The sequence below is a fragment of the Silurus meridionalis genome, chromosome 13 (assembly GCF_014805685.1).
Source record: "Silurus meridionalis isolate SWU-2019-XX chromosome 13, ASM1480568v1, whole genome shotgun sequence".
NCBI lineage: Eukaryota > Metazoa > Chordata > Actinopteri > Siluriformes > Siluridae > Silurus > Silurus meridionalis.
Genome location: NC_060896.1, coordinates 13,401,332 through 13,473,420, shown reverse-complemented (window position 1 = coordinate 13,473,420; position 72,089 = coordinate 13,401,332). Strand labels below are relative to the sequence as shown.

Sequence of the window (72,089 nt, the reverse complement as noted above, 5' to 3'; positions counted from 1 at the left end):
AATTCTTCAAAGATATTGTTCTAATAGTGGTGTAGTAAAAATAATGGAAGTAGTAATAGTTGTAGTAATAGTGGTGTAGAAGTAGTAATAGTTGTAGTAATGGTAGTAGTTGTAGTAATAGTAGTAGTAATAGTTGTGGTAATGGTAGTAGTAATAGTGGTGTAGTAAAAGTAATAGAAGTAGTAATAGTTGTAGTGGTGGTAGCGTTTCTCGTTTTTGTTATTTTTCTTCTTCTGTTTCAAGCAGTAGTAGCAGGGGTAGTGTTTTTTTTATCTACTACTACTACTACTACTAATAATAACAACAATAATTATAATTGTCATAACCATTATCACCATTATTATATTAGGAACTTTCACGTCCAAAAACATTGCATTTTGTTAAACAGTCAATTTGACTGCATTATTTATAATGCTGACAATTCTTAATTAACTATGGCAGAAGACCACTGCTGTCCTAATATTTGGAATATGTGCATTTTATTTCTACATGACTGTAAAAGAATAAAAACAACAAAAAATCAGGTGTGATTTAATGAAGCTTTCTGAACATTTGACTTTTATATTACGTTGTGCTTATTGAGTTCTATTCCAGAAGTAATTAGATCTTTGCTCTAGCTATTGGCACAACTAAATAATTTCTTTGCATATCCCAGCGGTGTAGGAAGCGAAGGTCTGAGCGCAGTTAGACACGTTACAGTGCCCCTTGAACACAGAGGGTTAAGGGCCTTGTTAAAAAAAAAAAACTATTACACCCAGCTTAATCTATTCTGGACTTTCTTCTCTGACATTTACAAGCCATTTCCACCCACAGAACTGTCAACCAGTGTTTTTAAAAAACTGTTCTCAGTAAAATACTTAAGACCATCTGGTACCAACATCCATGCTACCATCAAAGTGACAATGCTTTATCTACATTCTGATGAAGATCTTGGCCTTTATCTGCATGATTGTATGCATTGTGCTGCTGCCAGATGATTGGCTGATTAGATAACTGCATGAACATGCTGGTGTAGAGACGCTCATAAATTCACAGCAAACAGTAGATATAAGTGTGTTTTGATTCATTAAAAAAAGAACAATTAAGATTTGTCTGTATATCAACATATCTCCTTTAATAAATCTTGAGCAGACAGAAAATGTAATACCTCCAACATCAATAACGACACTGAGCCATTTTTGAGAAGGACGATTTATTAACAAACATACTATATATATTTAAAAAACACAAAAAAAAAAAAGAAACACCTTCTGCAGTAATTTTGATTCATTGATTCTGTTTTACCCACACAGTATCAGTGTTATCTGAACCAAAATATATCTCAACAGCATGGGAACAGTAAGCAGCATTCCAATAAGCCTCTGTACCAGTCCTGTACCATGGGCTGTTACCAGTCTTGATTCACGTTCCAGTCAACCAAACAGTTCTAGGGCTTTCATTGGATTTTGGGGCTTCCCTTTGAAAGGGGGTTTAAAAACAAATTAAAAATATTCAGTATTGATATTTCAACACCACAGATGGTCATTGGCATGGTGTTCACACAGCCTTGCGGTGATACTCTGGTGGTGCAACCTCGTAATCACTGGCGTTGAAAAGAGACGATGAATTCTTCACCAAATACCTGCATCGAACAAATTGATTACATTTCAAACTGCACAACAAACAGTTTTATATCATAGTGATGTTAAAATGTCTATTTTGAATCTATTTTTTACTGAATCAGCACTATGGAGGACAAGCATAAACAAACAAATACATGCAATAAGAACAAAAAAAAAATAAAATACAGGCCTGCATACCAAAATAAATGTTAGTCAATAAAAATGCCTTTATTTAGTTCTTACATTTTTCCATGCATTGACTTTGTGGCCGATTTCTTCTCTCTTTTTTAAACAAATCTAATTAATTTAATTCCATGTTTTTGTATAGCACTTTTAACAATGGTGAATTGAATTGGTCCATACAATTTTATCATTCATTAATGTATTTATTTATAATTAAGTAATTTTTTGTCCTTCATGTAACAACAGTTAGATCTTAAGGCAAATCAAAAGAACCACAAAAAACAGACAAATGTAGCATTTATGGAAGAAGTCTCCCGTTTCGGTGCTTTCTAACAGACAGAGACAAAACTGTTCTAATTTTTGTAGAAAGTCTAATAAATAGGCTCCTCAGTAACATGAATGATATACTATTATTGTCTCAATTTTAGGAGAGAAAACAAGTAGAACATGATGTCAATGCCAATGCCACTGTCACCCATTCTACTCCTAAATGTACTCTAAATATACAAAGGAAAGCACTATTGAAGGAAAACTTGATTTGACAATGTATTTGGTGATTACACACACATCTTGCCAACATTTGGCCAGCTGTTCATGAGATATGAGTTTTTAAACAATAAAAGCTTCTGAAAAAGTGACAATTTATAGTAGTTATAACAAGTTATATCAGAACCTGAAATGTTACTGATTTTAATAGCATTTAATTTGCACATTTGTAATTGTACATTTTAATGCCTGTTCACATTACACAATGTTTGTAAAACTTCTGTTGTTTTTTTTTTTTACTTTTATAGCTATTCACAAATAAGATTATGATCAATATGTAAATGTGTTTAACACAAATGACAAACAATTGTTTATGAAACTCAGATGTGCCTAAATGCTATATTTCCTAAAACTTTTGCCTCCTCACTGTGACACTGGAAGGAAAATCAGATACATTGATATAAATGAAGCTCACTAAAGCACCACTAGGGATCTCTTTCAATATCAATAGCCAACCCAGAATCTAAGATCCAATTAAAGTAACCATGCACAGAGATGTAATTCTCCAACGGCCCTTTAACTCAATATTCAATTACATTTTTGGGGAGTCCCATTCCTCTCTGTACTGCTAGCTAATCTTATTTTTAGCCAAGACGACACATTACTTGTAAGTAGGACATCTCAAAAGCTTCAACTAGTATTAATGCATGCTTACTTTAAGAAATCTTGCAAGTAGCTGAGCAGCAGAGCGAGACTTTTCTCATCCAGAGGTGTGTACGCCAGCATGGCCCCAATCCTCACTGTCACACATTTAAGAGAGAAAACATGTAAAAGACATACTAGTAAAGTGAAAATTCTATTTTATCAATTTTCTTAATTCTGCTCAAGGTTTTTAAAAGTTCTTACATGAGTTTTGTTATATGTAGCAGATTGTTTTGTTTTGAATACAGAAATTATGTAATGTAATAAAGAACTATGAAGAACTTGTGTTGTGCCAAAACTAAGCTTTTTGCAGATTCAGCTAATATTAATTGACATATAGAAGTAATGATCATGATGCCTCTAGAACTCTGCCTCTCTCTTTCCTTTTCAATCTTGATTTTTGGTAACTGTCAAACACCTCCACAAATGCCTCAGCAGTTTTATCTGTTCATTCATTTGGGAAAAGCTGAAACTACATTTCCATGATTATTGTATTAACTAGAAAATATCAAGGGTAAACCTGGAAATGTTTTTAAACATCATCATCACAATGAAGACTTTGGCCAACAATGCATACCAAAAAGCCTCAGTAGGTGTGGTGCACCGTAAATCTGCGACATCGGCGTGTCTGGATGGTTTGCCAGGATCTCTGCATACTGCGGCCTCTCGAACTTGTAGAGGAGCTGTGTGCCTAACATAACGTTGAAGTACTCGCGGATGCCAGCAACCACTTCATTCACAGCGTATTCCCTAAATGAAGAATATCATTGCACACTGAACCCAAACCACAGATTATATTCAAGCATGCATATTTTAATATGATTGCCATGTTAGATTACATTTTAAGGTAGCCACTTATATTTAACATCTTTAACAGCTCTATAAGTTGTAGTAATAAGCATAATCGCTAACAGTTTTATAATTGCAATAATTAACTGTTTAAGTTTTTATACAAGGGACAGGGTTTCATTTTGAAAGCAAAATACACTGCATGAAAAATACACAAAAAAACAAATGCTGTTCCTCTCAAACAATAACCCATTTTGCCAGCAGAAACACTTCCCCAAAATTAGAGAACCATATACATGTATTTCAATAACTACTTGCTGCGTGCATTTCCCTTTAATTAATTGTGCATACTTGTTATCAGAGGTTCCTCTTGATTTCTTGTAACTTGCATACTCCTCCAGGATTGTATCTACATTCTTCTTTCCAGGTAGATGGAATAGCTAGAGAAAGAAAAATAGAACAAGGACAACATTTACAACAAAGCCACCTTTTATAATGACATCTTAAAGTCACTAAAAAAATTATATATTGATGGGGTTAATCACCTGCTTTTGTCTAGTGATCAGGTCCCAGTCATCGACCAGCCATGGCTTTAACTCCTCAGGAATCTTCACTTTTACTTCTACACGATTGATAAATGTCTCCTCCTAAACCAAAGCAGTGATAATAGCCCATAAATAGCTGGATTTATTTTGTGGCCAAAACTGCTGGATTATTACAGAAATTTGACAGCAACCCACAGATACATTTTCTTCAGAAATGGAAAACATTTAAATAAAAAGCTTGCCAAATTGGGAAAAAAAAAAAAAAACAACAACAAAAAAATGTGCTTATACTTTCCATTGATGGCAACATTAATGTAAAAGTCTAAACAAATAAAGAAAAAAATCAAGGAATCAAAACACAGACATCAAAAATGTCTTGACAACATTTAAAAAGGCCTCACATTTCTTGACTGCATTTGGAAAACTGTGCACATTTGTCAAGGAGAAATCAAATAACTATTCACCTTAATTGACAGGTTTAAATATCAGGTGCAAAATAACAATTGTTTGCTAGTCTACAAACAAATAAATTACCTCTGGTTATACCACAGCCTTAAAAGCAGTTCATTTGTAAACAACAATTATCACCAAAAGTAGAAAACTGTTTGGAAATGGCCATTTTTTTTAGATTGAAGAGTAGCAACAATAACAACTCTAAGGTCAAGGCTAGTGTTCTTTCTTCTCAGCATGATGTAAACACACAGGTGAGTGTTCCAGAACACCAACTTGCCAAAAGCGGTGCTTTTATAGAGCTTGCCAAAATGCTGGATGAATAACTCTTTGGGTGCATTTTGCACTTTACTTCTTTCTGATTTGGTGGCAAATGTTTGTTTTCACTGTAAAATAATTTGCTTTACTGTAATATATTTGTTTGTATATTTTGCACATGAATATTGACTGAGTAGATGAAACTGCAAAGAACATACACTCTCCACAGTTGGGTCAACACGTGCCCTCTTCTTGCGTGGAGGGTGGGGAAGTTCTCCAGTGCTGGTCCCTTCTCCAGCTCCTGGTGCTGGAGGAGAACCAAAATATCTGGTCAAATTTGCTGCCTTGGTACACAAGTACACAAAACCAATACAATGGCAGAAATTTGAAACTTACTTTTCTGTTTGTTCTTTTTTGTTTTCCTATGAAATAAAAATAGTAAAAGGTTATTTAGAGAATTCTATTTTAATTATTATGTTTATTACAAATATGGGACTTTGGCAAAGAGACCAATAATCAAAAAAATACAATTATACTCACACATCAACATTTTTTTGCTGCACAGCAGCTATCTTCTTGTTTGGTGCAACTCCCCTCATCCTTCCCTCAACATAATGGTCTCTAGAAAATAGATAGATTTTTATCCACAGATAAACAGAAATATAGTTTAAAAATGCATTTTATCCAGAGAAATATAAATAATACGATTTTTTATACAGAACCTTTCATTCAAAATGTAAAGTGAGTAAAATTAGATGCATAAGGACCTTTTAAATTTAACATAAATAGGAAATAAAAAGATAAATAGGAAAGCAGAACCTAATATAAGAATAAATAGCAGACATATTTTTCTTTGCTCCCTGTAAGAACTCACTGATTTGCCTTTTGAAGCTCTTTCTGTTTCTGCAGATTGCTGTCCACATATTTAAGTACACGGCTTTCAGGAACCCATTCGTCCCAACTAACAAAAGCAGAACAGAAAAATATACCAATCACTGTTTATTATGCCATCAATACTTAAAAAAGAGCACTCTTCATGACAACTTTTTAATAAAACAATGATGGATAAGAAACACAAATGTAATTGTGACAAACTTACTTTTTATTCCATCCACTATAATGAATAAAGTATTTGACTTGCTTGTCCTTGATACTGATTTTTACACACTGCAAAGGAGTACATAGCAAACGTTTCAGTGCCAAATAAACTGTGCACATGAACAAACTTTTACAACATATTACTTACCATGCAAGTGTATAGACATTCACAGACGTAAAAACACACTGATCCAATAATTGAATATACATGACAGCATTTCTAAAGATATCTATTTCAATAACTGCCTTGATAAACTGAAATTGGGTACCTTAGCTTCGTATAGCAGCGGCCCATGAAAACACAGCACTCTTTCACCTGAAACACAAAACAATGGGAGAAATAGAGCGATATTAATGTTGCCAGTACACAAGCATGCAACATGCTGGACTTTATAAAAGAACTAACTCTGGTTGGAATCTACCTTCACTTGCTCGTCCATGGAACTATCCTAAAGTCTTTAATGTATATGCAACCTGTTTCTATATAAAGAAAATCACACAGAAAATGGAAAATTAAAACCTTTGTGTCCTCCCTTCATCATTCACATGCTAAGTTTGAGTTTCTCTGCAAAATCCTGACAGTGTGCCAGTGTTCCTGGCCCTTTTTTATCTTCAGACCTCCCTGATTTATCCCAAAACCCTACCTTTGGATGGAGTGCTCTTTAATTGTAGATTACTCTCTGCAGCTGAGGATAATTCTACATGATCAGCCTAAAGATCTATGAAGTTACTAAGCAACTCAATAAAACATGAGGACTGTAATTAATATCAACAGTCTGCTAAAAATGGCTTGGGACTTGAGTTTGCATGAACAGTTCTGCATTTAAACACCTATTACTGAACAGTGCACCGCAACAATGATGGGACTGTAATGAATTGACATTCAGGGACACCCAGATGAGAATGGGTTCTCTTTTGATTCTGGTTCCACTCAAGATTGCTCCCTCATACCCTCAGTTAGATTTTCCTTGCCACTGTCACCACTGGCTTGCTCGTTAAGCATAAACTTTTAAGATACAAACGTATATGCACTAGACTTTTATATACATTGCAACTTTATGAACTCTATCTCTGTAAAACTGCTTTGGGAAAATGTTATTGCTAGATGTTGTGCCTCTTACTGGAAATATTTGCTGTAATGTGTTCAGAGTGCAGGTAAACAGAGTGCTAGAGTGACAGCTGACTAAAAGAAACAGTCATGAGGTCTGAACGGTGAAACACACAAAAAGACAGTAAGAGAAAACATGTTTCTCTTGATAAGAAATATGCTTCCAGCATTAGAATGAATCAAATCTACAGCAGTGCACACATTTGCGCATGCGCAAAAAACTGGTAGGCTAATCTGTCGGAACACAGGAATACCCCACGTAGTGACAAATATATAACTATATATATATATACACACACAATTAAGAATTAACAATAAAATGAGAGCAAAGTAAAAACAAATAAACAGATGATCTGGTTAATGGTTACAGACAATGAATGGTTACACGATGGTAACACAGCTAGCTCCCTCTGCTAACTAGCTATCGGTTTACCGAGCCTTCAAAAGCTAGCTAGAAGCTAAATACATCCTGCACAGTCAGACACGATGTCTGTCTGCGTGTTTTCAGCTATTTCGCCACGATTCACGACGGCGTTACTGTTATTAGATGCTTTATTTTTTAAGTGTCCTCGTGTTTTGCTAACTCGGATATTTCCTTTCGGGCTTTGTGCACTGCAGGCTGCTGGTGCGCGCGCGCCATTGTGCGAGCTGCAGCAGCTATTCACCAGCTGTTTCTCAGGGCGCCGCGCAGCACCGCAACGCGTCTTACCTTCTTGAAATTTAGGTTTAGGGTCCTGTTTAGGCGCCATTCACAGCTTAAGCACGAAAAACAGCTGAAAATCAAATCCAGGCATTGCCAGCTCCGAGTCCGGTCAGATACGCGGGGAAGGCGCCGCACTACGTCTCATCTCCTGACGCATTCATTCGGCGCCCGTGTCACGTGACTTTGATTTCTATTAAAAAACGCGTCATGTCCGCGGAGTATTTTCCCATCCGTATCCAGAATAACGTTTAATACGCAAACAGCTACAAGCAGCTCGTGTGCCCAAATACTTGTTTTTTTTTAGCACAAACCGTTAAATACATGAGATTTTAGAGAACAATGATGTGCAAAGCATTTGTAAAGACAGGTGTACTAAAGACATTGATGAACTAAACGCAGCAAGTACGGATAACCTCTGATCTCCCTTTATAAACACTGCATATAAATACATGCATGTCTCAGTAGTTATTTTTACATTTTAGGAAGCATATAACTATATATACAACAAACTTTGACATTTGCTGTATATTATATCGAAAGTGTGTGCTGCATGTATGACGTAAAACTAGTAGTCCAGTAGGTGGCGGTAATGACCCATATGTGGATACTGACAATAAAACGAGTAAAATTTCAAATTATCTGTATCTTTCTCAACTGAGCTTTTATTTCTGCCTCCAGCATGGCATGGTATGGCATAGCAAAGCAGGACCGAAAAGAAAAATAAATAAATAAAATGTGTCTAACTAATTTGCTTATCTACTTGGCAGTGATTTGACCCAATTGCTGTCTAGTAGGCATACACTCTTCTTTTTAGCTGTAGTAGTAGAAGTGTATGTAGTGGCGGTGGTAGTAGAAGTAGTAGTAGTAGTAGTAGTAGTAGTAGTAGTGGTGGTGGTAGTCGTGATTGTGGTAGTGGTGGTAGAAGAAGTAGTGGTAGTAGTAGTAGTGGTGGTAGTAGTAGTAGTAGTAGTGTTGGTGTTAGTGGTGGTAGTAGTAGTAGTAGTGGTGTTGGTGTTAGTGGTGGTAGTAGTAGTAGTGGTGGTAGTAGTAGTGTTGGTGGTAGTGGTAGTAGTAGTAGCAGTGGTGTTGGTGGTAGTAGTAGTGGTGGTAGTAGTAGTGGTGGTAGTAGTAGCAGTGTTGGTGGTAGTAGTAGCAGCAGTGGTGGTGGTAGTAGTAGTAGTGGTGTTGGTGGTAGTGGTGGTGGTAGTAGTAGTAGTAGTAGTGTTGGTGGTGGTAGTAGTAGTAGTGTTGGTGGTAGTGGTGGTAGTAGTAGTAGTAGTGTTGGTGGTAGTAGTAGCAGTAGTGGTGTTGGTGGTAGTGGTGGTAATAGTAGTAGTAGTGTTGGTGGTAGTAGTAGCAGTAGTGGTGGTAGTAGTAGTAGTAGTAGTAGTGTTGGTGGTAGTAGTAGTAGTAGTAGTAGTGTTGGTGGTAGTAGTAGCAGTAGTGGTGGTAGTAGTAGTAGTAGTGTTGGTGGTAGTAGTAGCAGTAGTGGTGTTGGTGGTACCAGGTAAAAGTAAACTTTTACTTGAGTAAAAGTACAAAAGTATTTGCCTTTAATTTTTTTTTGCGATTTCAGACTGCACAAAAGAGGCAATTTCTGACTAATATTTCTGACTGGTTGTATCTGCGTGCTATTTAAAGAGAATATGTTGTTTTAACGCGGCGATACACCGCCAGATTCTGTGACAATCGTATTTTGTTACATTAGAGGGCGCTATTGCTAGAAAAATATATTATTAGTTTGCGTACAGTTTAATTAGCGCCTGTGTAAAGATTTTGTACAGGAAGACAATAGACTGTTCTCCAAGCGCGTTCAATGTAGGGTGCGGGCCGCCAGGCGCGTTCTCGCACTGACATTTAACCAACGGGTTGCCGCTGATGTTTGAATTTACGCTGTTTACGTAGCGAACTTTTCTGGGTCATCAATTATAAGATGCATTCGTGCTGCGCCTTTATTCTCATAGTCCTAGGACTTAATTTTCTTTGTAGTGCTGCGATTTTATTCTTGTAATTTCGACTGTATTGTTGTAATTTCGACTTTATTTTCGTAATTTCTTTAATTAGTCAAACACTGATAGCTATCTATTGAAATTATCACTAGACCAAACCTTCTTTTAAGTCACGTCAAGTCATCAAAAAGCTTTTATTGTCATTTCAGCCATATATAGCTGACGCAGAACACAGTGAAATGAAACAACGTTCCTCATGAACCAACTTAAAAAACAAAAAAGAATCATGATAAATGGCCACATGTGTTGTGGCAAGTCAGAGTCACGAGCTTCTTCTATCATTTATTACTCTCAAAATGTTCTGCTTGTTGTGGAACTGATGCCGAACTGTATCTTCACGCTAAGTGGATCCCGCCAAGCGCAATCAATACTAATTCAAAACAATGCAAGCTCTACAATGATTGTTGGCTTGCTGAGTGCTTGTTAAGTTTTTATCCACTGATAAATAAATAGGAACGACTGTTTTCACAAAATGGAGTAAAAAGTTATTTGACTGAAATGTCTTCTTCTTCTTTCGGCTTCTCCCATTAGGGGTCGCCACAGCGGATCATCTATCTACATGTTCCCTTCCCCTTACCACAAAATTACAATATCATCCGCAAACAACATAGTCCAAAGAGACTCCTGTCTGACCTCGTCCGTCAACCTGTCCATCACCACTGCAAACTGGAAAGGGCACAGAGCCAATCCTTGATGCAGTCCAACCTTCACCTTGAACCAGTCTGTCGTTCCTACTGTACACTTCACTGCAGTCACACTGTCCTTAATACCACAACTCCTCTCTCGGCACCCTGTCGTATGCTTTCTCTAAATCCACAAACACACAATGCAACTCCTTCTGACCTTCTCTATACTTTCACATCAACATTTTTAAAGCAAATAATGCGTCTGTGGTGCTCTTCCTTTGCATAAAACTATACTGTTGCTTACAGATGGTCACCTCTTCTCTCAGCCTGGCTTCCACTACTCTTTTCCATAACTTCATGTTGTGACTGATCAACTTAATTCACCTGTAGTTTCTGCAGGTCTGCTCACTTATTCTTAAAGATCGGTACCAGCACACTCTTTCTCCATTGCCAAGGCATCCTCTTACCTTTCAGAATTTTGTTGAACAACCTTGTTAAAAACTCCACTGCATCTCTCTTAAACATCTCCATGCTTCTACCGGTATGTCATCTGGTCCTACTGACTTTCCACTCTTCATCGTTTTAATAGCTGCTCTCACTTCCTCCTTACTAATCCCATCCACTTCCTAATTCACCATCTCCACACCATCCAACCTTCTCTCTCTTGCTCTCTCTCTCTCTCTCTCTCTCTCTCTCTCTTTTTCTCTCTATCTATCTATCTATCTATCTATCTATCTATCTATCTATCTATCTATCTATCTCTCTCTCTCTCTCTCTCTCTCTCTCTTATTTTCGTTATTTTCCTCATCAGCTGCTCAAAATACTCCCTCCATCTTCTCAACACACTCTCCTCACTAGTCAACACATTTACACCACCACTCTTTATTGCTTTAACTTGCAGCACATCTTTCCCAGCTTGGTCCCTCTGCCTGGCCAATCTGTATAAATTATTTTCTCATTTAACTGAAATGTCTCCCCAAATGGAAATGCTTCAGTAAAGTACAGATACGCAAAAAAGCTCCAGTACCGAATTTTCATTTACTTTGTTACTGTCCATCACTCATATTGGTAGAAGTAGTAGTAGTGTAAGTAGTATAAGTAGTAGTAGTGGTGGTAGTTTTGGTACTAGTAGTAGTATCGTTGTTACTCGTCCCTTTTGTGCCATTTAAATTCTTTGTTTTTTTTAGTTGTCATTTAGTGTTGTTTTCCTCATAATCCTATCATATCTTGAAATATTAGCAAAATTTAAGACACATTGTGGGTTTTTACCTCCTGAAAGAGCACTCTAGAGCTGCCGTCACTGTCACAGTGAACCACTAGATGGCGGTCAACAGTATAACAGAGGCTGTTGAAGGCCTAAGAGACTAGTGATGTGAAGACCGAATCATTTTAGTGACTGTTCTTTGAATCTTTGAATTTTGAATCTTTAAAATCTTAGTTTCTTTCTTTCCTTTAATTACCTTAATAGGGTTCCGGAGGAACGTTGTTTCGTTTTTACTGTGTACTGTGTACCACTGTGTATAGTAAAAATGACAATAAAAGCCTCTTGACTTGACTTGACTAGCGTATATGGGAGTCGCATGGCAAAAGGACGAACGACTTGGATCAGAGGACTCATGAGAGGAACAATTCAATTCTGTTTCCTGTGTGATGCACTGCATAGCGTATATGGGGTCAACGTGATGATTGTGTAAAGCTGCTTTGAGACAATCTTCATTGTTAAAAGCGCTATACAAATAAAAATGAATTGAATTGAATAAAAAAAACGCGCAACTCAGAGTACAAGAGTCGAGAGCTAAACTGTTTCCTGTACATAACCAATGGAGATTTTGCGATGCTCTGCTTATGTGCGTCCAATAGAAAAAGAACAAATCACTTTGATTCTACCCTAAAGACCTGCACTTCCGCGGGACACAATGTGATGTTGTTGGAGAATAAAATAATTAGCAGGACCCCCGCAAAATGTTTAAAAAATATATATTTTTTAATTATAAATTACTAAAAACAAAAACTCTTATGTATCCACTGTACAAAAACAACAATGGCAACTAAAATAAAATACAACGATTTACAGGCACAGGATCGGAAGCGAACTCACACGTGGTTCATGCGCGGTTTACTACTAGAGCACACCGAGTCCGAGTGCTACAGATATTACTTTATTATTAAAATAAAAAAAAAGATAATTTCATGCCGAGGAAAAGCACTACAGACACATTTCTTGCTTTGAGAATGTTGATGGAGAAGTATAGAAAAGGACAGAAGGAATTGCATTGTGTGTTCGTGGATTTAGAGAAAGCGTACTACAGAGTGCCAAGAGAGGAGTTGTGGTATTGTATGAGGAAGTCAGGTGTGTCAGAGAAGTATGTGAGGGTTGTGCAGGACATGTATGAGGACCGTGTGACAGCAGTAAAGTGTGCAGTAGGAACGACAGACTGGTTCAAGCTGGAGGTTGGACTGCATCAAGGTTAAGCTCTGAGCCCTTTCCTGTTTGCAGTGGTGATGGACAGGTTGACGGACGAGGTCAGACAGGAGTCTCCCTGGACTATGATGTTGGCGGATGATATTGTGATTTGTGGTGAGAGTAGGGAGCAGGTTGAGAAGAGCCTGGAGAGGTGGAGTTACCACTGGAGAGAAGGGGAATGAAAGTCAGTAGGAGTAAAACAGAGTACATGTGTGGGAATGAGAGGAAGGGCAGTGGAGTGGTGCGGTTGCAGGGAGGTGATAAAGGTGGAGGAGTTCAGGTACCTGGGGTCATCAGTGCAAAGTAATGGAGAGTGTGTTAGAGAAGTGAAGAAAAGAGTGCAGGCAGGGTGGAGTGGGTGGGGAAGAGTGATAGCAGGAGTGATTTGTGATAGAAGGGTGTCTGCAGGAGTGAAAGGGAAAGTTTATAGGACTGTGGTAAGACCTGCGATATGGAGTATCATAAAAAAAGACAACAAAACCTTTTTATATGTCGTTTCAGTTGATGTTCTATGTTCCAAAAAGTTCCTTCTTCATGTCCATGTTAATCATTTACACAAAAAGTCAAACTGAAATAAAACAATACATGTTTTTCTTTTTCCGTTTCTTTTTAATTCATATTCAAAAGGTAAGCAAGTGAAACAAAAAAAAAAAAAAAAGCAGAATAGCTGGACGAAGCAGTCAGTGCATTGAAAATAGAACTAATATTTTACCTTTGGGTGGGAGAAAATAACAGGTTTTGCACGAGTGGGACTGAAATATTAGTCCCGTGCAGGTCTCTAGACTACTCGTTCTTCTGAGTCACATTCAAGTCAAGACTCGTTCAAAATCAACGAGTGATGGTCATGGCAGCGAAGAAGAAATTGCAAACACCATTAAGCAACAATTGTAATATTGAAATAGTTTAAATACTAGTATGCCTTAGGGTGGCTGTGATGAATATGGTAGAAATTAACAATGATCTTTAATTAAAGCTAAAGTCAAAGAATTACCCAAAAAATTCCATAAAATGTCACTGGTGTTGAAAGGCTCTTTTTCATATAAAGGACTAAAAGTAAACGGGCCTGAGAATTCAGAGCAGGTTATATATTGACTTTGTACACTTCATCACTGTACATGCAGGCCAAACTACCAAAGATGGTCAAAATAAGTTGACCTATGATTCATGTAAACTGTTTCTAATATAATTCTGATATATATACACACAAAACCACTCATCAGTTATTACCACCTGTGCCTTTAATAACGTGTGATCTCCCTGTGCCAGCAAACCAGCTCAGAGTATTTTATAAAGCTTAAAAATCCAGGGCGAGAGACCTGAACCCAATCCTCAATTCACAATGCCCAAATCTGTCCTTGTCCTTTGAACTTCCTACTTCAGGTCGCCTCACAAGTTTTCAGTAGTGATGTCAATTCACAGGAGAGTCAAAGGGTGGAGTCAGTGACCATTGAATCATTTCGTTTGGCATTGGATGCATGTTTTGACTCATCACGCTGCTGGAAGCTCCAACCACAACCCAGTTGTAACATTTTGCCAATGGCAGACAGATCTTCAAACAAAACCTTCTGGTACTGTATGTGATCACAGATGAATTTCTAAACACTCAAATAGCTTTCTGGTTCGTCTTTAAGAAAGGGTGCCAATACTTTTGCAAGCGACTGTATCCAAGTATACAATAAATCATAGTGCGTATATATACGGTCGTTGGCCTACATACACCCTCCGGCCTGGAGGAACTGAAACGACCTCCCTGATCCTTCTTGGTTCCCCTGCTGTGCTGATTTCCGCTGTGTGGTTTGGATGTAGTCCATTACTTTAATCAGAGGGATTTGTTTCTCCAGTGGTTTGTGCTTTTATTTATTAAGGCTTATAAACCTGGAACTACGTTTCTCCAAATGTTGATCAACAATCAAAGCAGTGAGAGCAAGAGCAGAAAATGGTTAATAAAGACAGAAATGGCCAATAGTTGCATGTGTTTTATTACAGCTAAACCACTCTCTACATAAACAATTAACATTCATTAGGTAAACAATGTATCCCAAATCAAATAATAAATAATTTGATGTTTTGTACAAACTGATAGTGGCTTGATATACATAATGATTTCTTTCATGATAAAAAGAATACAAGAGTTTAAGGCAGAGAGATCTCATGCACACCAGTCTTACCACTACAGCTAAAACGGGTTAGGTCGCTTCTCTAGTGGTAGAATTCTGTCTGGAAACCTGTAACTGGTTTAAGTGTCAGTCGTGTATGGCACAGCGTGCCGATTCTTTAAAATAATAACAAATGACAGTGCTTCTACCTGAATCTAGATATGGACTACTTCATCTTAATGGCTTAAGTTCAGTGTAATCTAATGCCTCACCAAAATGAAATTTCCAGTGCAGAATTTTCTCATGAAGTTCTTAAGATCAATTCATGGTCCCCTCTGTGCACAAGGTTTTCTTCTTCTTTTTCATTTTTACTTGAATTAACTAGCATGTACTACATGTATAAATGTTGGCCTATATGAAATAGAAGATATTTTCTACAATCGACACTTAAATTTTGATGAAAGCTTCAATTTCTACAGGTAATAATGGCTGTGCATAAGGAGTCAGTGGCTAAACAAACTGATGAGCCTCTGAACATTTCTAAACATTTCTTAAAATGGGTCTTAACTGCGCCAGAGTTCGTCCACACTCAGCTGGCTTTTAAATGTTTAAAGTGTTTAATTGCAATGAAAATAGTCAAATCTGACAACACCATAGATTCTGGAGATGGAATTAAATGTACAGAATAGACATAAATCAATATGACAAAACAAGGAACACAAAGACAAATAACAGGATGCTTGCTACTATGCAAAGCACATGACGAGGGCTCTTTAAATAATTAATATTGAAATAAATGTACAATGACAGTAAAGTATAATTGTCAAACAAATACTAAAAATATATAGATTACAAAATAAATAAAATCTTTTTTTTCTTCTTTTTTTTTTTTTTTAACAAGAGTGAGGGAAAGAGGTGGCAAAGATGACGTGACGTGGCTGTGACCTCACCAGGAAAAATAAGAAACATTTAAATAAAACTGAAAGGTCACTTAAAAAGATACGTTAAGCATTCTGACTATTAAAAACCCTTCCTTTCTACATAAAGAAATAAAGGTGAATGCCAGGATGCAGGAATCTATTTTTTAGGTTTCTGCATGCCAAAGGAAGATCTAGAGGACCAGCAATATAACAAGGCACAACACTTTTACAACGATTTGAAAAGCAAACTAAGCCAATACAAAAAAATTGTAAGTGTGCACCAGACTTTGAAAAAGTTGATTTGGTTGAAAATAGATCCAAAGACTGAGTTCTTATGTATGTACATTTAGACCATACATACACATTAATAAAGATCAGTGTTTTTCTATTGGCGTAAAAAAATCTGTAAGTTTTCTTCTCAAGCGGTTATGACCCGATCGTCAAAGTGTGTGTGTGTGTGTGTATATATATATATATATATATATATATATATATATATATATATATATATATATATATATATATATATATACATACACACATACACACACACCCACACACACAGATTTTATCACTATAAGTAACAAAATATATTAATCGTCAAAATGTTGACTTTCCCTTCAGAGAGATGATTATCACAGTCCTGAAAACTTGACGTTGTAGAAGAGTAGCACATGACACAGCTTTTGAACAGGAAACAGCAGATACCAACACAGAATATTATGTGGGTTTACCATTTCCTGGTACCCGTGCCATTGCTCATAAACTCTGATCAATGCAATACAGCTTTTGTTCAGTCAAATTTACACAGACAACAGAATCATAAAAAAAAAAAAAAAAAAATCAAATGAAACAATTGGGTTTCCCAATGCCTGGAAAGACAGTGTGAATCAAGATCTAATTTTGTTAAAAACTGAAGGTGGACAGTTCACTAGACCTCAATTAGTCTTCTGTTATGACAGAGAAATCTTTCATTTAAACACAACCTTGGATGGCACATCATTAACTATGTTCTGCAGCTACATGACGTTGTCTAAATATACTTCTTAGGTTGATTGATTAACTTCATAAATGCATCACACTATAGTACCAAGCCTTCAATTACATTTCTCCTCAGTTGATAAATTACTCATAGCAAACTACTTATCCTCAAATAATTACCATTATAATTAACATTTAGTTTTATAAGTTGTAGGAGATGTGTGCAACATGATCTCTGCATAAATATCTGGAAGAGAAAAAAAAAAAAAAATTCTTTCTTTCGCATACTTTACTGAGCGCTAGATGGAGGTAAATGCAAAGCTGGAATTAGAGGTGTCTGCCGTTCTGAGCATGCCTCATGGCTAGATCCTGTAATGGCATCAGGAAATGCTTTTTATACAGCATACAAACTACATAACTTAAAAGCATCATAAATTACCTGCACAAGAAAAGTGTCATTAAATAACATATTGACTCTTAAAAAAGAAAGAAAGAAAAAATAAAACTGACTGGGTCTGAAAGAAGTGTTTGAGGTGAAATAAAATAGCAAAAAGAGTATAAAAGATAGAGAATAGGTTTAAGTCAAGGGACAGCACATGGAGAAGTGAAAAAACACCTTCAGTATTCACACAAAAAATATGAACTGAAGTCACTCACTGGGCAGGCAGCGTCCTATTGTTTATATACAAAAGTAAAACTGAAAATAGATATTTCTTCTCTGTACAGCGTTTCATTTTCTTCTTCTTTTTTTTCTTTTCTTTTTTGTTACAAAGGCATTTGTCTTTTTCCCCCACCCACTTTTCCTTTTCTTTAATTCATCTCGAAAATCCTCTTGAAGCACACCATGCTTCTCATGTCCCACGTGGATGGTGCGGCGAGGCCTGTTTGTCTTTGGGTTCCTGTGCCTGTGTGCTCAATCGAGTGAAATGACGTCTGAGATAGTGCCGAATATGACTGAGGCCGCTGTGTCCGACCGTGAGCGGGCAACACTGCTGTGCCCATGGCTGTCCTGCAGGCTGCTACTGCTGCCCGCACTGCCATTGGGTGGTGCCAGTGAACTGCTCGGCGCCGTGCCCGTTTGATCCAGGTACAACTGTGAAGAGTTATAGGGCAAGAAGCGGAGGAGCTCATGATCGTCTGATGTTGATGCAGAAGCAGATGCTGCGGCTGCTGCTGCCATAACCATGTTGTAATGCTGGTGGCGAGAAAACAGAGGGAAGAGTTTTGCTACTGGAGAGTGTTTGTAAGTGTAAGTGTTTTAATGGTCTTAGAATGAATTAAACACATTGTTTTTCTGCTGTTAGGAAAGTTATTAGACCTTTAGGGTGATCTCATACCGCCCTGTCCTTGATTAATTCTTACTAGAACAGCACGCCTCATTGTGTTTTATTCTTTACACCTAAAACAACTAAACAGAAAACTAAACCCTATACAGTATACCTTCGAGTCAGTTCCCTTACAGCTAAGCTTTAAAGGCACAAGGCAGATTGTGAGCTTACCGGATGATTTTCCCCTGGTAAAAATGAAAAGAAATTCAGCTCTGTGGAACAAAAATTAAGAATATATTTAGTAGGACAAATACTGCAAAAATCAGAAGAAATTAGGCACACGTCTGCATAACTACCTAACGATAACATCTGCCTTGGAGAGATTAAAATTAGAAGGCAGCGTTTACTGCTTTTTTAAAATTTTTATTATTATTCCCCTGGAAACACAAACTGTCCATAATTCCCATGCACCCATTAATTTTTCCTCATACCTGACAGGTCACTGGGTGTGTGGTAATAGTGGCGGTAGTCCTGAATGAGAGGAGGTGGAGGGGGAATATAGTTTGTCTCCACTGCTGGCATGCTTGGAGCACGCGTCACTGGCGATGCCTGATGGTGAAGATTTAACACTCTGTTGGGATACAATTTGAATAAATGATTATTAAATTGAATTGTACTTGTAAAAGAGCTTTTTTTTTTTTTTTTAATGCTTTCTCAATCAATAGCTATTCATATTACTTATTGAGAAGTAGCTTCTATAAAAGGGAAAAGAAAGTTTCACACAGTTTATGGCAGTTAACACCAATACTTTTCTCATTATTCAGTAGCAGTAAATGTGTGTAATGTAATGTAAAGAAGACGTACCCTTTAGTGACTGTTGGTGAGGTGGGTGAAAGAGATGGACAGGCTCGTTTTGGAGGAGGCTCATCATCATTGTCATCATCTGAGGAGCTGTCCAGTGTAAGGTCAATCACTTCCACTTTTTTATTGTTGCTACTGCTGGTGTGGGATGAACTGTTTTTGTGATCAGATAGCACTGGTCGACACGAACCTGTTCAAATAACAGACCAACAAGAAAGAAAAAGCTTCCCTTCAATTCTAGTTATAAAATATATTTACTTGTGCTCTTTAGTCTGCACACTTAGGTCTCCAGCTCAACATTCGGGTTTAACTAATATCTATCCGGACGTATTAACCCAGATTGCACCATATATTAATTTATTGAAAACCTAGATCACTTTGGGAATAGCAAAAAAGTGCACATTTAACTTTTTTTAAATGAGTAAAGTGAAAGACAATCTACAAGTGCTGGCATATTGATTCATTGACAAAGTAATTAGCTAAAAGCAATAGTGTTTGTTTCTTCCAAATGGCAAAAGAGTGAGCTTTAGCATTGCATACCCTCTAAGCCGTTGGACGAAGCGGACACCTCCTGCACCACCTTTTTGGATATCATGGGTGCCCAGCTACCATCCTCCTTAAATTGGATCTCATCGCAGTCTACACAGCTGTTTAAGATCTCCATGAACAACCTACACACAACACCACAAGCAGCTTCCGTTGTAACTTACCATTACTCCTATGCACAAACTTCTATAAAGCACACACTATATATACAAAATACTGGTACATCTGACTTTTCCTGCCATATGTGGTTCTTCCCCAAACTGTTACCACATAGTTGCACATGCATAACTCTACAGTCTTTGAATGCATTACATTTTCCGTTCCTTTCACTCTTCAACTAGGAGAGCCAAACCTGTTCCAGCATGACAATGCACCTGTGCACAATGCCAGCGCCATGAAGATGGCTTACATCGGTTGAAGTGGACGATCGTATGTGGCCTGTTACAGAGATCTGATCTTATCACTATTTACACCTTGGGGATAAAGTGGTATGCTGACTATACTCTAGGCCTCATAATCAGTACTTGACTTTACTAATGCCCTTGTAGCTGAATGAGCACGAATCTCCACAATGGTACTCCAAAATCTTGCCAGAACCATGGAGGTTATTATAACAGCAACTAATTGTGTATAGATTTTTAAAAGCACATAAATCTTGTAGCCAGATGTCCACAAACCTTTGGCCATATAATAATGTATTATTTCAAATATTAAGACACAAAAAAATGAACAGTACTTATTAAATTGCTGAATTTGGCTTAGGTGGACTAACAGAAAAAAACTAATTACAAGGCATGTAACCCAATTTCTTGCTTTTTAAAAATATTTTTAAAATAGAGAATTTAGTACTTGTGCACTGACCCGTCAATGATAAGGTGTTCATATGGAGCTTTCTTGTCGCACACTGGACACACCCAGGTGGGTTTTTTCTCATTCATTTGTATGTAGAGTGTGGCGTCAAAGCACTGCAGGTGCGAACAGGTCAGCGATCGGCATGGAACCATCAGTCGCATCTTCCCTAGCTGTCACATGCATTCACACGCATGCACAATCATACGGAATCAAATCATATGAGCATTGCATTCATCGGTCTGTTTCTTGATATTCTTTAACTGTATTATCTATCGGTTGCACAAATCAGCTAAATGATTACAGAAAGTATGGCTGTTTCAACTTAAAAACAAAGTTCAAAAATACAAAGGTTTGTTCAACATAGATTTAGTAGAGTTTTTATAGAAATCGTTCTGTAGACCATAATAGAGAGCGCAAGCATACCGGACAGAGTAGGGAGACTCTCAAACTGGTGGTAGCAATCTCACTGTCAGGGTCAGCAGTCAACTTCTCTTTGACTGTTGATATTTTAAAGAGCATTTTACTATTAACAAATTTAGAACAACGAACACAAATACACTGAGCTTAATTTGGCTATACACTGTTAATAAAATTATGTATTTCTCACTGAGTGCTCTTGAGTGGTCTGGGTTCCTGATGCCTTTCGACCGTAGTCTCTGTAGCAACACTGAAGACGACTGCTGTCTGACGAGGTACACTGCCATAGAATAACTCTAATAAAAAACATCAAAAGACATGTCTTTGAGATACAGGTACAATACAAACTTTTTTTAAAAGTGATGTCATTTTGTTGCATCTTTTAATAAAGCAATGTCAGCACCAACTGCATCGTTGTCTCGTTACTAACCCTGCCGATTTCTGATGTCCAAGATACCACAATAGTGTTGGGTACTGTTGTGGATAAACGGACCAAAGAGGTAATGTTGATGGGTCTGCTTGGTCTTTTTGGCTCTACTCCATTTTTAGTTGGAGGAAGATAGCCCTAAGGAGAATAAAAAAAAATAACAAATGCATGACACAAACAAAAAAATTTGAAAAGATTTTAAATAAGTGATTTTGACAAGCGCCGACTCACAGGGAGGTTACAGGGCTTTCCGTTCACTTTCACACAGAGGTTTGGTGGGAAATGGTCTTCCTGAGGACAACTCGTCTCTGATAAACAAAACCTGCGAAAGATAAAAGTGGACAGGAACTGCGTGTTATACGGTAGGGCCATCTAAGAAGTATGTGGGAATGATCTTTACAGGCCTGAAACCCAACCAGAAAAAGCACTGGAATGTAATAACCCAATGCAATAAGGAACAAATAATAATACATTTAAAAAAAGTGAACTTTCCTTTGTATAACTATTGTAGAAATAAAAAAAGAATGGGAGCAATGGGTTTTCTTTTTTTCTCATTTAATTTTCCACAATAAAATGATACAATACATACAATAGTTTTTATAATAAAAGGACTACCTATAATTAACTGCTTTTGTGGTGTGCTGTGAACGAGAAAAGGTGTGTAAAATTATACCTTAATTGAACCTGTACTGAAAAGTCACATTTGGTCCCAGAAATGTCCCTATGAAACAAAGAAGGGGTAGAAATGAAGGAGAAGCAGTAAACCATACTCAACATTGTAAAGGACAGATAAAAGCACTTGGTAAAATAAATATATCTTTAAAACTCAATAAATTCATCTATACTACTAGACAACCCTAGTGTCCTCGTTCACATTATTCTACTATAATTGTCCCTACTGATTTCCAAACTCGTCATGGTTATTAACGATGCTAAACAAATCAATGCTCCTCCCCCATACTTACATCGAGCTGCTGATCTGTTGTACTTGCTGTGGCGTCAACGCAAATGCAAAGCATGTTTCCTGAAACCTCTGATTATTGTCTGAGGCTGGAAAAACAATTGCATCCAAGGAAATTAGGCAGATAATAACATAAGAATACAACTGAAACGGTGGTGTGAAGGGTATATTTGATAATGGCTGTTAGTTTTTTACAGTTATTTTGGGAAGTATTGTGATATTTGAAGATTCTAAGAACTGAACATTTTTATTTACTAATTCTCTTCAGTGGCATAGCACTCCAAATACAATTCAAACTGTACATGTCCAAAAAGAACTTACTGAATTTAATCTGCTTATAGTAAGGAAGAACTTGAAGGAAAGAGAGACAAAGAGAAAATTATTCATTCATACATTCATTAGAATTTTTTTTTGTTGTTATTCCAATATTCTCATTCTTTTTTTTAACCTAACGTAGGGGAAATGCATGTTTGCAAAAGGGTACTTAAGTGATTACCGGTTTTGTACAAGATCAAAACAACAGTAGCATGCTTATACACCACAATATAATGCTGAACTGTTTATATATATTTATATATAAAAAAAAAAAAAAAAAAAAAAAAAGGGGGGGGGGGGTGTCCTATTTATTTATTTTTATATAACAGAAAACCCTTAACATTTTTTTTTTTTTTTTTAAAGTTACATATTCTTGTCCTATAAAATTGAAATGTTATCATAGCAACATTTAGGAAACTTTTGACCTTAGAGTCAACCATTGTTGGATTTAATTTTACTAAATGGAGACTTGTTTGTGCATATACTGGGTGTTTTCCCTGAATCTGCTTCAATAGTGGAACTTCCACAAATGTCCATTTTCACAACCATGTTAATATGTGTTAAAATGTCCTACTTACTTTCTATATTAAAAAATGTAATTTCACAGCATTAGACATGCATCATGATATCAAGCGCAGGTATTTCTTTTACAAAAAGGGAACAGACTTATTAGTCATTTCTAATTTCTAAGTTGTTTTAGTCTTTATATTTTAGGCTAGTTTCAGTTCATGTAATGTCATGAGATCGATGGTTGTGGTGGTCACATCGACCTTGCTTATATTTGAAGTTTAAATATTTGTATAAATTAAAAAATAATGCTTCCTTTTACGGCTAGTTTTTGCCCCTCTGTACCCACATGCACTTAACTGAGATAGGGGTGTAACGGTACACGTATTTGTACTGAACGTTTTTTGGTAGAGTGCTTTCTTTTGGGTACACATGTGTACGGAAAGCAATTGTTCCTACGTGCGAAACAAATTTCCCACGGGAAAGCATTGCGGACCGCAAGTTTGTTTAGTCTCTGCCTCGCACTTTGAGCGCGTTTTGAAAATGATGATAAAACTTGAATACAAATGTGCCTCAAGTATAAAAAAAAAACTAAAAGTGATCACAGTGTCACTGTGGCTTCTAACGTCATACCGGAAATACGATTTGTAGTGTGCCGAAATTCAGTTTGTTGTGTGTTATTTTGATATGGATTCTTTAGCGTCTGCTTCATTTGTTAAAGTATGCTGAAATAAATAGTACATTAAGTAGATCATATCTTTAGAAAATGTAATATTATATGTAAAACATATACACTTCTGTATTACCCAAACGAGGTCTAACAAATGTCAAATGTTGAATTAAATTTTCCATTTATTTCATTTTATTTAATCAATTTAATTTGTACCAATTTAATTGATTACTCAACTTAATCAATATAATATAAAAAGGGTATTTGCATTCATCTAATTTATTCTATTTTGGTTTTATATATTTTATATAAATCATCATTATTTAACCAAGCAGACATTTTATTTAATATTTATTACAATTTTAAGTTTTGCATTTCTTCCCCTAACTATACTGAAATGAAACCGACCGATGACTTAAAAACCGAGGTATGTAACGAACCATGAATCTTGTGTAGCGTTACACCCTTAAACTGCACACCACCATCTTTCCAATGGTACAGCCTCTATTATATTTAGCACCACAGCTATATATAGACTCACTGGACCTTATCCAACATGATAAGCCATAAATCTTTTCAAGAGCACCTTCCTGTCACCAAGTGGAAAGAACCTTATGGGTTTACAGTGTGAAAAACAAAAATCACTTACCCAGGCTGGTGGGCTTGATCAGTTCATCCAGCACATCATAGAAAGGAAGCCTCTGGAGCTTGACATCTGGATGGACAGGATGCAGGGATGAAGGAAGGTGTGGAAGGCCCAGCTCATGCTTGGGCCCCAGGAGAGAGACAGGCAGCAGAGGCGAAGGTGCACCGTGGCTGTCAAACCCGAGTTGGGTGAGGCTGGCAGGCAAACCTGCAGACGTTACACCTGTTGTGGAGTGAACCCCGGAAAGCGAGAGGTCTGTCGGGGACACCATTTTTGTGGGGAAGCGGCGACGGTAAAGCTCCTTGATCTTCATCTGTACAGCAGGGCTGCAGCCAGCTTTCAACAAGTGGAGTGCTTTGGTCAATAGTTCGTGCTTTCTCCCGTGCTTATTGCGACCAGCGTATCCTAGGAGTACTTGCAGTTCAGAGACACGCAGGCTCATCACCATTTGCTGTTTTGCCAATGGAGAGAGTAAAGAGGGGAAAAAAGTTATTTCATTGCAGTTGTGGTATTCTACTCGTGCACCAGAAAACAACTGATTTAAAATGTAAAAAAAAAAAAAGATTTATTCTGTTACTGTGGAACTGGGCTCAAAATCCTGCTTCTTAGCTTCTCAGTTTAAGCATATAATCTATAAGACACCATCATGGTGATACCAGCACAATTTTCTTACATCTGATTAATAACTAGATAAAAATGCAAATAAAAGGAAGTTCTTTTAGTGGAAGCTTCAAACAGCAGGGGGGAAAAAAACAAACAAAAAAAACCCAGAAAGACATTATCTCATGAGAACATGAAGTTCTAAAGCGTTATTATTTTCCTGTGATGAACGTAAAAACTCATTTTACTGATCCCAAATAATTCTTTCATTATTACAAAAGCGCTTACAATTCTCGAGCATTTTAACTAAACCACCTAGCACCCAACATTTGGTTTCTATTATAGCTGGTCCAGGAGAGAGCAAAGATTGAGAGATATTGGGGGAGGGGAAGACTGAATCTAAACTTGAACCAGTGAGCTTTCATAACAAAAGCAGTGAAGCAAAGCTCCAATGAAAACAAAGAACTGCAGCCTTAGCAGCTCACATTTCTCCATCTTTGTAACCACTCTCTTGCCAGTTTACTGCCAGCTGGACTGTTCATGTAAACATGGACGCAAACACATTTTTATTAACCTGCCCCCTCACAAACATGCTGTCTAAGACAGGAAGGCCAGTCACAGACTCTCCTCCGCTAATGCCACAAACCAACTTCTGAAGAAAAGGAGACAAGTTTAAGACAAGTATACAATGACAAAATTGTGACAGACCCTACCATGACTCTAAAAAGGGACTGTATTAAAGCAATAGTAATGCAGAATTGCAGCATAAAATAAAAATAAAAAAAGAAATCGGTAACTATTTTATCACATCAAATGATCACAATGATCATCAATGCCTTATGTTATGACCAATAGGTTATAATGTCTACATGTCAGCGTAACCCAAATATGAAAATCCTACAGAACAAAAGCAAAACTATCAGTAGTCCACCAGTCAATAGAAATCAGATGTTCACGCACGGCTGTTGGGTTTTGCACACCTCAAACACACCTTCGATTAGGTCCAAAATACACATGCAACTCATTTCAAATGGGTGAATAAATCAATTATAAATTATCTACCATCAGCTCAGAACACAAGTGACGTGCGTTTTATTCGTTTCCGTTCGGAAATTTCATTGGTCTAATGTTATGGGGTTCAGTTTTTTGGCTTGAAGTTTGTGAAACCGGGAAAAACCCAGGAAAAATTCATAAATTAGCCGCTTCGTTGTTGCGGGGTTTAAAACGTGGGGAAAAAAGTAGTGGCTTATAGTCCGAAAAATACGGTATATGTATTATCAAAACACATCTTCTATCTATCAGTGATCCGTGTGCAGCTGGGGGTATTCGACTACTTACATTGACCATTTCTGACAATTCTGACCAATAATAGATGAACAGAAAATATCTGTGGTCACAAAAACAGCACTTGGCAGCTAATAACATTCCACCAATGATTTAAGCTGCCCCAAGACACACTGTGATTGACAGCTTAAAAACTAGTTTGAAGTATTTAAGTATTCAAATGCTGAACTAAAAGAAAAGAAAAAGAAATGTGGGGCTTTAAAGTAGGTGCATGTCTGTCATCTGCTCTTTCTGCCAGTTATACCACGAGTTGACAGGGTAAGTCTGTTTTATGTAAAATAAATAAAAAAAAAAAAAAGTAAAATAAATACCTTCACTACCCTGCAGCACTGTTTTCACCCTCTAAGAATGTGTAACATGCAAATATATGTACTGACCACAAAATAAATAGAAACATGCATTGCCACTGGCTGGTTTGTTTATCCAGTCAGACTTTCACTCACTTAGTAACTGAGTGAACCTTTACCACTTCTACCTTTACTCATTTTAACATCGACATTGTGCAAATGCACAAACAGTAACTTGGCTCCAGCTATATAATCTGCGGTTTGCTGATAGCTCTAAAAAGGAAAGGTTAATTGCACTCAAAAAATAATACTCTGGAAACAACAAGACCTAGCAGCTATCAAATATTAGTATTGACTAGGCTCTGTTAGTCTATACTGACTGAGTTTCATTTCTGTATCATAATTTGCTTGTGCGAATCATATTACCGTATTTTTCGGACTATAAACCGCTACTTTTTTCCTACGTTTTGAACCCTGCAGCTTAAACAACGAGGCGGCTAATTTATGATTTTTTCCCTGGATTTTTCCTGGTTTCACAAACTTCAAGCCAGAAAACTGAGCGACATAACATTAGACCAATGAAATTTCCGAACGGAAACGAAAAAAAAAAAAACACCCCTCACCAGTGTTCTGAGCTACACGGCATCGGGAGAAAAAACTTTTTTTTTTTAATGCACGACGATGCCAAAAGATAAACTCCCGAGATAAATAGTTGTGAAAGGAAGGAGGAAGACAGTGAACAATGACTTTCTTGGTAGGCTACTGTTTAGATACAAGCCGCTGTAGCATGTTGAGTCTGGGTGAAGGGAGAGCTCGAGTTGTAACTCCAGTTGCAACAGAAATCATATACGCACAGACAGGTTTCCAAAACTCGTGCTTTTTTAATTTTCTTGGCAACAGCGTTATGGGTTAGTCAAAGAAATTTAGAAATGAGCATCAGAAAATAATAAGCACATAATCCTCGTCTTGAACACACGCAGTAATACCGGAAAAAATGCAGTGGCAGGCTATTCCCAAAATACCGCTATGCTCCTAAAGAAAGCGCAACATATTTCACCTGTTACACCGTGTGTAACGTGTCTTTCGTTAAAGCCTGTGTAAAGTACATTAGTGTAGACATTACGGTATATAGATAAATTGAGCATTACCAAGCAAAGGCCTAAATTTGCTGACCAGATTTAGACAATTTCCCTCAAAAGTAAACCTAGCTCACATGCTTAAAAAATGATGTATACGAACATAGAAAAATATATACAAGTATGTATATATTATACTAAAATTAGACCTGGTTCACTAATTGGATTTGATGAGTGGAGCTCCAAGAGAGAGAAGAGTAAAAAAATGTAATAATATATATATATATATATATATATATATATATATATATATATATATATATATATATATATATATATATATATATATAAAACCTCACTGGGAGGTTTCATGCCACTTAAAACTTTCAATAATAGAAAGTCACAAATATATCTTAATAGATTTAACTTATTATTATTATTATTATTATAATGATTATAGGACAAATGTATCTTCAAATATATAAGGATTTAAAAAAACAAAAAACAAAAAAAAAAAAAAACACTTCAGTTCACACTTACAAGAACTTAGTTCTTAAAAGTCACACTTTCAGTCACCGGAATTACTGTAAGTCAATATCACACCAACAAAGAACGGGGCTGAAAATGAAACTTCAGTGTCTTCAGTTGCAAATATGTCTCATAGTTAGCACATGAGGAAGTAATAATTTGTGATTATGCATCCTGACACACCTAGCTTAACAGCATGGAGAATCTACCTTCTAAAATAACTAACTGCAGCTGTCTGTACAGTATTTTTTTAATGGTTTGAAAACAATTATAATTGGATTCAGTTTTGAATTTGCATTATGTAATAATATTTAAGACAGTTCAACAAACCCTTAAACATACACTGTATTTAACAACCAATTGTATTTCTATAGAACTGATGTACAATACAGACAAAATGCAAGTTGCAAGGTAAGGGGGTGCTACAACACGTAACCATAATGCATTTAGGGCTGCAACCAACGATCGGTTAATTTTTCTCCAGTCTAAAACCTTAATGCTGATGCTTGTCCCTGTATGTTAGCAAACAGTTGCCAAATGAATTAATTCTGCTGCTACCATCTTGAATAACATCATTAGTAAACCTATAAGCCTGGCTGATAAACATGGAAATGTTTTGGATCATATGCAGATCCTTTTTTCCTCCAGACTATAAGCCCATCACTTTAGAAGAGGGTAATTTAACATTTACGGCATTTTGCTGACACCATTATTTAGAGCAAATTTCAAATATGTCATTTATATACCTGAGCAATTTAGGGTTAAGGGCTAAATCGCCAACATCTTCAAAAATATGCGAACACTTCTTGGTTCCAAACTTTTTTTGCGACTGATCGTTATATTTCTACATGAATTTCAATCTGGCCTTCTAATTCATACTGCTGATAACAGGTTTGCGTCTTGTGGTATAGCCTCAATATTTTAAAGTCTTTACCGTTCTGTGGAGGTTGTTGTTAAAGACTGTTTGAGGTTTTTCTTTACAGCTCTTCCGAGGTTTCGATCATCAGCTGCTGTAGTTTTCCTTTGCTGACACATTCTTTGTCTGTTGAAAAATAACCCAGTAGTTTCTCTGTTTTTCATGACATTTCAAATTGCTTTATTGTCTATGCCTAATGCCTGTTTCCTCTTTTCTCAGCTTCAAAATCTTATTCCCCATAAAGACCTCTCTTCATGTTGACCTTTTTATATATTTTTTTTTAACAGCAAATGTAGTGAAATACCACACAGAGCTATTTATAAATTACATTTTTATTTGGACCTAGGACAACACCTGGGTAACAGGAAACACCTGTTAATCACGTGCTGCAATATTTATGCACACCTTAAGAATAAGTGGTCTGATATAAAATGTGCAATACTGAATTTTGACATAAGAGTATATCTTGAACTCTCTTTATATTCAAATCTAAATGTCAATATCTCTCAGTCTACAGCAAAAAAATTGTATTGCCCTTGACGGTTTGAATGTTTCAGGACTGTATGTGAACTTTAATGCAGATTCCTGAACCTTAAACATGTGACCAAAAGAAAACAGGAGGGCAAGCCAACCACACGGGGAAAAAAGACCACACAGTGCAGACAGAAAGTCAGAATCATTTCATCAAAGAGGTAGAGTTTAAGCTACACTTTTTATTAAAAAAATAAAAAAAATAAAATAAAAAAAGGGAAAACCACTATACAATGCAGCATACACAAGACAGAGATGCCTTTCATAGCAGCACATCAATAATGCATGAACATTTAAAAACTAAAGCAGAGAAACCTCAAATATACTGAACCATTGCTGTTATGGCATCGGTTTACATTTCACTTACAAAGCTTGATATTTTTCCAATGCAGTTGTAATAATATGTGGAGCAATTTCATAGTTTAATGGTGCTTATTACATTCAGGCCGTTTCATTTAGGCTTGTTAAGATTAATGATAAAGCAGCTTTATGTGATGCTGCTGTTGTTAAAAAAAAAAATTCTTAGCTAATTCATTATTTGTAAGTTAAGCCAGTAGGGCAGCAAAACAATTTTGTTTTACATTATATTACTAAAAACATTAAAATAAATAAATAAAAATGCTACAGCTGTAATCATGTATAATATTTAGAGGATTATGTACATTACTGTATATATTTATATATTTTCCATAAACTGTTACAAATTTGGAGGCACACAATTGTATAGCGTGTCTTTGGATGCACTTACATTAAATACAATTTTCCCTAATTGGAACAAGAAGACCCAAACCTGTCCCAACGTGACACTGTCCCTATGCACAAAGCAATCCCCAAAAAGACATGGTTTACATGGGTTGGAGTGGAAAATCTTAACTAGCCTGCTATAAACTTCAACCATATTGAACACTTTGGGATGAAGTGGATCGCTGACTTCACCCAGACCTCCTCGCCCTGAATGAGTACCTGACACTATGCGAGATCCTATAAGCATAAATCTGCACAACCACCTGTTAAGATCTAGTGGAACACCTTTCCAGAGCAGTAGATTCTATAATAATAACTAACGGGAACCACATGTGGAATATGATGTATATGGTCAGATGTCCACGAACTTTTGCCTATATTGTGTATTTGTAATCATTTCTAGAAGCGCTTATGCATGATGTAAAACATCAAATTAAGGCAAGACCCTGGTTTACGTGCACTCCATTGTTACTTCAGAGAATGGCATTTCCCGTCATTAATCACACAACTAACTACACTAAAATACCGTATATAAAATGGAAACACATACGTCTCAGTGGTACAACTGAAAAAAAGCCTTGGGTCTATCATTAGATTTTTTTTGAGATGAGTTTAAATCCATCGAAACAGGAGCCTAGAGGGCAAAACTAACAAGCCGATTAAAAAAAAGTTAGGACACTCTACAAATTGTGAATAAAAAAAATAAGCATTTTTATATATTCAATAATTTACAAATCTCATAAACTTATATTTTATTCACAATAGAATATAGATAACATATCAAATGCTGAAAGTGAGACATTTTTAAATGTCATGCCAAATATTGGCTCATTTTGGATTTCATGAGAGCTAGACATTCCAAAAATGTTAGGATAGGTAGCAATACGAGGCCGGAAATGTTAAATTTACATATAAGGAACAGCTGGAGGACCAATTTGCAACTTATTAGGTCAATTGGCAACATGATTGGGTATAAAAAGAGCCTCTCGGAAGTCAAGATGGGCAGAGGTTCACCAATTCCCCAAATGCTGCAGCGAAAAATAGTGGAGCAATATCAGAAAGGAGTTTCTCAGAGAAAAATTGCAAAGAGTTTGAAGTTATCATCATCTACAGTGCATAATATCATCCAAAGACTCTAAAACTCTATAGGTCAGAAGAAGAAGCCATATCTAAACATGATCCAGAAGCGCAGGCGTTTTTCTCTGGGCCAAGGCTCATTAAAAATGGAAAATTGTTCTGTGGTCAGACGAATCAAAATTTTTAATTATTTTTGGAAAACTAGGATGCCATGTCATCCGGACTAAAGAGGATAAGGATAACCCAAGTTGTTATCAGCGCTCAGTTCAGAAGCCTGCATCTCTGATGGTATGGGGTTGCATGAGTGCGGGTGGCATGGGCAGCTTACACATCTGGGAAGGCACCATCAATGCTGATAAAGTATATCCAAGTTCTAGAACAACATATGCTCCCATCCAGACGTCGTCTCTTTCAGGGAAGACCTTGAATTTTCCAACATGACAATGCCAGACCACATACTGCATCAATTACAACATCATGGCTGCGTAAAAGAGGGATCCGGGTACTGAAATGTCCAGCCTGCAGTCCAGATCTTTCACCCATAGAAAACATTTGGCGCATCAGGAAGATGCGACAAAGAAGACCTAAGACAGTTGAGCAACTAGGAGCCTGTATTAGACAAGAATGGGACAACATTCCTATTCCTAAACTTGAGCAACTTGTCTCCTCAGTCCCCAGATGTTTGCAGACTGTTATAAAGAGAAAAGGGGATGCACACAGTGCACACAGTAAACATGGCCTTGTCCCAACTTTTTTGAGATGTGTTGATACCATGAAATGTAAAAAATGTTTTCCCTTAAAATGATATATTTTCTCAGTTTAAACATTTCATGTCATCTATGTTGTATTCTGAATAAAATATTGAAATTTGAAACTTTCACATCATTGCATTCTGTTTTTATTCACAATTTGTAGAGTGTCCCAACTTTTTTGGAATCGGGATTGTAGCTGTGCCCACTGATGGGAGTGACGGCATACTCTCTCTCCTGTCAATCACAGCAACATTGACCAAGCGTGTTTAGGTCAGCTTCTGTGTGCAGAAGACGGCAAACAGCACTTTCCTCCGAGTGCATTACCCTGCCCTGTGACACATCATTATCAGCTTGTAGGGTGTATTGGCTGAATTTACATATCTCATAAGCACATACTCCAAACAGGCCTACAACACAAACCCTTGTGAAATATTGCTCTCTCAGAATCACAACTCGGAGACAAAGTGGCATAAAAGAAGTCACAAGCATTTACTGAACAGAGACCACAGACACGCCTACTTGTTTTCTACTGGCTCACCTAAATAAAGTTGTCATGAAGCGAAAGCAATTGTTACCTGAAACCAAAAGGTTTCACATCCTGTGAAAATTCCCTTCAAGTCAATCTGTTTTTCTGCCAGGCAATTTTTATTTAGGTTTGATCTGAATACTTGCTGAGCAGTGTAGCCTTCAGGGATCTCTTGGTTTGTAAAAGCTGTAGGTGGTGCCACCTCTGGTGTAGTGCTACGTTGTTGCCTTAGGGCATGCAAACAATTTTATGGAAAAATCCTACAGCAAATTACTAAGCTGGCACCTGTGATCTAAAACTAGAAGACATCGACGCAGAGTCCTGACCCCAGGACTGTTGATAAGAAATAAACAAGATCTCCAAAGAAAATGAGCATGCACAGAAATGGACTGAAAAGACACACATCAAACTAACTAAACAGAAGCTATTTAGAGTTCAGGATGAGTTCAGTGCCAATAACTGACTCCACTAGTTACACTACTAAATATAGAAGGGTCACCTTCTCCTTTCAATAATCATTTCCCCTGAATTATTCATATGATACAACAATGTATTAGTTTATCATCATGGCTTTTAATCATCGTTTACAATTTATTTAAAAACCGAGATCACTTTAAATTCTGAACTTATTTACAAACTTTATACTTTCAGTTCCTGATTTAAAACTTCTTTATTTTCCTGCTTTTTTTTGTTTTCCCGTTTTAATGGTTACTATGAGTCACAACATTTTGAAATACAGAAAAAGCCAGACAAACAATCACACAGAAGGAAGCGTCTTTAAAGGGGATGTTTTTCTTCCCAAGTTTGTCTCCTTTCTACAAGAAAACAAGCTGGCAGTAAGAATGTATTTAAGAAAAAAAAAAGGTTTTACAGGCACTAATTAGGTTTTTGAAATCAAATAGAAAACCAAGGGGTCAACGAGGCAATCCCTGCACCGGTATAAATCAGGAAGTCTTAGCTCACATCCACTTGTGACAAAATGTGCGTGTTTTATAATATGTTCCTTTTTTTTTCTTTCTTTACAAAACATTAGTTTCGCAGGAAATGGAGATGGTTACAATTTATACACAGGGAACTTCCTCACAGTCCTACAAAAACACCTTGGAGTTTGTGCTTTTCAAAACGAAGAAGTTGGAAAATGTTTTGCAGTTTCACCAAGGTAAAAGATGATAGTAATGTTCTGCATAGGCTTTAACTCGATCGGCTCGTTTCAATTTAAGACCAAACCTGAGTTCTCACAAAGTCCTGCGATATGCTATATTCAGAATTGCATGCAAGAGTCAGTAAACAAACACAAGTAAACAAACAGTACACATAAAAACAGCAGTCCCCCTTTAAAAGAGAAAAACGCACATAATCACAACTTATGAACATACCAGGAGGTGGTAGTTCAGTGTTTAAGGCATTGTACTTTAGAACGGAAGGTCACAAGTTCAAATCCCACGACCACCAAGCTGCCACTGCTGGGCCCTTGAGCAAGGTCCCTAACCCTCCCCTGCTCAGGTGTCAGTCTCTCTGAATAAGGGCGTCTGCCAAATGCCGTAAAAATGTAATTATCAGTTACGAAATAATTATCAGTTATGAAAATAATTTCCTCTTGAAACTTCATAACACAAGTTCACACCAATAGCTGCATAACTATTTATACAAACAAATCCTTATCAGTACGATCATTGGCAGTTGATGGTTGCAGCCACCCTCATGTCTCCCTTAATCATTTTTGCTTCGTCTCACTCATTGTGCACAACAAGCTATCTACATTTACTTATGAGGTGTGTGTGTGTGTGCCGTCTTCTGTGTCGAGACTGAAAAAAAAAAAATGTAAAAATTTGCTTATCATTTTTATATTTTAAATATGTGGAAGTATTTTACTTACTTACAAAGACAAACCCAATCTTCAGCTATACAGGAAAAATTTACCAGAACCCACCCGCAAACCTGTGAGCTTTTTTAAGACTCGTCATGCTACAATTAAGCAGCGGACCTCTAACAAGTAGCACCATAAGCACAATGACGCATATTATACAAATACTACACTATTTTATTATTTTAATTCAATCATGATTACAATAAGGCAAGTAGTAATCTCACAACTAACTTCTATTGTGGACAGCGCTGAATACAGGTGTGAGGAAGCCAAAATGGTCCACGGCATATAACAACATCACATGTGCAGTGTGAACACAAATGCATCTTGATGGAAGGACCAACTCATTGACTGCATCAAGTTTCCAAGTCCAACTGTAACGTTTAGTGATTTCATGCACAGCATCATTAAACAGACCAACACGCTCCATTTCTTTTTAAAGCTTTCTGCATACACCATTGCCATTACTTGGCTGTGTCTCAAATACATTTAAAAGTTTGTATTAATCTAGACTAGTAGTCAAACACCTTTTGGTAAGTTATCACATTTCAAGCACGTACTGTATTAGAAACACCATTAGTGCTGGTTCTGTAATAATGGTCTAGAATAGTATTTAAATGTACAACGAGAAACAATGTTAGTTTGTTTAGTCCGTTGAGAAGACAGTGTTACATACTGACTACACTATTTATGTTAGTATTGCATTATTAATACCAAATAATGCCATCTCATTTCATTAATTAAGCAGTCAAATATAAAATAAATGTGTATTACTTTACACTGCTATTATCTACTCAGACTAATGGTTGCCACATCCTCATCAACATGGGTGTTGCTCTGCAGTAATGGTAACTATTTAGGAATCCATTGAACTGAATCATACACAAACCATTTGAAAGATGAAGACTTAGTCATAGGAGTAAAACTACACCCTCAAAAAAACACTCTGCTGTTTATATATAGTGATATTATATTATTACCATTATATGATTTTTGTGATAATTATCTTTTGATTGTGATATTATATTACCAGTGCCAAACCAGTGAACACTTCAATATTACCAGACCTCCAGGAAGGTCCAACACAATCGCACACAAACACCTCACTTTCAGTCTGGGTAAAAGGTGAATGTTTTGAATGTGTTTTAGTATGAAATAATATCTATTAGTGTATTTTGGACACAATATTTATTATAGAATATGAGAACAAAAAGAATTCAGAAAAAAGTGAGCACTTTCAGGTTCCACAACAAAATAAAACAAATAAAATTAATACGCCTACAGCAAAAAATCTAATCTAAAAAAAAAAAAAAAGTACAAATAACATCATTGTCGAATCCAACTTCGCTCGCAGGTACGCACGTGACAGATAACACTTATTGATGCTACATATTTACTGAAGGTACATTCAATCTGCATTCGGTCTGTTTCTATTGTCAAACATTTTTAAAAGAACTTTAAGGCTCTTTATACCTACTCAGAAATACAAATGCATATAAAGGGGATTTTATATACAGTGGTCCCCTGGCGCTGTATACGAGTTGCTGAAAATCCGCAAATTTTTAATAACGTAATAGTGTACAGTATTTGACCAAATACATAAATTAAAATGTTATTCCTAACGATCCAGAACATTCGGTCCCGCTGTGCATTCCCACAAATTTTAAGATAATCCGCAACTTGCTGTTAGTTAGATTCCAAATGAGAACCCGCGAATTTTCCGAGCCGTGAATTATCGGGCTGAAACGATTCCTTGAGTAACTTGAGTAATTTGATTACAAATGCTTCGTTTAGTCAATTTAGCTACACAGCGCAGTGTTTCCCACAGAACATTATTACTGACAAAGTAAACGCTGTACAGAGCATTTATCATTTTCTTTAAGTCATTTGAAATTTACTTTTAGATTTTTATTTATATACAGAGCGTTCCAAAAAGTCCTGCCACAGTGGCCGTGTAGAGAGGTAGTGGAGCACGTTTTTGAAGCTGGCGATAAACACGTTGGAAAACTTCAAGCAGTTTTTCCCGGAAGAAAAGAATACCACATCACGATAATGTGGGAGATTTAATATAAAAAAAAAAAAAAAAAAAAAAAAAGAGTGAGAATAATGTAGATTTTCATTAAATTAATATTTCCCCATAACCTACTCTACCTCGGAGTGACTTTTTGAACCGACTATTTTGATGCAATATGGCAATTAAATGCACTAAATGGCTTTAGTTTTCACAGATATTCTTGTATGCAATTTCAGCAATAACAATTTAAATTTTTCTAAATTAGGAAACAAATTACTTGTAAAGAAAAGTACTTCTTATATGTTTACTCGATTAATTGATGGAATAATCATTACAATACTCGATTACTAGAACAATCGATAGCAGCAGCCCTATTTTTACAGCCCCTGACATTGTGAAAAGCTCAGTTCTTGATAGATTAAATAGTTTATTGCAATTTTTAAATGGACGGGGGGGTGGGCTGTCATCCCACATCACACAGGGCTAGTAAATACTTCTACATCAGTATATTACATAGTTATACTGTACACAGTTACAGACAGTACAGAAACAGAGTCAAACACTACACAGAACCAGAATATTGGCATAAAAATTGACATTTTCTTGCAGCATCCACACTGGTTGTGCACTACAGGGACATTAACTCTGTCTTAGTTGTTCTCTCACCTCCTACTTATTTCATTATTCATTTCATTATTCAGTCAGTGTTGATCTATAAAACAAAGAGTTAATCGTATATGAATTGAAGGGAAACGCTAATGACTGAAGACTGCACTTTACTATCACTTGTTTGCACTCAGTGCTGCTTATCAGAACATACAGCTAACCAACAAGAAAACTACTCACCGACTCATTTATTTTTTGTGTAGTTCGATATCTTGTGGTTGGAGCAGTGTTTTTACTGCTGCCAAATAATATGTAGTTCTGTTGAAAAAAAAATAACAGTCTATTTAAAAACAAAATGGAATGTGCCATTATGTTACATTTATGACATACTGCTATCTTCTCTGTGTTCCTGTTCATAAAGCCACGTCTTCCAATTCCATATCAATTATGTAACCAACAGCAATGTGCTTACAGCCTAATGTAAGCTGTTTTCACAAAAATAAGACTTGGTTACTATAAACAGCTGCAACCAACTTGACAAATGGATAAAACATAGCAACAGGTCAGGAGTACTGGGATCTAAATAGTTTCTCTATTTATTTATTTTTTACTTGATATTAGTCTGTCTGGAATATTTTTCATATAAAATGCACATAAAGTCCATGTGAAAGCAACTTTAAACCAGTGCATAAACTCTTTTTAGAGGTCAGATCTCTTCTCAGCGTTTTAAAACTGATCTGAACCTGATTTCATGTAAAACAACAAAAGACATGCAGTGTGTGCAACACGTGGATAAGTCAATAACATTCAAGAAATATCTGAAATCATGACTCTTCTTTGGAAGTCTTTTGCAAATCAATCCATCAACCAAACAGTGATGTATAATAATATTACAATGTAAAGTTCATGATGAAAACGATTGATGTATTAGTGTAGCTTTACTAACACCACATATGTACGTCTAAACAGACTCAAATTTTACTTAACCACAGGAGCTGAAACAGATCTACCAGATCTCCAGACATCAAACAGATTTTCAGACATTTTACTAGAATCAATCAAAACATGCATTTGCAGGTAAGAACACGTTAAGGCATAAAACAAGTGTTAGTTTTCACAGCACTCACTCAGCTGCTGCTCCCACAGCTAATGCTATCTGACCATTAGCAGGTCCGTCAGGGCAGGAGACAGAGCTAGCCTTCAGGATTTCACCACATTCAGTTTGTGTCACTCAGACATGAAAAGAATAAAAGGCTTTCGCCGTTTGCGTTTTCACTAAGGTGACATCTTTTTACCATTTATACGGTAGACATCTCTAATCCATCCTATCGAGCTACAGATATGGATAATAATACTCAGCTCGCTAGCCGGCTGGCAAACCCACACAGCCTACGCACACAGGCGGAGCGAGACCAGCTAGCTCCAGCCTGCTGCTTCTGGCTACACAGTGGTTCGGTTCGGATACCGCAGGCCAATAAGGGCAAGAAAACGGCTTGGACAAACCTACAACCTGTGTCAAGCCTATACTGAGTTTTCCGCTGAAGCGAGCTGAGCTGAACCATGCTGAAGAGGAAGCGGTTAGCTAGCTAGCTCTCTCTCCCTCTGACACAACTAACTAGCTCCGTTAGCTTACAGCCTACCTAGTTGACACCAGCAAGTCCGAACATCACAACAATAACAACGCTCCCCCGTCCCGCAGCACAACCCCAGACTTAACCAGGACTCTTCAGACACATTTGGCAAACCGGCTCATATAAACAAAACACCCCTGAACACCAGAATTAGTCGGGAAAAACATCAATTCCACGATATCAATAGTAAAATTTTCTGGGCTACGCTTTACCTTCAATTCCGCACTCTCCGCCATCTTGTTTCTCTGGCGCATGCGCGGTAGGCCCTCGGCACGTGAGCGAGCCGCGTTCCTTAATAACGTTCCCTCGGATTCAAAATTAGCGCCGAGTTTCTCAAATGAAGCCTCGGTATTCAGATAGGCCGGATCTGTAGAGCCGAACTAATGAGACTGGATCATTGCAAGGATACAAGAAATACCCAATTACATAGAGGAGGCGAAGGTCGAATAAAAGTAACACTAAATGAAAAACACTGTCATTTCTGCTTGAAAAAAAAAACTAAACACAATCCAGGGTCTGGGATTGCTCAAATATAGGAGACTGGACTTTCTAAATGATCACACCAAGACTGCATCTATCTTTGGTAATTTCAAGAAAATAATATAATAGCAAAGCAATTAGATAGGATTGCTTATTGACTAGTGTAGTCAGTGGGAGAATATTTTCCCTGCTATTTAACACAGACCGTTTAAGTGCCAGGCTTTTATTTGGTTTCTGCTTATATTGGATCTTTCTAATATTGACATGCCTTTTTAGGTTTAATCACACGGATCTGATCTGATTCTGGCAACCACTTACAAAAAAAGACCTACTTTCTTGCCAGTTGCTGCATTGCCCCTCTAGGTTATGTTCATATTTATTATTATAAATACCAAAAAATGAAAGATTATTGTGTTTTTCTTATACCTTTTGGACTATGTGGATGCATGCATGACAAGTATGACACTACAAAATGATTCTTGAATGATTTAAAAGAAAGAAAGATCCACATTGCATCGACAAACATTCATGCAACACATTTTTACTTAACATTTTATTTATTATGCATGCTTTTATATATAATAAAAAATAAAATTATTCACAAGTCTTGTATATAATTATTGTATAGTATAATTATAAAAGCCGTATAACTCACTTTTGTTCATTCGGGAACATTTGATTCAGAAATGTCTTGAACCCAATATCTGGATCCAGTCCAAACAGTGGAATCACCTATTTTGTTTTTTTACCCCCCCCCCCCTTTTTTATGCCTTGTTTATATCAGTATTGTTGCTACTTGCATTAAACTCAAGTCCATTCTAAACTAATCATGAGGTAAAGGTATAACAATTATTAATTAAAGAAAACATACATATTTTAACTTTTTCTTGAGCCACTTATGGAAATTTGGTACGCAAATAGTATTGATACTAGTTTGTGCCAGATTTTATTTCCAGAGTCAAATCGTTTTCATGGACCCCTTATACAATTTCCACACATTTAGATGTAGAAACCCTGTTTATCTAACAACATGTCCATATTTTATATAAAAGTATACCTACATCGTTTTTTGTTTGTTTTTGTTCTATAAATATTTATAGAATATCAATTGGATTGAAATTAACATGTTTTTAATCTACATTAATCTAAGCAAATAAGCAGACGATTTCACTTAAGAAAGCTAAATAACCATAACAATTGTACGATTTTTTTTTTTTACTGTGATTTTCATCATTGGTTTGTAATATTTACTATTAAAAGCATGACAGTAAAAGACTGCCTGGGTATTAATCACACACTCCTCGGGCCCCTGATGGCGCTCCACAATACCCACCCTTAGCAAATTCACGTTTTTGCTTTCTTCATAATACAAGTATAAAGTTAGTTTCATTTATTCATTCGTTTAATCAATTCATTAATCATTTATTCATATTTACAGCAACAGCTAACTTTTATCCAATTGTCTGAACTCGGGATTCAAACATGCCTAAATACGCTCTGTGTTTAAAACAGAATATTTGTGTCAAATCAAATCAAATCAAATTTTATTTGTCACATGCACATGCATACAGGGTACGACATGCAGTGAAATGCTTATTACGACGGTCCGGCATGAGGGAATAGGATGGGGAGAAAAGAAATACAAAGAAAAAGAAGACTGATAAATAAAATGTAGTAAAGTGTGTTGGTGTGAATTAGCATTATATACATTTATTGGATATAAACTTCAATAGCCTATATTTAGATACCATCTGAAGTTACTTTACATTGAATAATATGTAAAAAAAAAAAAAAAAAAAAGAAAGAAAAAGAAAGTGTCCATTAGATGGCGCTATAAGACAATGTATTACAAACGATTCGTTATTTAGTATTAGGTTAATCCGTTGTATTTATTTAATGAAATTAATATGAATGACGTTAATAAAAAACAGACATAAACAGACGTAATCATTTACGAACATAAAAGTTACTGAACACTGAAAGCTAATTATATTTTATTTTGCACTGCTCTGTGAAGCAGACTGAAAGATAGATATTAGTTTTCTTTTATTTGACCTTTGATCATTTTCAAATATAGCTCCGTGTGTGTGTGTGTGTGTGTGTGTGTGTGTGTGTGTGTGTGTGTGTGTGTGTTTGTCGTAATTTTATTTTATTTCTATTATTTTCTAGTCTCATTTCTGTTATGTGATAGATAGTGTAGCCCTGCACATCCTCTGTATATATGGTAATGCTGTGCAGTGCTGTGCAGAGGATGGACTACAAGTAGATCTGCATGTAGGTACCTACTGAGTATAAAAGAAGGTGTAATATTGCACTCTGCTTTCTGATGCATTACCATTCTGCTTTTATGCTCTTTATGACATAAGATCATCATATATGCAATAATTATATATCATCATATTTGTAATCATCTTTAAATAAAAGCACCATTTATATGGATGTGGGGTGTTAACATGTTAAATAATGAACTAAATTAAATAGTTACATGAGGAATTATTAACCAATAATTAATAATAGCTGAAAATGTGTGTACTTTGTGTGTGTAAAGGTAGTCCAATCTCATTTATATAAATGTCCTAAAATATGTCTCGACTATGTCTATGTTCATGTACATAATTTGCTGTGAAACATACTATGAAACACTGAGATGTGCGCTGTAACTCCCAGGTCTTGCTTCAAGGCTGCACTCTTCAATTCAGAAGTGAGTAATAACACAATAGTTATCATTTTTACCAGTTATCAGTTTAACAAGATAGTTTAATACATGTTTCAGTCATCAGGTTAGCTGTCAGCGCTGTCTATTTAAAGTGCTTTACATCAATTTGTACATTGTTTACACATGATAACAAACAACATTGATGAACAACATAGATGAAATAAAACTGTTAAAAATACGTTAATAAATAAGTCAGATCTAATGTAAGAAAGTGCCCTAAAATTTTAACAACAGAAAGAGTATCACAATAAATAAACTATATTACATAATATATGCATTGCACAAAGCCACATTTTTTTTTCTTAAAAGATGGTAGTTTTTTCAGTGAAACCTGTCAGTGTTTCTCATTGAGCTAGATTTGATATAAATGATACAGTTCATACAGTAAGCTTTTTTTTTATTCATTAAGTAATAATTACAGTTTGAGATCTAGGATACTACCATACACACTTGCTCATTGCAGGCTGATAACTAAGGAGTCCTGTTGGCTGTGAATGTTGTTTTTATTGGTAGATCTATGTCCCTGTCTTGAGTAGTCTTATTTGAGAAGGAGAAGCTGAAGGCATCATGGTGGTAGTAGAGGAGGCTTGAATGTACAGGTCCCAGAGCAATGACGAGGGGTCAGCATCTTACACGAGAAATGATGAAGTGCGTCGTGAGCTTCTGGGAAAAAAGGGTATGGATCGCTTAAAACAACAATCAGTTTTTTGTGTACGTGTGTGTAAGAGATAGAGAGTGAAAAGAGGGTCAAAGGAGATACAAAAAAAACATTCCTCATAAAATCCTGTGATGTGTTGTAAACTAAAAACTTTAAGCAAAAAGAGAAGTATGTGATCTTGAGAGCAAATGTCTGCAGCAGTACAGAAAGTGTACTTAAGCACTTTCTTAAGCAGGATATTCTCACAGTGCCTAGCTCTGGTTATTATTTGCCTTTGCTAAAATCATTGATTACCTTTTAACTTCTGTTGAATAGCATAACGAGCCTTTCTTTCATGGTCCAACTCGCTGCACAATATGTCTGAGCAGGAGAGACAAAGAATGACTCAGATATGAAAGGCCAATTATCCTACCTCATCTACTCATCTTCAGATTTAGCTATTCAGATGTATACATTTTAATACTGAGACAAGTCAGCAAAAGAGCTCATGACCTAGGAAATTGTTGAAGGAGTTTCCTCGCATTGGACACCATAGTGCCCACTGTATTACTAAACATGTTAAACAGAAAAAAACTAATACCTTCTTAATTTTTTTTTTTATTCTAAAATGAAGGATATTCAAAACATAATAATCAGGAAACAAAGTTAAGCCTAATTTTAAATTAATCTAAACTCCTTGTGGTGTTCTAATTACACATCAAAATGTAAGTAAGGAAAATTAATCAAACAATTATTACTCAATCGAATAAACAATTTACTAAACTTGAACAAACCCATGTGAATTTTTGTTGTAAAAACACTGATTGAGTTTGAATAACTGGTGTTGCTTACAGTATACAAACAATTGGACACATGGAACATGACAAAAATGAAAATTAATGTATTATTATTATTATTAAAGGTTTTATTAACTGTCACTCCTGTGGATGTGTGGTAAACATTTTTTGGAGCATTAGGACCTCACCTCTAACAATTTGCAGCTGCTGGACCATCTCTTCTCGATATGACAGTTCCCTTTTCATTTGGTCTTGAAAGTTGTCTAGGAACAAGGATTGAAATGAATCTTTATAATTACAAAAAAATTACCAGATACATTACGAGGAAAAAATACTAGGGTTTGATTCTCTAAAAGAAGATTCAAGCAAAAAGAAAAAGGAAAATACCTTTCAGACTTTGGAATTCCCGTTCCAGTTTTTTTCTCAGCTCTACTTGTTCCACAAGTTGTTTTTGTAGCTCTTCTGTCAAAAATAATTGTTGAACAGTCATTTCATCAGCATTATTTAGAATTCTGTTGTTATGATGAGTTTTTTTAGATGTTCATAAACTCTGATTATTGAAATGATGCTGGACAAATAAAAAGCATATAATAAATAAATAAAATGGCATAGAAATCTAGTTAAAATTATTAATAGTTAAATAAATATATATACATTTTAGCAGCATAAAATATTTGGCCTACTAGTCAATTAAGCTTAATAAATGAATCAAATCAATATATATATATTTTTTTATTACTGGTTAGAATTTTTATGAGGAACATTTTGCCCCAATGTGCATTTTTTTCAATTTCTAAAAAGCAATGCATTTCAGGACATGTCTATAAACACTATAATGTAGGCAGTATCACAGCCTATCCATAGATTTTCTTTTTGCATATAAAGATGGGAGACATACTATTATCAGCTAAAGATCATCAATTTGCAGTTAGATACTTTTTATAATTTATAAAACAAATAAATTATTTCTTGGTTTCTGTCTGGTCACTGGGTCAGCTCGTTCTTTATTAAAGTAAACCTTTTAAATGAGGACCCACGTACCAAATTATTGTTATTAATGTTATTATTATTATGATAATAATTATTTTTATTATTATAATTATTACTATTACTATTATTATTATTACCTTTCGCCATATTTTCGATGTTTTTTTCAATCAGTGACGCTCTGCCCGTGTCACTGCGTATAGCTTCCATATCTGGACGCAGAGAAATAAATAAATATATATATATTTTGTTTGTTTTTTTGTGCATTCTTTTTTTACACGAAATGCTTACAATTTCATTTGAACTTTGATTTGATATTTTCCCCACGCATACCCGACTTCTGAGTCTCACCTTCAGGTTCTCTCGGGCCTCCTTCAGCAGCGCTGGTGTGCTCGTGCGCTGTTTTCGGGGACGTTATTTCCTCCACTGTGGATGACGGCTCCTCCTCGTGCGCGTCTTTAGCTGTAGGAGATACACATTGTGTGCGTTAAATTCAAGCGGCTCGAGACGAAGAGAAAGAAATTTGTGCACGGTGGAGCTCACCGCTGGAGTCGCGCTGGTAAGCAGCTGTCGAGCTGAAACACGGCGCACTCATCTGATACATGGGCGCGATCCTTTCATGCGTGTACACCTGTAAAATAAACCCAGGCAATTAGTGACAATTATTTTCGATTTGACTATATCTTTGCACGCCTCTTGTGATAGCAAAAAAATACGATTTGAATAAATTCTTAGTGGTAAAAAAACACATTTGCATACACAATTTCGAGCGCACAATGGAAGAATGACCACTTGACCACTTAGAAAAAGTAACTAGAATTAATTAGCAAATTTAAGAAGCAATTACAATTCTCCTCGTATTACCATTACAAAAAGCATTACATAGAAAGTGTAACCCAGACATTTAATATAAGTGATTTATATGCATACAGAAGTATTTGATTAAGGGTTTCGCTGTCTGAAGTGTTGATATGTGTGTGGATGATAAAACACTCACTTCATAGCGCGTTGTATGTTTGTTGCCCTCCAGCATGGGTTTGTTCTGCTTTTCTGCCTCGCTCGTGTGTGTAGTGTGTGGATCGCTCATCGCAACCGTCCGGCTGGATTCTTCTCCTTGACCTTTCCCTCCATCGCCGTGCACGTGAGCAGACAGAGCTGGTGGGCTGTGGTGGTCGTCCACTGAGAGCTGAAGGCATTCTTCATCTTCCTGCACTTTGTGTGACTCCACGTCCACATCTGGGTCCTCCGCGCTGTCGTCCACGTCTGGAGAGGCCGACCTGTAACTCGAACTCTCGCTCAGGAAGTCAGGTGACAGGTAACCGGGCCTGGTTCCTGAATACGGGCCTCTGTTGCCATACAGCTTTGCTATACTCTCTGTGTCCTTAACGACAGGCCTGAAGGCCGACACGTAGCTCGGTTTCCTTGGCATGCTTTCCGTGGGTCGGGTCTCATCACCGGATTTGTCCTCGTCATTGCGGCTGGACTGCGTGCTGGAGCAGCGCTCGGTCTCCAGCAGGCTGTCTTTGGGGGTGCTGGCTCCTCTCCTGTCACTTGTTTCTGACGCCTCGAACTCGTGCTGCCGTGCGCAGAGGACCTCTGGAGGCGGTTTCGGTGGCGCGTGGTGGTAAGGAGGCATGGTCAGACCACCTGCCGTTGGCCAAAACATGGGAAACGAAGGGTACGCGCTGTCCTTCGCGCCTGGCCAGAACACCCCAGGCAAGTTCGTTTTGTTCTGATCTCCCACCACGCCGTCGTCTTTCTTTTGACAAAGTCCAAACGCCTGGAAGCCGTAAGGATGAGGGAAGAGAGGTGGCGGAATCTTTTGCAGCATCCCAAAACTCTTGCTAGGTACCGGGATCACGGGGTAACTGCGGATGCCACTCGGGATGGGCACGGTGGCTCGGTCGTCTTCACGACGAAGGGTTTTAAGTGGCACCTCAGATGAACTCCCCTGCGCTCGACGCACGGGGCTTTGGGATTTCAGCGGGGACGAAGACTCGGACCCATGTCCAGGCAGTGTCCTCTTCCGGCTGCCTCCGTTAAACATGGCCTTCACGTCCTCCCAAGCGTGGATCACGTCTTCTGGAGAGTTCTTGTCTGCGAGCTTTAGGTGCCGTCTCCACGAGTTGAAGTTCGCCGCGTCGGGCTGCGTGTATTTAGACTCGGGCGTGCGATGGGAATGAAATATGAATTTGTTCGGTGAAAAATACATGTTACAGAGCGAGCACTTTATGCACTTCGCTCTCGAGCTGTTATACCGCGCGGGTATAAAGTTGCCGCGGGAGCCCCACGCGCACTCGTGGGACACGTCGAAAGCGAAATTCTCGGGCAGTTTGGGCGGGTTGTGTTCGCCCAGGAAGGACTTGCAGAGGCGCTCTGCTTCACGCTTGGTGATCATCCCGCAGCGTCTTGAGGAAATGGGCATAGCGCCTGCGCGCCTCAAGATCTCCAGCTGAACTGGTGTGCACTGCACACAAGTGATGCCCAAAGCCACACGCCGGTTGTGGATTTCGTTATAACTATAGTTCTTTAAAAGTGTGTTGGAAATTTGGGCCAAACACAGTCGTTCCTGGCCATCTATGACCAAGGAGACGATGGGTATTCCGTACAGAGAGGTCTCGCTGACTTGGTTGGGTTTGAGGGTGCTGCCGGTGTAGGACTGCAACTCCTGCTTCGAGTTTGGTGAACAGGTGGAATCTCTTCCGGCTGATAGCTGACTCGATATAGATTCCATTCCTGGAAATCTGCAGACACCACACACTTGTTACAAAAGGCCAAGGTTTGAAACATAGAAAGCTAATATCAATAACAAATGAATGTGAAATATCTCTCTGTTTTAGCTTGCTTTCGAGGGTCAACATGTATAGCATAAAAAAAAACAAACAAACAGAGGAAACACTCGGTGCCTTAAAAAAATCTGCATAAGACAAAATGTAAAATATCTTATCAATGGACGAAAATCGAAGTATGAATTAAAAGATAAGTAAGACTGATAATAATAATAATAATAATAATAATAATAATAATAATAACTTCAATAATAATAATAATAATAATAATAATAATAATAATAATAATGTAGGGCCACCAGACTAGAAATATAAAGAGTAAATACACAAAAGAAGCTGCTCCTTATAAAAGAAATAACAAAGATCTGCAACAAACAAATCAACACTCGTTTATAAGACATTTTCTGTAGAAAATACAGAGAAACTTCAGGGCTCATCAGCAGCACATGACTTTTCCTTTAGGCTTCATTAATTCAAATGAACAGAATCTGAGTGAAGATGTTTATACTGAGATTATCCTCATAATTAGTCTTAATGAACTCGTTTTGTTTGATTCAAATTGTATTCGTCTTTTTATAGTTATTTGATAAAAGATGGATTGAAATGTTCTGTCGTGTTGAATATGATGAAGTAATTGTAGCATGTAGTTATTATATTTAAAAAACATTATGATCAGATGCGCGTCGGAAGAAGGCGATATTCTGAGCCTTGAGAGCTTCACTATCATTTCTAAAAGGATTTGATTGTTATTTGTATTATTTTTCGAAGTCTGGGGGGATTTTCGCAGTAATGACACACAAAATGTACACGTTTGGCGAGAAAATGTAGAATTATTCACTTGATCCGTGTTTGGTGCCTCAAATGCTTGGATTTGGACTCGAAACATTTGTAGAAGAATCCAAAGAAAAATGCATGCAAATAAAGTGATGAAATATGAACTCGGAGGAAATGTGAAGCTGATTTTATAAAGATTATAAACACTTACCTTATTTGAAGAGAAAAGAAGCTCTGAGACTTGTGTGTGGAGATCTCGTCAGCCGCCTCGTCTTAGAAATGCGTGTGTGTGTTTATTTATTTGTTAATTTATTTTGTTTGTTTTAGTTAATTTTCTTCCCCTCTTTCTTGGTTTCCTTTTTGATTTAGAGTGTGAATCCGCGCGTACTCGGCTGCGTGAAGTCGCGCAATGCGTGTTCAGAGCGCGTGGCTCCGCATGCTGCAGTCCGCGCACGGTGTCCGCGTGCCAGCGCGCGCCTTTATCACGCAAAGCGGCTTGCGGATCGCAGAGATCGAGTGACAGCTGAACGAATAGCGAGGCAACTCCCACTTAGCGCCGGCGTATTTACATTAAGCATCCGCCTCCGGGACCAATGGGAAAAAACGATGGACGCTGCTGTCACGCGGAGGCCCCGAGACGCGCTGAAGGTTCACCACGTGATCTTTACCACGCGTGTGTTTGTGTCGCTTCTGTGAGCGGCGTGCACTAGGTGACAGAAGCCTACACGGTACCTCGCTCACGTGTTTGATTGGATGAACTAGAGAGAGAGTTCAGTCGAGACTCATCCTAATAATATGGAGTGAGATTTCCAAAACGCATCGCAAGTCCTCATGTGGTGGAGCAACAATCACGCTGATCTCTCTCTCTCTCTCTCTCTCTCTCTCTCTCTCTCTCTCTCTCTCGCTCTCTCTTTTAATCTTTGTTTATCCTTAAATAAGAAAGTTTTTATTTGTGACAAAAATAGTTTCGATCAACATGTAATCTATTGCTCTTAATACACGAATAATGTCCCTTTTCTGTTGCTAATCTAATTTGATCTGCTGTCATTGTTTTATTTGAAGCTTTAAGCTTTTAATCTTCACTTTTTCCAAGTCAAACAGAATCACTGGGACTTGTTTAATGAATATGTGGCATTCTAGCAAACGCCTAAAAGTGTACAATATCCGGTTGAGCTTCGTAGTGAAGCGGTGTAGGTATTCCAGGCGTGTACATTATTTATTAGTATTTATAGTGCGATCAGTGAGCAGTGTCTCAGCACAAAAGCCTCGCACAGGGATATCAGTGGCCGGTGTTTGACTCCCTGTCATCTAAAGTTCACTAAGCGGCTCATCATCACAGCCGGAGAAAAAGAAAACGCAGTTCAAACCTGTTTAAAAACCTTTAAAAAAAAAAAAAAAAAAAAACCTTAACATAAATAAATAAATAAATAAATAAATAAATAAATGTGCTTTTTTTTTTATATAACCGTAATTCGTCGTTGCCATGCGTCGTTAATCAATAGAATATCCACTGTTTCAATTAAATGCGAACAAATGATAAATGAGTTAGGTAAAAAAAAAAAAGAAAAAAAAAGAAAAAGAATGACACCATCGCCTTGAGCTCTTCCATCTGCATTCGTTTAAGAATAAAACATTGTTATTGAAATGATGAGCGCCGCGGGACTTGGTAAACGGTGAGTGTCTCCAGAAGCGATTTGGAGCGGTGCATGTGTGCATGGGGTCTTTCTCTCTCTCTCTCTCTCTCTCTCTCTCTCTCTCTCACACACACACACACACACACACACACACACACACACACACACACACACATATGGTCCATTTCCCAGGACCAAACTTTCAGTCATACACTTAGACCATATGACACTTGGGGTCATTTTAGTCCCGGCACGCCAGACCACACCAATGAGATATATTGAGAATAAGAAAATTATCTTATGCTGTGTTAGAACAAAAAACCCGACACTGAGAGAAAAATGGGTATGAATGAATGAATGAATGAATGAATGAATGAATGGGTGTATAAAACACCTTTGGAAAAAGTAAATAAGTTTGAGTGTGTTTGTGATAAGCTCCTTGCTGCGCCTCTTCCTCTATTGCTTTCTGCAATATTGATGACGGCAGAGAGAGTAATCCGACCCAGTGTCATGCAGTGTCATGATATTGACTTTCACAAACAAGAGACTTTCTTCTTCGCCAATAATAATTACCATCTTGGACTGTAATTATTCACTTCTTTTAAATAATTCAAGAGTAAGCTGAATACCACATTGATGTCCTTTGTGATGTGTGTATGCGTGTGTGAGACACGCACGTCATGGCACGATTGCGTGCATGGTCACGGGAAACACTTCGTTTTCTGAACCTGTGCGTTTACACTCCGCCATATAAGTTTGCTCTAAATCAAGGGTGCAGCCCACAGAATTATAGCATATCCATACCTACAATTAAGAAGCATGGACAAATGCGTGGAGTTAATTTTCTGGTTGTGTATATTGGAATGAACGTTTAATCGATAAAATCTTTAGTTGAAAATACTATTCACCAACTGCCTTAGGGATAATAAATAATTTTACACATTTGAAATTTCAGATTTTGGTTGGACATCCTAATAATCACAAGTGCGCTTAAACTTCACGCGATGCAGAAATATTTCGAAACCTACAAGACATGCCTTCTTTAAATACTTTAGGAGAAAACGGATAAAAGCTTTTCCCTTCTTTACATTTCTTTTATTCTATTTACATTACTGCCGTTTTTTAGTTTACCATTTTTATTCATCATCCATCATCCGAAGGTGAGAGAAGCTTCCCACAGGCTGAGCTCTGGGTGAAGGGGATCTATCAGGTGGAGACACTAATGAGTCCTGCCGCTGATAGACACTAAAGAAAAGTATATTCCACAATCACAAACAAACAGTCTAACCAAGGGGGAGAGGATTACTGTACTGACTGAGAAGTGTACTAAATCATTGTAAAGGCTATAATAATAATAATAATAATAATAATAATAATAATAATAATAATAATAACACAACAATAATAGATATTCACAAAAAGGACGCAATATGGTAACGGTTTCCAAACTCCTGAATAAAAAAGCACATTTTAAATATTTGTTTTAAAATAAACCATTTGCACACTAGACTGCAACATGGCACAAAAGGTTAAATACATATTAATATAAATAAAAAATAAATAAACAAAGAAATAAATAAATAAGTAATCGGATTGGTCAGAAAGTGTTTTACAACAGTGGTCCGGGTAAAAGCTAAATCACAGGTAAATTTTAACATACTAGTTTAAATTTGTTAGCTATTATTATTATTATTATTATTATTATTATTATTATTATTATTATTACTACTACTACTACTACTACTACTACTAATAATAATAATAATAATTCAATTTAATTAAATACAATTCGGTTTTATTTGTGTTACGCTTTTAACAATGGACATCTTCAGGCAGCTTAACAGAGATGATGGTTATAAAGAGTAAGCCAGTGGCGACATCGGCAAGGAAAAACCCTCTGAGATGGAATGAAGAAGAAACCTTGTGAGGAAACAAAACCCATTATAGTATTATCATGTATTCATCAATTTATTCTTTTTTATTAATAGTAGTAGTTGTAGAAGTAGTAGTAATGTTACATTTATACGTTATGTTTTTTTTGTAAGAATATCCACATTAGCGCTTTGATTCATTAGCTAGTTTTTCCTACTCTGCCATACTCCTGATGTACGATAAATCTCATGAATGCATTTGTTTAACAGAACTGATCTGGAGTAAAATCTGAAAAAATACTGAAGAATCAGGGATTAATACGATTCATAAACTAAAAAATGACGTCTTTATCTAATGCAATTGTCGAAAACAAATAACCGTGTCGACCCCGTAAAACTGTGAACCAGATACATTTCTTTTCTAGTGGTCCAGCGCCTATTGATTGACCCGCGCTGCAGTCGCTCCGCCTCTTCTGGTTTCCTTCTTTTCACCTGAAAATAGTGTTTCGATTAGACCCTTTATTAAGGAAAGATTGCTCCAAAAGGACCAGCGTGTCCTGAACATTAAACGGTGACCTTTTAATTACTGGACATTGACAAAAATGTGCTGGTTAAAGCCCCATCTCTTGCTGTCAGTGTGCCCTTGTGCACTAACCCTGTTTACACTGGTAAAATGAGACAGCTAGAGAACTACAGCATGTGCTCTACAAACGTGACTGTAAGTGGAGATACAATACAATTCACCCAATCAGGTGCGAGTTACAAGACAAATTAATGACGAAATTTACTTGTGATCTAACAGTAATCTAACAATCAAAATACACAATTTATATGTATATATGTATATATTTGTTTCTATTTTAGCTAAACAGAATTACATTTACATAGGAGAGTCACTGGCTTGGTTTTGTGAGTAGTGATGAGCCTAATTTTACATCAAGCCAGAAAATAGAGTCACATGGAACAGATTTGTGGGTTTTCCTGACAAGGGGTCATGATGATGTAAGTTTAATGGAAGTGCAAATAAGCAGGCAATAGATCTTTTTCTTGAATATTTGGTTAGCTGCAAAACTGTATTTACACACACACACACACACACACACACACACACACACACACACACACACACACACACACAAACAATAATGTAATCTTTTAAAGCATTTTTCAATAATAAATATAAAAACAATACTAAAATTTTTCCAGATTTATATATTTATGTTAAACCTATACTGATGTGTAATTTATTAAAGAATGTTATGACTTGTTACACCTGCTGACACATGGAAAAAGGTCACCTATTTAAACCAGTCCAGCACAATGAATTTTATCCAAGATCAAACCTTAAGGGAGGACTTTGCCCAGAATGGTTAATGGTGCTAATAAGAATGGAGCACAGACATTAACATTATGTAAATCATACCCAGTCTCCATTCTTAGCACCAGCATTGAGGACAGTTCCTGCCAGCACCTGATGCATGAATGGGGAGCTATTCAGACACAAAGTTGGGAGGTCATTCTGTGTCTTATGCTAACCTTTTACAAGAAAGAGGGAAAGAAAAATCCATTTAGTGGCCCTACATTAATCACCGGCTGCATATTAAAAGTGTGATAATCACCTGAACACTCCATTAAAATAAAAGTGGCAGCCCCGGGGAAATCTCACCTTACACTTTAATTGTTTTGAGGCTTTGATCAGCTTTTTAATTCAAGATTAATTTATGCATTTTTAAATAACTCTACATATGATTAATAAGCTTGAAAATTAAAAGTAGTCTGAAGCAATTATAACAAGTGGTTGGTCATCACCTCATTAGACGGTGTTGGGAAGTTGCAATATGTGTGCATCTAGAGAGAAAAAAAGCATGAGCGAGAGAGACAAAGAGGCAGGGAGAGAGAGAAAGAGAGAGACAGAGAGAGAAAGAGTGAGAATGAGAATGAGACAGAGCAGTGGCAGCTTCTTTCAGAGTTGTAAACATTTTAGATTCTGTTTAAATAGTAATTACCTGTTTGAAGGGATTAGGCTTTAAAAATCTTATTGTTATCTGGTCACCATTTCAGAGGTGAGCAATCATAGACTATAGCTCAATACCACATATAGCATTGTAAAGCTATATATGTGCACCTAGTGGTTGAAGATGAGGACTGTAAAAAGTAGGAAAAATAAGCGTTTTGGGACAAAGGATTTGTGATGTGTTGTTGGGCTGAAAATTGTGCTAAAACCTGTAAATACATAAGGTTAATGATATTAACACTTTGTGTGCACCTATTGTATTAAACCTTGTTCACCAATGGTGAGTCTGTTAGTCTACATTGGGACCCTAATCCCAAAATATATTTTTCTCTACTATGGGTCACTTAAAAAATTCACTAGTATCCTATAGCAACTGTAGTAGCATCTCAACTTTATTTTTAATGTTGTTCTGTAGTCCCCATTAAATGTGATATGCGATCCAGAGCTGATGCTGAGAAATAAAAACATTCACTCTTACACCTTATACACCTATTTAATGATCAGTTTGGGCAGCCATTAGGTCATTACATCCAGTTCTTGTTAATACATATGCTGTTTCCTGCCACATCTCAAGTCTAATGCATACATTTTCTCTTAGTTGCCTAAATACTTTTTTTTTTTTTACATTCCTCATGTTGTATGATTAGATGAGTGTACCTTACTGTTGCATTAAGATGATTATGAGAAAGCCTCGGATAGAAATCTCCATATGGGTTCAAACAATTTCCCTTTAAAATAATGCCGGATATTGTGAATCCAGTGTGCCATATTGAATGTGGTGAGATTCAGTTAAATGGTACTGTATGTGAGACATACTGTATGTGAATGTAGCAGAGGGTAAAAAAATGAACAGAAGTGATCAGCAGACTGAACATGGTAGCTAAGAAGGTCAGTGTAATAATGAGGACTTTACAGATTTACATACTAATAGTCTTATTCCCAAGAAAGGAAAACTTTGACCACTCTGTCTGCTGGCGATGGGCAATTTCAGGTCTGCAGCACTAGATCTATCATTTTGGGAATGATGTCTCTTTTTAAGTAATAGTGTCACTGAGTAGTCAGTTCTTCCGATTGCAAACATTCCCTCAAGGTCAGACAAGAGACTGAAGGTTCCAGAACTTCATCTAACAAGATGGACGTCTCAAAGCGAGCTCTTTACACACAGGACCCTTCAATGTGAATGTGTGCATGTGTAAAGGAAACAGTGGTGTAGTGGATATTAGTAAGTCCTCTTGAGGGCTGTAAAGAACAAGTGTGCTGAGTTTAAGCAGGAGATTCTCCAACCTGCTAATGTGTAAACGAGACATCACTCCTCTCCTGGCCTGATGTTTATCTGCCTCATAAAAGCCTGCCCCCTGGGTCTCATGTGCAGACACACACACACACACACACACACACACACACACACACACACACACACAAGCACAAACACCAATTACACTACTGCAAAGCTCAGTGTTCTTAATGTGTGTGCGTGTGTAAGACAGAAGAGCAGGAATGAAGGTCACCATGGTAAAAAGGTCGCCGTAGTGTGTGTTCTAATGACATCAGAGTAAGAGAGAAGTGCGAAACGAGAGGGAGTGCTGTTACTGCGTTTGATTATGGAGGGCACAGGGACCCTTTTGTCACAGGCAGGGGCTCATCTGCCACTGTAGGCTTCTGCTCTCATGAGGTATGCTGGGAACAAAAGTGCTAAAAGGCAGTGTGACAGTGAGGGCAGGGTGAGGAAGAAGGAGGCCTGCCGCATACAACCGCTGATGTCAATCATTCTTCAGCAACAATTACACACAGTTCACACACACACACACACACACACACACACACACACACACACATACATACACACACACACACACACACACACACACACACACACACACACACACACATTCAAACACAATGTCTGACTGCTTCTGTATATCAGGATCTAAATACTACATATTACTATGTTTCCTAATTCAGAAAGATACTCATAATATTCAAATTAAACTAAATCCTTAAGTTCAGCTCAAAATTTACTTAAATATAGCCAAGCTTCACCAGCACATGCTCCTCTCGTAAATAATAATACTTATTTCTAAAGCTTAAATCTACAAGAACACAAATTTTGGCCTAAGATAGAGACTCCTTATGATGTATTCATAGAGTTCATGTGAGAGAATAACATTGAGGAGAAGACTCCATCAGCTCAGCATGTCAGCCAATAGTGCCAATCACCGGATGAGCATCAGCCAGTGATAATGGGAATTATAGTAATGAAAACCAGTGTCTGGGCTCATGCTTCGCCCGGGGCATTTTCCATACTATAGCAGGGCATTACCATAAAGATGCGAAGTGCTTGTTTTGCAGGGTCTATCGGAGGAGCAGTCCGCTAAGATAATAACTATTAGTAAAGGACAGTGCTTTTGTGGGATTCCAGCTGTGGAGGCTGCTAAATTTCCATACAGATGGATGTGCACCAGAGGGGTGATATGTATGCAGAAAGAGGCATTTGGGTGAGGTGACGCCATCAGCGATCCTGACCAAGAGTCCCGGTCATGACCTCCTTGTCTTTTCTTCCTCTGTGTCAGTTTGCCTTGCAGGAAAAAGTAACAAACGCCTGGTGTCCAGAGACTGAACAGACAAATAGAGTGACCATGAGCTGGGTTTCATAACCTGGGTGTAAATTTGCTTTGATTATGCACCAAAAATTTCAAATGAAGACCTAATAATAACCACTGTGTAGGTATATTTTGTATCCTCTTTTCAACCACATAATGGACACGGACACAGACACAGCATACATACACACTTAAGTGTTTGGAAGCATGTGGGCTGGCTAAAAAAACCTGTCAGATGATGCAGAATCATGAGAAATTGATGCAAAGACTTTTGGCCAAAATGACATGGAACTGTTTTTTTTGTGTTTCTAAAACACCATTTCACAAATATCACTTTGAATAAGATGCCAGTGCATCAAACATTATACTTGAAACATTTTCTCCTCAAACAGCAAGTTGTTGAATGGCTGGTTTGTAGTGACCTGCAGAAAGCTAAACAGTTTACTTTGTAATCATATATCAGCTGTTAAAATTCCATATAAGGCAATTACACACATTTTATAGATGACAATGGACAGTTTTAATATGTTTTAAATGACCTAATAAAAACAGTTGCTATCTAACCAAATAAATACAAACTTAATTAATCAGTGATTATTTCAGCTATAACAATATGAGTTTACAGTTTAAATACCATGAATGATATACCTCAGGTGATAAGGCCAAAGAGACTTAAGTGTATCATTCTAATGACATTTCTTTTTTTTATGAATTCTGAATATTAAATTTTTTGTAGAAAAGTCAAATTCTATAGTACATGTTTCAAATATAAAATACAGTTTTATACTTTGTACATTTTTGCATATGTATAAAATTAGTGTATTGGTGTATTTTAGTGAAATTGCAATGTAATCTTAAAGTAAAGCTCTTTCTTTTTATTTTCTAATCTTCGGATTGGGATATGTGCAAAAAAAATTTCAATTATACATTTCAAAACTATATATATATATATATATATATATATATAGTACAAATTTGGATGTTATTTTCAGGCTCCCAGAAATGTATTAGTAATTCTTTGGTTTAATAGGGCTGCTGTCCAGGGTACTGAGATGATTCTAAAAGGTCCCAAGTGCAAGTAGCTGCAGCTGTAGTGTGTCTGCATGTGTGTGCGCGTGTGAGTGTGTGTGTGTGTGTGTGTGTGTGTGTGTGTGTGTGTGTGTGTGTGTGTTTGTGTGTGTGTTTGTACGTGTGTGTTTCAGACATTTCCATCATGCCACAAAAATAAGTTAAAGAGTGTGTTGCAAACTCCAATCCACAAAACCTTTTTTAACATATTGCTCACTTTCTGTGTTTAGATATAGATTGTACATACACAAATAAATGAACTAATCTTCTCTGTAAAGGTCACTGTGTGATCCCAGAGGTCTTATAAGTGTTCAGTACAAGTTCAACACAATACATAATCCAGACTGAAATAGGTGTCACTAGATATTGATCTAATATTGCATATTGTATGCATGCATTTGTGTATGACCCATATTTCGTATGACCATGACAGCTAATATCTGAGAAAGGAGAGGGTATGAGAATTTAAGGCTAAGGATTAAACCTGTTTGCATTTTGATGAATTATGCATGTGAGGGTTACACTAATAATAGCTGTGGAGGAGAAGGGCACTGGGTCTCCAGTGAGAAGGCAAAAGGCTTGCTTAAGGCTACCAGTTTGTGTAAATATGACCAGCAGGATGTAAACAGCATCTGCAACACACACACACACACACACACACACACACACACACACACACACACACACACACAAACTCACACACATATAAGCCAGGTGATGAGAGCACAAAGGCGCCATTAACATGATGGGATTCAGACTAATGACACTGCAAACATTCTCTAGTGTAGTCCTATCGCCCTGAAGTGAGAGCTCCTGTAAGAGTGATTTTGTTTATATTAGCACTCCCACCGCAGCACATTTGTGCAGCAGGACATTAATATCATCATGCTATACAAGTCTCATTATTATTCTTAAATCTACAGAAGAATAGGAAAGAGTCACTAATACTATACTCCTGAAGCATTTGACAGTAAGTCAGCAAAAGCATGAGAAGCATACACCCTATAAAGACTTGATAAAAAAAAATTACATTTTAAAATGACCTTTAACCGTTAAAAAGTTACATTTTTTAAGCCTTTTTTATGTCCTTAGATGTAGTACCCTCAAACCAACAACAACAATTACACACAGTAGCACGCACACACACACACACACACACACACACACACACATTCAAATACAATATCTGACTGCTTCTGTATATCAGGATCTAAATGCTACATATTACAATGTTTCCTAATTCAGAAAAATACTTATATTATTTAAATTAAACTGAATCCTTAAATTCAGCTCAAAATTTACTTAAATATAGCCAAGCTTTATGTCCTTAGATGTAGTACCCACAAACCAGGAAAATTACCTATACACTAAGAATATCTGATTTGTATTGCAGTGCTTTGAGTTATAATTACATTGTAGATGATGCATTGTTTTGGCAGTTTGGACCTCTCATTGTCCTTATGCAACAGAGGGTATATTTACATTGAGATCAGTGGGGAAAACAGAGGAACAGATGCACAGAGGGTAGACTATTAAACATGTCATTGTTTATACTGTAAACTGGTTCACTATTATGCCACATAGTAGGACAACTAATGTGTGTGGGGTAGTGGTATCTCAGTGACTAAGTTATTGAAATTCAGATTGGGAGGTTGTAAGCTCAAATCTCAGCACCACCAAGATATGACTTTTGACCCTTGATTAAGACCCTCAACCCTTAACTGCTCAGTTGTATAAAACAATTTTACACTGTAAACTTTTATAAGGGCATCTGTCAAATGCTCTTGTAAATATAAATGTAAAGTAATAGTTTGAAAGGTGGTGACAGTTATAAAGGCTCACTTATGCGAGATGCAATATTTTACTAGTCCTTGCTACCACTTATTGTTGTATGGAAGTCTAATGGAAGTCATACTAACAGAAAAAGATTTTTAATTATAATAAATTCTCAACCAATAACCAGTTGAGCACAAGTCTATATGAACTGCCACTTGGCAAGAAAATTAGAAATCAGGATTTTTTTAAATAGTTAAAAAAGAAGCGAGAGCAATGGAGGGGCCAGGGATAACAGCAACAATTATCTTTTTGAAGAAACATTGAAAATAAATAGCATTGGTTGTCATACAGGCTTCTGCTACTTTTCTGCTACTGGGAATTAGCTAGCGGGTTAAATATGTTTTAGCTAGTGGCCAAACATTTTGAAATATTTTGTTCAATAGTTATCACCAGTTATTTCAAATATCTAATACTGTGTAAATAGTTGTTATAAAGTACACTTAAGCAGCAGAAAACCTCTTAATCATTGCTATCCATTTAACACTGTCATTTTTTTTCAGAGGATCAAAATACATAATAGTACATTATAAGTCTGATGAAGAAAAACTGTATTTTCTCTTCTGACCTATTTTATTGACAAAATATTTGAGCTCTATCATTTAGTGAATGTTTTCCCAACATACTGTGTAAAAGTCCCAAGGAAATCAGTAGTTTCTGTTATCCCCAGACCAGCTCATATAGCACCAACAACTCTGCCATTAAGACCATTAAGACCATTATTCTGATAAGTAAAACACTAACTAAAGCTCTTGACCTGTATTGACATGATTTTTTTGCATTGCTCTGCTGCATGATTGGCTGATGAGAGACTGCAGGAACATTTGTTACATGAAGGTGTTTCTATTAAAGTGGCAGATGTGTGTCTGTAAATATGGAGCAACTGTGACTCTCATCATCTCATACTTTTAAGTGAAACCATATAATAATCACTGTAACCATGTCCAAATTTAAACCAATACATGCACAGAGAATTGTCTTGGGATGATTTCTAGGAGGAGATTTGAATATAATTAATGCTGCATGCCAATAGCACAGGGGTTGTGCCACATGCTGATAAGTTATACCAATTCCTTTAATCCAGGTGACTGAGTCGTATGACGGAAAGGCGCCCTAAAACACAGTTCAATATGTTGTAGCAAAATAAGGAAAGAAGTCGGCCGTGACAGCAATCACATTGGTGTTGCATACAAAAATAGCCTGGGAGCTGCTCTCACAACAACAACTACAATGTGCAGGCAATTCTGTAAAGAAAAAAACAAAAAAACCAACAAGGGCAAAAAGTGCAAGCGATCAAGCCTCACGTAGAATCTAATTGAGACTTAGAGAAACAGCCTTTGGCTGCTTTGCCTTCATTGCTGCTACCTGCCATAATGCACTGGGCCATTTAAATTAACTCAGGAGTGACTTGTTGTAATCAGACTCTTCTTTTTTTGACGAGGGGAAGGCAGTGGCCATTCAGATGAGCAGTGTATCATTACCCAGAATCTGAACCCCTCCTCTTCATAAGTGCAGTGCCGCAGGCTAGTCAGCCTAGCGTGAGTCTCCATCTACTGAGCCAGGCAATCTGGCCAGCAGACATGCATGTATTCATAATGGCAGCAGCCTTAGATGTAGTAAAGTGTGTGTGTTTGAGAGAACGAGAAAGAATGAGAGAGAGAGAGAGAGAGAGAGAGAGAGAGAGAGAGAGAGAGAGAGAGAGAGAGAGAGAGAGAAGGAAAGTGAAAGGAGTGAGAAATAAGCTCTGTTGGAGGACACTAAGACTCATCTTTCCCAAATACTGCAGACAGAACATCACATCACGGTCACACACAGTGACTGGTAACTATAGATGTAATGATTATGTCCCAATTAGAGGTAGAACAGAAAAGAGACTGATCAGTAATTACCAGGGAGAAAATTAAATAGGCTTTTTACGTGTCAGGGATGTGTTTTTTTGCCTATTGACATTAGGTCAGAGAGTGTAACAGAGTGAACTGGTGATCCACATAAGAGTGCTGCAAGAATAAAAACAACAAGAAACAAATATGCCTCTTTTACATTTCCTCTTTCTTCCATAATAGATGCAGCCCAACCAGTGGAAACTTCTTTCTTCCCCATATTTTTTCTTATGCTCAGTGGCTCCATTCCAGGGCAAGGAGTAAAGTCTGAACAGGATTACTGAAGAAAGCTATTTAGTGGGATTTAGTGGCTTTCTGCTCTCTATGGAACCGAGAGTTTTAATTCAGTCCAGGCCCCTATTAGAGCCCTGGTCAGCTGAATATAGATGCTGAAATAGGTGTTCTCTAGCCAGCGGGGGGAGAGAGAGCGGAGATGGGGAGGCAGAAAGGAGGTGGAGTTTGAGTGATGCCTCTGTCGTGTGAGTAATGAAAAGTTCAGTGAGGTTAGGCCATTACAACTGCAACTGCTTAATTATTAATTACACACTTCTAGAAGGGTAAGGACACTTTTAGTCTTAGGAGTGCATGTTAACCCTGCACTTAACCCCCAAACACACATGCACAACCCAACATTTTGATTAGAGTAAAAAGGGTTCAGGGAAAACTGAAAGATGGAAAATTTTTTGGGTTACAGTGGCAACGAGCATGCACACTTCATCAGATCATATTAGCTTGACTTAGTAATTACACGTGGAGACACAGAACCACACTTGGCTCATACACTTACTGACTGTAAGCAATTAAAATATTATTCATTACCTTTTAAATACAACACTGGCTCTGAGATCCCATTAAATTTGTGATAATTGAGTGTGTTTAATTATCAGCTGTGGTAGGCAGATAGTTTGGTTGAAAGTAAAAGGCAGAGAGAGAGAGAGAGAGAGAGAGAGAGAGAGAGAGAGAGAGAGAGAGAGAGAGAGAGAGAGAGAGAGAGAGAGAGAGAGAGAGAGAGAGAGAGAGAGAGAAGGAAAGTGAAAGGGAGTGAGAAATAAGCTCTGTTGGAGGACACTAAGACTCATCTTTCCCAAATACTGCAGACAGAACATCACATCACGGTCACACACAGTGACTGGTAACTATAGATGTAATGATTATGTCCCAATTAGAGGTAGAACAGAAAAGAGACTGATCAGTAATTACCAGGGAGAAAATTAAATAGGCTTTTTACGTGTCAGGGATGTGTTTTTTTGCCTATTGACATTAGGTCAGAGAGTGTAACAGAGTGAACTGGTGATCCACATAAGAGTGCTGCAAGAATAAAAACAACAAGAAACAAATATGCCTCTTTTACATTTCCTCTTTCTTCCATAATAGATGCAGCCCAACCAGTGGAAACTTCTTTCTTCCCCATATTTTTTTCTTATGCTCAGTGGCTCCATTCCAGGGGCAAGGAGTAAAGTCTGAACAGGATTACTGAAGAAAGCTATTTAGTGGGATTTAGTGGCTTTCTGCTCTCTATGGAACCGAGAGTTTTAATTCAGTCCAGGCCCCTATTAGAGCCCTGGTCAGCTGAATATAGATGCTGAAATAGGTGTTCTCTAGCCAGCGGGGGGAGAGAGAGCGGAGATGGGGAGGCAGAAAGGAGGTGGAGTTTGAGTGATGCCTCTGTCGTGTGAGTAATGAAAAGTTCAGTGAGGTTAGGCCATTACAACTGCAACTGCTTAATTATTAATTACACACTTCTAGAAGGGTAAGGACACTTTTAGTCTTAGGAGTGCATGTTAACCCTGCACTTAACCCCCAAACACACATGCACAACCCAACATTTTGATTAGAGTAAAAAGGGTTCAGGGAAAACTGAAAGATGGAAAATTTTTTGGGTTACAGTGGCAACGAGCATGCACACTTCATCAGATCATATTAGCTTGACTTAGTAATTACACGTGGAGACACAGAACCACACTTGGCTCATACACTTACTGACTGTAAGCAATTAAAATATTATTCATTACCTTTTAAATACAACACTGGCTCTGAGATCCCATTAAATTTGTGATAATTGAGTGTGTTTAATTATCAGCTGTGGTAGGCAGATAGTTTGGTTGAAAGTAAAAGGCAGAGAGAGAGAGAGAGAGAGAGAGAGAGAGAGAGAGAGAGAGAGAGAGAGAGAGAGAGAGAGAGAGAGAGAGAGAGAGAGAGAGAGAGAGAGAGAGAGAGAGAGAGAGAGAGAGAGAGAGAGAGAGAGAGAAAGTGAGTGTGAGAGTGGTGACCTACTTAGTGTCAGAAACGTTGTTTTAAAAATGACCTTGCTCTGGAAGCTAGGCTCAGAATAACTCTTCTCTCAGACACCCAGGACATTTGATAATAATGTTCAGATACAAAATCTCTCCTTTCCCATTTCACTGCCTGAGTTAAGATATAGGCTTTCTTATTATATGTCCTTTGCTGTATCTGTTTCACAATGACCAAAGTTTCTTTAACAAGCTAAAGTCTAATTTGAATTGCACCTTCAATGTAAATAGGCCTTACATAATTAGGGTTAATCTGTCAATCTGTACACAATATGCTGCCTAAAAGGTCAGCGCTAGTATGGCGAACTTTACCCATCCATACCCAGCCTCGTGCTGTCCTATCTGGTGTTCAGGCTGTGAGCGAGGACCATGGCAGTCTGGTATTACAGAGCAAGCCTGAGCGGCAGCAGCCTGCGCCTCCACCGTGCTTCATTAGGAAACAAAATATAAGCTTTCCACTCCATTACCAATGACTTTAGGAGCTACAGCACATAAGACGGCGACTCACCTCATCAACAATGCATTGCAATAACTGCACAGACTTGAACAGCCTACAAGGAGAGAGAGCAAAACCGAGACGGAGAGAGAGAGAGAGGTGGTGGTGGGGGCATGGAGGAGACCGTAGAGGAGGAAGAAAACAGCATTAGCCTACATACGATGTCTTTACAGTGGTGCGGTGAGGGAAAAAAAACATTAATGCAATAAAATGTGCCCAGATTAATCAAACGCATCAAACTCTTATGAAAATATCACAGGGGTAGAAATGTTCTATTACATCTAATGGTGTCTAATCTAATACAGGCAGTTAAGGGCTTGGGTATTTCTTCATTGTGAAATGCAATTTGGGAAATTTAAAGGGAACCGCTGAAGCGTGGGCCTCACACTGCCGTCAGGAACACAGGGAGCCGTGATATTTTCTTTTTGCTCAACCCCCCCTTTTTTTCCTCTCCGCCTTTCCTTCCAACTCATAAAAGATTACCATTAAAGATCCCTGGATGGAGTGAGACAGAAAAGCAGAATAAAGCGCAAGAGAGGAAACGGCGAATATGTAATTAGCATGTCATAATCAAAACGACTCATTCGGACACATTATGATCACTGGTAGGAAATTACAGCATGGCTGGTGGCAATCTGTGGGCATGTGTTAACACCATTTCCATAATGAAAATACACCACTGTTAATAGACCGCGCCTTGATTTGGAAAGGGAATGCGGAGAGCCGTGCACTTTTACTAGCTTTTAGGTCCAAGCAGAACTGCAAGGTTGGAAGAGCACATGTATACTCAATCCATTCTGCAAATGTTGTTTTTCTGATTCTACAGTCAGAACTGTGACTTTTCTTTACAGAGGCAATAACTACTATTTTCCATGCCACTTTTCTCTAAAGAGACTCCATGCAATGATCTCATTTTCAATTAAAATCCCATTTAAATTGAAGTTGAGTCTAAAACCATATATATGAATTAACATATTTGGATGCTTGCCAAAGTGTAGGTTTATATATATATATATATATATATATATATATATATATATATATATATATATATATATATATATATATTTTTTTTTTTTTTTTTCTTTGCTTTAAACCATGATTTAGCTTCATCCATTTACTTCAGTGAGGCAATGATCGATGAGAAGCCTCTCATTATCTACACAATGCAAAACAATAAAGTCCATGAAAACATCACATTTTATCCAATTTAAAAGCTTTTCTTAATTCCCAAACAAACAATAATTTGCATACTCTAAGTTGGAATGGAAGCTGTTTGGCAATGTGACACGTACACAATGAGCCCCGAGTCATTTTTCCTGAGGCATGACAAAATGGTGTTGTGAAGCAACAAAATATATTAAATACAAAATACGGAAGAATTGGTATAATTTACACAACATCAGCGCAAACCCACGCAAGACTTTTTATTGCCACGTCTCTAATTTAGATTTGTTCTGTCGAAAGAAATGAACAAATACTATTCAGAATTTCATTACAATATGGGTCACAAACCAGCAACAAAAAGTAATTATTAAGTTTCATTCTAATCGCCTTCATGCAGCGGTGTATCATAATAAAATAGAATTGCTTTTGTGGAATTTTCTTTCTATTATATTTTATTCTATATGATATAATATTCAATCAAATGTATTAATTTTAATTTGTTATATCTTTTGTCAGTTTTAACTTTCACCTTACATTTTATGAAACAAAAGGTCTGATAAATTTACCCAGACAAGGTAAGTTACTTAAAATAATATTTACACTATACATACAAATCAGCAAACTTGTAGAAATCTGAATAATGTCTTTCACAGGTGCCCTTAGAATTATTTATTTAAACAGGTACATGTCAACGGTTAAGGAGGTTTCTATTAAGGAGGTTTCTCTTAAAAAAAAAATAAAAAATACTTACTCACCTCATTGCACTAGAGGGATAATATGAATAAAGAAACTTACAATAGATAATCCTTATCTATATTCTTACATAGTAATACATAGATACAATATATATTTATATATATTTGGCAATACTATGTGGTAGACAGTAGTAACCCCCTCCTTCTTATTACTAGTGCTTAGATGGGAACAAATATATAGTTAATTCACTTATACTTAAGTGACTAAAATAAGTGCAGATGTTCATACAAAGTCTCTGTACTAATAAAAAACAAAATAACCACCTGTATATTTCCTGAATTAATTTTAAAGCGAAAATGTAGATAGATTATGATTTATCTTGCCAACTAGTGTTGAACAAAGGTAGAGGCCTTAGACAGACATCAGTATCTATGTAGAATGCATATATATATATATATATATATATATATATATATATATATATATATATATATATATATATATATATATATAAAAACCCTGTTGAATCTTTCAGCTTCTCTGATGGGAAAAAAATGATATAAAATTTGTTTCCACCTATGATGTGAATAAACCAACAAAATCAAAAGTTCAAATACAAATGTTTTAAGAAAATAGGAAAGGAAAAAAAATGGGTAATGTGCAGATCCCTTAACTAATACTTGGTGAACAAGCAATCAGATTGGTATAGAGCACTTAATACCTTTTTTTGGATAGGGTCTACCAATTTGATCAAGCAATTTTATTCCACTCTTTTACATAAAAATGCTCCAGATCTATGAATCTGTACAGCATTATTCAATGTATCCAACAAGTTTGTAATAAGATTTAAAGCTTGGCTTTTGACTGGGACATTCAAAAAAGTTCTTGTTCTGAAGTCTGCTTTGTTGTATAGGTCAGTTTTCTAATCAATAATGACCAGCGCCAAATGAACAGAAGCACTGCCATTGCATGATGCTGCCACCGTTATGCTTCACTGTGGGTATAGAATTCTTTGAATGATAAGCAAAATATCTTTAAAAATCAAGCCCGAAATGTTCTACCTTTGGTATTGTCAGACCAAAACGTGTGTTAAATATGTTGGCTGGCAAAAATATCTTTCATAAATTATTCTTTCAATAATTTTGAATTTGATGTCCTACGCTTGGTAATGTCACCCTGGTGCCCTCTTTTCTCATTTTAATATTCTTTTGTGATCATCTCCTGATCAAAATCTTTTACAAAAAAATTGTTTAAATGTTTTTTTTGTACAGCATTCTATTTGTTATTCTCTGATTCTAGATGAAAATGTGAAAAAAGCTGACAAAATGGATGTGGCTTTGTTTTTATGCAGCCATTTTAACAAGAGGAGTGCAGACTTTTTATACTCAGTGTTTTTTAATGTAGTGGATTGTGCTGAACTGTTCAGTAAGAATAAATGAGATCTCCCTAGAGCAGGATGGCTATGTGTCCTTCAACATTGGAGTCCTGCTTTGTTTGGTGATTTCGGTGCTCTAACTACTGTGAACTTTTATAACTTTGTTTGATATTTCTTCTGGCTGTCCGTGCTCTGGGGTTCTATGCTCACAGCACAGAGTGAGACTTCCGGCAAATTCTCCCTCCTTCCAGTCATCCTACACGTCATTATCTGCTCATTTTGCAGGATCGTTCCGACAAAGCCACAATGCCATTATTGATTTGTCCTCTCAATTAAATAAGGCTTCGCTATTTCCCCTCTCTCTGTTAATACCTAGAGACCCCCCACCTGACACAACATCCATTCGGCTGCTAGCGAATGAATTATCAGTCGACATGGATAATGAATTTGTCCTGCATTGCAAAAATAACTATAATTGCCAAGCGCGTGCAGGAGGAAATGAGAAAATGATATTAACGTGTGTTTGCTAGGTGAATTATCCATTCGTTCTAGTTAATACGAACTGTCATTAAAAGCGGCAATAAACCCCCACACACATTGTGCATGCTTATTTATCTCAAAGGGAATTCAAAGTTGCATTTAGCACATTTTTGCCAATCTGATTACTTATCACATTACAATACTCTTGCATGTTAAAATTCAAATGGCATGCTTCCCAATGGGTGTTAATTTGCATATTTATCATCTAAGCTTCCTCAATAGGGTTGGGAAGTAATCAGGAAAAGTGTGTATTTCCTCTTGATCGCATCATTTTCCACATCAGTCATATCCTAGGAGCCCATTTAAAGTTTCTGGAAATTCAGTTTTACAGCATGAAAAAAAGTTAGGACTATGCAATCCCCTCTTGCTTCGTATGCACAAACATACACATGAATACAGTATATAATAATGTAAATGGAGTGAGAACTATAAAATAAAGCATGAATCAGCTTAAAAGAGGTGCTACAGTTAAAGTACCTTAAGAAACCTTAAGCACACTTCTGGGTGTTCAAAGTTTTTTAAATTGTCCAAATTGTCAAAAATAAACCTCAGGGCTTTCAGCACTGGTCTCCATGGAGATAAGCCTGGAGAGAAAGATAGCTGGAAAGAAGGGAAGCCTGTGTCTCTCTGAACACTTTTCCTTGTTGTTATCAAAATGACAATCCTGTGGGTGAAATGAAATCCAACTGAGTGGGCTCCACTAGCACAGAGGTTACCACTCCTCTCGTCTGCACAGGAATTATAGGCCGGCTGGATGCCTGCGGCACCCAGCTTTAGTCGTGACCCCACACACGGCCTCTCCCAACGGCAGACAAATTTTTAGCGCCACTACTTTTCAGGCCCCTTTAAAAAAAAAATCAGCCTTTGGCAATCACACACAAGAATCCAGTCATAGGGTCCGGTCATGGACCAGTCACTATCCTTAACTAGGAGCAATATTGAACATTTACTCTGTCAGAAGTTAATCTTTTGTAACAAGATTAAAAGATTTGAAGTCACGTGTTAAGTTTTTAGAGTGTTAGACAGCACCTTTGGTATTACAGTAATATTAAGCAGTGGACCTTGAGTGAAATATTTTATTTATACAATTAAGAATACAGTTTTTCAACCCGTTAACCCGTGAATCGACATCAAGATCTATTAATCCTGTAAACGTACAGGGTTCACTGTACCAACTACATCCTTTTTCTAATAATTAAGAATTCATAAGAGATTTTATTAGTTTCAAATGTCAAATAACATTTATTGCCATTTTAAAGACTAGTTCACCTACACAGATAATCTATTTGTAATCTATAAAATTTCAGTGCTTTAATAAACTTTGGGATACATATCCACAAGACTGAGAACTCATATAAAGTTTAATCACTACAAAACAGAAAAAACAGTTAGATTTTCAGCAGCTTGACTTGCCTCCCGCAGCCCTGCCTCTCCTGTATATACATATATGATATATAGTTAGTTTATGTAAAAGGTATCTTTCTCTTTCTAAACAGTTCTCCATATTTGTGCACGACATACTCCATCTAAACAATATTGGTATATGTATATAGGGAAAGCATGACAGATAACTCATCTCATATATATTCATAAAGTCATATCACACCATGTCGAACACGCTACTCTAAGAAAGAAAAAAATACCACAATGAGAAAGGAGGAAGAAAAAAGGCAACAAGAACAAGAGAACAATCAATCAGAAGGCAATTCGCTGGCGGCTGCATATGCATCAGATCATGTCTTATGTCTTCAAGGATTTTCAGAGCGAATCGTAAAACAAAACTCCATTACCTCCTGCCAGAACATGCAAATGAATCCCACCATGGGGTGAGAGGGAATTAAAGAGCCTTCTCTAATCAATGACAAGCCAAGATGAAACCATCCCATCCATTCTCCTTTCCTTCATCAACAAAGGAATGCTGCTCACCTCTTTGGCTACAGTTCTGCCACAGGGCGATGCTTACACACATGTACACACACTATCAGAGTGTACAAAGTAGTTACACCAGTCTGACCTGGCAAAATGGTAAAGATGGGGAGCAGAAGCTTCTGACTGCGACAACATGCTTCATACTGCCCTCTTTCCCTGTCGTCTTGCTCTATAATGGACTTGTTTCTGAATAGTGTCAGATATATTTGTGGATAGGTATGTTTGCATGGAGGGCAGGAAGATTGGTTGCAACACATACACATATATACACACACACACACACACACACACACACACACACACACACACACACACACACACAAACACACACAAACACACAGATGCACAAGGCTGTGTAAATGACAGCCTGGGCCTGAGGATGTGTGTTGGCTGCTTGCTCGGGCTCGAGTTCCTGCCTGCCTCTCCTCTCTGCTCCTCTCCTCTCCACCCGCCTCCTGCCGCCAGCCTGCTACAGCCTGCAGGTAAGGAGTCTGTGGCGCCATATGGAGCGAGGAAAATTAACAACGAGGAGAAAATCTCCACAGCAGCAGGAGGCCGCTACCCTCTCTCTCCTCTCTCCTCTCCCCCAAACAAAATTCAAAGATGTAGAGAGGGAAAGAGGGAGAGGATAGTGGGGGTGATAAAATTAATGGGGTTCAACACTTTAACACAACACCGCCGGCAATATTTGCACAGAATGGTAAGGGAAAAAAAGAAGGAGAGATTTCCCCTTACTGTTCGGTCATATTGTAGTATTATAAATCAGACCCTGGCTTAAGTATTTTACGCCCCTGTTTTATAAATGTACATTAACCCTATTTGCCCCTCCTTCCCTCAGGAAGATATTCCTGCACGAGGCTGGATCATGCTGAGGGAGATTCCATTGTCCCCGGTGTGTCCTCGCGTTCGATGCCATCATGAACGAGAGGTCCCCCACGGAGCCTCTCCTGGCCTGGGTCATTGATTACAAAGAGCCTCCTGGTTTTTGTCTGACAGATGTGAATCTGCGCTATTTAATTTGGAGCGTTCCCCTCAAAGGGACACCATTAGCCCCTCCAATAGAAGCACAAATAGGATTCCATTAACAACTAGTGTTTCAGTGGAGCCGGTAAATGTGTCGAAGAACTTCACGCCATGTTTCGGGAAGGGATGGGAAGGCCTTTTGCATAGGAAACGCATCAAGTGTGATCAGCAATAAAACATCCCCCCTGACCAAATGTGTCACTCGCTGACACTTGCAGAAGGCCCTGGGCTTAAATACTGTCTCTGCAACATGCCAGTGTCAAGCGTGTCCTTGTGTGCCATCAGAGGAGGGTGGGGTTAGTAGTTAAAATGTTAATAAGTGCAATACAGTTTTAATTTAACAGCCCTCTGCATTTCCAATCAGATCAGTGGCTGTGACTAAATGAGAAAAAGAAAATGCAAGTTGTAGTCCTTCTCTTTCTCTCTCTCTCTCTCTTTCTCTCTCTCTCTGACACAGCAGCAAAGACAAAAAGGTCGACAGTATACAAGTTCTTCTTTTTGTCTTTGATATTGTTCTGAACGCTATCACATTAAGGCTAGAAATAACTCTTGATCACCACATCAACACTACAGTTTTGTCATCAATAAAATATATTTCTTGCTAAATGCACTCTAAGCATAAACTGAATACAAAGTTACAGTGGAATTATGTTTCAAAAAGGATAAACAAGAGAACAGTAAGCAGATCATGAGCATAGATACAAAACAATTTCCTTCTGCAGTAAAACAATAAAGTAATGAATGACTAATTATTTTGTGGATAAATGATAAGCTGTGTTGTGTAATTCAGTGAGTAGGTGTGGCAGCTGATAAAGAGATGAAGAGCTTTTTATGGGACAAGAGAGACAGGATGAAGAGACCTGGACATGGAGAGTCTCTTCACTACATGCTTATCAGCAGTGAAGCCTGTCTCTGTGCAGTCACGCAATAAAACTGTGCATAAATTACTTTATGTAATCATACAATATAGATTAGCATGATAATAGCAGCATTAATAGATGCCGGGAAGCAGGGAGTGACAGCACTCAGACATGCCGGGGGCACACACACACACACACACACACACACACACACACACACACACACACACACACACAAGCACGCATAGGCACACACACTTCAACAGGGAATAGTCAGTCACACAGGCCTCAGTTCCATCAGCCTGACGATGACAAGGCCAAGAACGTCTGCTCATCGTTTGCCTTTAGGCTACAGAGCTACTTTACCACATCCAGCAGCCATAGGCCTCAGGAGAAGAGGTGGTAATGGGAGCTAGTCTACAAACATTGTTTATACATTTAGACAAGGGAGGAGGTATACTTCTTATGTATTCAATCATTTTATTGCACTCTAATCCTAAAACATACACAAACAATAAAGGAATACAAAAAAAGCTAATAATACACATAGCCACCACGACCTGGTGCTGTATTTCTTTGATAACAAATGTGCTATAATAAAACACTGACCTGACTCTAATTAAATATATATTAGCATGTCTAAT

General features: G+C 37.2%; 3 protein-coding genes across 11 annotated transcripts; all 3 read right to left on the bottom strand.

The window, feature by feature from the left end:
• Positions 1-1,173: 1,173 nt before the first annotated feature.
• morf4l1 (mortality factor 4 like 1) lies at positions 1,174-8,091 on the bottom strand. Of its 2 annotated transcripts, XM_046865321.1 has the most exons (13): positions 7,930-8,086; positions 6,535-6,592; positions 6,382-6,428; positions 6,114-6,181; positions 5,889-5,975; positions 5,555-5,635; positions 5,411-5,436; positions 5,233-5,321; positions 4,307-4,408; positions 4,113-4,201; positions 3,550-3,722; positions 2,986-3,070; positions 1,174-1,621 (listed from the first exon to the last, which is right to left on the bottom strand). In XM_046865321.1, exons 6-13 carry the CDS (start codon positions 5,611-5,613, stop codon positions 1,537-1,539), a joined length of 708 nt encoding a protein of 235 aa, XP_046721277.1. In that variant the 5' UTR covers positions 5,614-5,635; positions 5,889-5,975; positions 6,114-6,181; positions 6,382-6,428; positions 6,535-6,592; positions 7,930-8,086; the 3' UTR covers positions 1,174-1,536. The 2 variants fall into 2 exon arrangements, with proteins under 2 accessions (XP_046721277.1, XP_046721276.1); XM_046865320.1 differs by lacking the exon at positions 6,535-6,592 and having other exon boundaries at positions 7,930-8,091.
• A 6,894-nt stretch (positions 8,092-14,985) lies between these two features.
• On the bottom strand, positions 14,986-39,241 carry pias1b (protein inhibitor of activated STAT, 1b). Of its 4 annotated transcripts, XM_046864511.1 has the most exons (17): positions 38,485-39,133; positions 37,598-37,675; positions 29,259-29,366; positions 24,493-24,940; positions 22,673-22,702; positions 22,356-22,440; positions 22,064-22,111; positions 21,622-21,712; positions 21,394-21,528; positions 21,154-21,259; positions 20,970-21,043; positions 20,556-20,716; positions 19,689-19,819; positions 19,152-19,338; positions 18,779-18,918; positions 18,519-18,559; positions 14,986-18,214 (listed from the first exon to the last, which is right to left on the bottom strand). In XM_046864511.1, exons 4-17 carry the CDS (start codon positions 24,935-24,937, stop codon positions 17,933-17,935), a joined length of 1,956 nt encoding a protein of 651 aa, XP_046720467.1. In that variant the 5' UTR covers positions 24,938-24,940; positions 29,259-29,366; positions 37,598-37,675; positions 38,485-39,133; the 3' UTR covers positions 14,986-17,932. The 4 variants fall into 4 exon arrangements, with proteins under 4 accessions (XP_046720467.1, XP_046720464.1, XP_046720465.1 ...); XM_046864508.1 differs by lacking the exons at positions 29,259-29,366; positions 38,485-39,133 and adding an exon at positions 39,201-39,241; XM_046864509.1 differs by lacking the exons at positions 22,673-22,702; positions 29,259-29,366; positions 38,485-39,133 and adding an exon at positions 39,201-39,241.
• A 3,020-nt stretch (positions 39,242-42,261) lies between these two features.
• Positions 42,262-48,834, bottom strand: skor1b (SKI family transcriptional corepressor 1b). 5 transcript variants are annotated; one of them, XM_046864670.1, is made up of 9 exons: positions 48,380-48,834; positions 45,603-47,349; positions 45,149-45,236; positions 44,957-45,067; positions 44,746-44,817; positions 44,006-44,080; positions 43,807-43,881; positions 43,137-43,202; positions 42,262-42,847 (listed from the first exon to the last, which is right to left on the bottom strand). In XM_046864670.1, exons 2-9 carry the CDS (start codon positions 47,337-47,339, stop codon positions 42,750-42,752), a joined length of 2,322 nt encoding a protein of 773 aa, XP_046720626.1. In that variant the 5' UTR covers positions 47,340-47,349; positions 48,380-48,834; the 3' UTR covers positions 42,262-42,749. The 5 variants fall into 5 exon arrangements, with proteins under 5 accessions (XP_046720626.1, XP_046720627.1, XP_046720628.1 ...); XM_046864671.1 differs by having other exon boundaries at positions 42,262-42,844; XM_046864672.1 differs by lacking the exon at positions 43,137-43,202.
• Between the last annotated feature and the right edge of the window lie 23,255 nt (positions 48,835-72,089).

Excerpts from the sequence above, each read along its gene's own strand:
- morf4l1 (XM_046865320.1), bottom strand. The coding sequence starts at position 7,969 with ATGGCGCCTAAACAGGACCCTAAACCTAAATTTCAAGAAG. Across the intron at positions 5,636-5,888 it reads GAGCTTCAAAAGGCAAATCA|AGACCATTATGTTGAGGGAA; the intron begins GTGAGTTCTTAC and ends TCTATTTTCTAG. Across the intron at positions 4,202-4,306 it reads TGATCACTAGACAAAAGCAG|CTATTCCATCTACCTGGAAA; the intron begins GTGATTAACCCC and ends TTCTTTCTCTAG.
- skor1b (XM_046864670.1), bottom strand. The coding sequence starts at position 47,339 with ATGGAATCTATATCGAGTCAGCTATCAGCCGGAAGAGATTCCACCTGT. Across the intron at positions 44,081-44,745 it reads CATCGAAAATATGGCGAAAG|AAGAGCTACAAAAACAACTT; the intron begins GTAATAATAATA and ends TATTTTTGACAG. Across the intron at positions 43,882-44,005 it reads GGAATTCCAAAGTCTGAAAG|ACAACTTTCAAGACCAAATG; the intron begins GTATTTTCCTTT and ends CCTTGTTCCTAG.
- pias1b (XM_046864508.1), bottom strand. The coding sequence starts at position 39,224 with ATGGCGGAGAGTGCGGAATTGAAG. Across the intron at positions 21,529-21,621 it reads GAAAGCCCTGTAACCTCCCT|GGCTATCTTCCTCCAACTAA; the intron begins GTGAGTCGGCGC and ends TATTCTCCTTAG. Across the intron at positions 20,717-20,969 it reads GAGTCTCCCTACTCTGTCCG|CTAGGGAAGATGCGACTGAT; the intron begins GTATGCTTGCGC and ends TGCATGTGACAG.